This window comes from Phoenix dactylifera, chromosome 15, assembly GCF_009389715.1.
Source record: "Phoenix dactylifera cultivar Barhee BC4 chromosome 15, palm_55x_up_171113_PBpolish2nd_filt_p, whole genome shotgun sequence".
In the NCBI taxonomy this organism is placed as follows: domain Eukaryota; kingdom Viridiplantae; phylum Streptophyta; class Magnoliopsida; order Arecales; family Arecaceae; genus Phoenix; species Phoenix dactylifera.
The window spans coordinates 9397033-9450111 of NC_052406.1; the positions used below are offsets into that span (position 1 = coordinate 9397033).

At 40.2% G+C, this 53079-nt stretch overlaps 3 protein-coding genes across 5 annotated transcripts; 1 reads left to right on the forward strand and 2 right to left on the reverse strand.

Annotated features, from left to right (window-relative positions):
* Positions 1-5421: 5421 nt before the first annotated feature.
* Positions 5422-9424, reverse strand: LOC103705786. Its single transcript, XM_026804162.2, has 4 exons — positions 8982-9424; positions 8792-8857; positions 6304-6479; positions 5422-5954 (listed from the first exon to the last, which is right to left on the reverse strand). The coding sequence occupies exons 1-4, from the start codon at positions 9277-9279 to the stop codon at positions 5760-5762; spliced, it is 735 nt and encodes a 244-aa protein (XP_026659963.2). The 5' UTR covers positions 9280-9424; the 3' UTR covers positions 5422-5759.
* A 2467-nt stretch (positions 9425-11891) lies between these two features.
* LOC103705787 (regulator of MON1-CCZ1 complex) lies at positions 11892-31744 on the reverse strand. Of its 3 annotated transcripts, XM_008789642.4 has the most exons (15): positions 31611-31744; positions 31207-31277; positions 29081-29182; positions 28875-28963; positions 28509-28793; positions 28152-28411; positions 18106-18259; positions 17423-17532; positions 17229-17316; positions 15410-15721; positions 15259-15333; positions 14435-15126; positions 14078-14186; positions 13387-13566; positions 11892-12267 (listed from the first exon to the last, which is right to left on the reverse strand). In XM_008789642.4, the coding sequence occupies exons 5-15, from the start codon at positions 28674-28676 to the stop codon at positions 12106-12108; spliced, it is 2310 nt and encodes a 769-aa protein (XP_008787864.2). In that variant the 5' UTR covers positions 28677-28793; positions 28875-28963; positions 29081-29182; positions 31207-31277; positions 31611-31744; the 3' UTR covers positions 11892-12105. The 3 variants fall into 3 exon arrangements, with proteins under 3 accessions (XP_008787864.2, XP_008787865.2, XP_017697949.2); XM_008789643.4 differs by lacking the exon at positions 31207-31277 and having other exon boundaries at positions 11948-12267; positions 31611-31738; XM_017842460.3 differs by lacking the exons at positions 29081-29182; positions 31207-31277; positions 31611-31744 and having other exon boundaries at positions 11948-12267; positions 28875-28981.
* A 10154-nt stretch (positions 31745-41898) lies between these two features.
* On the forward strand, positions 41899-43888 carry LOC103705789 (zinc finger protein 8-like). Its single transcript, XM_026804150.2, has one exon. The coding sequence runs from the start codon at positions 42832-42834 to the stop codon at positions 43630-43632; it is 801 nt and encodes a 266-aa protein (XP_026659951.1). The 5' UTR covers positions 41899-42831; the 3' UTR covers positions 43633-43888.
* The last annotated feature ends 9191 nt before the right edge of the window (positions 43889-53079 follow it).

A 53079-nucleotide genomic window follows, 5' to 3' on the forward strand; every position in this document is an offset into this window, starting at 1 on the left:
GCTGATGGTATGTCATGCTGGAGAAGGGTCAAATAAGAACCTGTGGTATTTAGACACTGGTTGCAGCAATCATATGTGTGGAGACAAGGCAGCTTTCTCCACCTTGGATGATTCTTTCAGAGATAATGTGAAGTTCGGAGACAATTCTAAAGTCTCGGTCATGGGAAAAGGACAGGTGATCATTCAAATGAAGGGTAATGCCTCTCAAAAAATTTCTAATGTCCTTTATGTTCCAGAATTGAAGACCAATCTGCTAAGCATTGGTCAATTGCAAGAGAAGGGTTATGAGATTATCATCAAAGATGGAGTGTGCTGGATTCAAGATTCCAAATTGGGCTTAATTGCTCAAGTTAAAATGACAGCTAACAGAATGTTTCATCTGCATCTAAATTGTGCTAGTCAGTCATGTTTCTCAGCAAAGACAAATGATGTGGCTTGGCTGTGGCATTCTCGCTATGGTCATCTAAACTTTGGTGGTCTCAAGCAACTTCAACAAAAGAACATGGTGACTGGTCTGCCTAATTTTGAAAGTCCCTCAATTGTTTGTGAAGAATGTGTTATTAGCAAGCAACACCGTGATCCATTTCCAAAGGGGAGTTCAACCAGAGCAAGGAGGCTATTGGAGATTGTACACTCTGATATTTGTGGACCAATTAATCCAGTTTCCAATGGAGGTAAACGCTATTTCATTACTTTCATTGATGATTTTAGTAGAAAAACATGGGTGTACTTCTTACAACAAAAGTCTGAAGCTTTAATGGCTTTTAAAAGCTTTAAAGTAATTGTTGAGAAGGAAGCAGGGAGTCAAATACAAGTGCTGCGTACTGATTGTGGAGGAGAATATAACTCACAAGAATTTGCAAATTTCTGTGAGACACATGGAATCAAGAGGCAATTGACAGCAGCCTATACGCCCCAACAGAATGGTGTTTGTGAGAGGAAGAATCGCACTATCTTAAATATGGTGCGGAGCCTTTGAAGAAAAGCAACATTCCCAAGAATTTTTGGCCTGAAGCAGTCAACTGGAGCATTCATATTCTGAACAGAAGTCCAACTTTTGCTGTTCAAAATATGACACCTGAGGAAGCATGGAGCGGAAGAAAACCAGGTGTGGATTATTTTAAGATTTTTGGTTGTATTGCTTATGCTCACATTCCAGATGAGAAGAGGAAGAAGTTAGATGATAAGGGAGAAAAGTCTATCTTTCTTGGTGTTAGCAATCATTCCAAAGCATACAAGCTGTTCAATCCAAACACCAAGAAAATCATCATCAGTCGGGATGTGATTTTTGATGAAGGAAAATTCTGGGAATGGGATGAAGGCAAAGCTGAACAGAAGATACAAGTTGTTTTTGATGGGGAAATTGAAGAGGAAAAACAGCAGCAACCTAGGGAGAATGAGCAGCAAACACCAGGGAGTCAGAGCATCATTCCAGTAGCTCCAGCGACTCCACAAGCTCCAGAAGCTGAATTAAATGAAGGACAGCAGTCTCAACGTGTCAGAAGAAGACCAGCATGGATGATTGATTATGAAGTACCTGGAATTGAACAATCTGATGAGGAAGAACTGACATATTTTGCTCTATTTTCCGACCGTGATCCTACAGTTTTTGAAGAGGCTACCAAAGAATCCAAATGGCAGAAGGCAATGGATGAAGAAATTGCAGCTATTGAAAGAAACAATACTTGGGAGTTAACTGAACTTCCAAAAGGGAAGAAGGCTATTGGAGTAAAATGGGTCTACAAGACAAAGTTGAAGGAGAATGGTGAGATTGACAAATACAAAGCTCGTCTAGTTGCCAAAGGTTACAAGCAAGAATTTGGTATCAATTATAAAGAAGTTTATGTACCGGTTGCAAGGCATGATACGATTCGCTTGGTAATTGCTTTGGCAGCACAGAATTCATGGCCACTCTATCAACTGGACGTTAAATCAGCCTTCTTGCATGGAGACTTGGATGAGGAGGTATTTATTCATCAACCTCCTGGTTATGTTAAGGCTGGAAATGAGCATAAAGTGTATAAATTAAAAAGGGCATTGTATGGACTAAAACAAGCCCCACGAGCTTGGTATAGTCGTATTGAATCTTATTTTCTGAAGGAAGGTTTTGAAAAATGTCCTTATGAACATACACTTTTCATAAAATCAGAAGGTGGGAAGATGCTTATTGTCTGTTTGTATGTAGATGATTTAATCTACACTGGAAATGATATGGTTATGTTTGATAAGTTTAAAAAGTCTATGATGGCTGAATTTGAGATGTCAGATCTTGGATTGATGCATTATTATCTTGGAATAGAGGTGAATCAATCTGCTGCAGGCATTTTTATTTCGCAGAAAAAGTATGTTCAAGACATTTTGGACAGGTCTAGAATGAAGAATTGCAATCCTGTCAGCACACCAATTGATGCAGGAATGAAGCTTGTTAGAAATCCTGAAGGGAAGAAAGTCAACAGCACTTTGTACAAGCAAATAGTGGGAAACTTGATGTATTTAACTGCTACAAGGCCAGATATCATGCATGCTGTGAGCCTTATCAGTAGATACATGGAGCGTCCAAAGGAAATGCATCTCCTGGCAGCAAAAAGAATTCTCAGGTACTTGAAAGGTACAACTGAGTATGGTTTATTTTATAAGAATGGAGAAAAGTCAGAGATGTTTGGCTTCACATATAGTGATTTTGCAAGGGATCTTGATGACAGAAAGAGCACATCTGGTTATGTTTTTATGATGGGAACATCAGTGTTTCATGGTCATCAAGAAAGCAACCGATTGTGACTTTATCAACAACTAAAGCTGAATTGTAGCAGCAACTTCATGTGCTTGCCAAGCAATATGGTTGCAAAGAATTCTTGAAGAATGTCATTTCAAGCAAGAGGGACCACTTATTATTTTCTGTGACAACAGCTCAACAATTAAGATGTCCAAGAATCCAGTTTTTCATGGAAGATGCAAGCATGTAGATGTGAGGAATTATTTCTTGAGGGACCTTGTGAAAGAAGGGGTCATTGATCTTGTCTACTGCAGAAGTGAAGACCAGATTGCTGATATTTTTACCAAACCTCTCAAGTTGTCAACATTTCAGAAACAAAGGAAGTTGCTCGGTGTTTGTATGTTGGAGAAGTTATTAAACTGAACTTTGATATAAAGTTATTAAAGGAGTTGTTGAATAATTTTTTATCTGTTGTCTATTCTTGTATTAGTTGCTACGTTCTTTGCTTCTATTCAGATTATATTTTTTTTTTTTATTTTGTTTCTAGTAGTTGCTTTTTTAATTTCTAGTTGTTGTTAATTTTGTAATGTTTTTTTTTAATTTTTTCTTTCTTGGTTGGTTTACATTCTTTTTTTTCACTTTAATTGTTTTCAGAGGTTTAGCTTAATTCTCATATTATTTTTGTTAACTTTTTATTCCATTATATTTTTGGATTTTGGACTAATGAATTCCTGTGATTGTTATTGTTCACCTTGCCGATGGTTAGGTCGCAATTCGGCTGATGATTATTCTCCCACAGGTCTCAACCTGCTTGTTATCTGCCAGCCTTCCAATTTATCAGTTTGCTTCTTTTGTACTGGCCTCTCTCAGCAACACTCTAGAAGATAGGATTACTTGATCTGGGTTTATCTAGTGACCTTCATTCTTCTTGGCAGTCTGCTCTTCTCTAAACTTCTACTGTTCACATGGAAAGCCGGATCAGATGTTGTTCTACTATTAATCTCCCCTTCTCTTTTCTTTTCTTTTCTTTTCGTTTCTATAAAGTATTTATTGAGGAATAAAAAGGAATTTTGGAAGATAATTAATCCAACTTCCCAAACTAGCTCAATTGTCCCTTATTTTTATTTCTTTTCGGGTCTGAGTTTCAATCAATATACAGACCAGGAGCTAATCTGGTCATAACTTTTTATGTAAATCATCTATTAGTGAATTCTGCTTTGCACCTGACTTTATCTGCTCTGTAGTTTGTAGTAAATATCTACCGATTGAAAATTGAGTAATTTGAGCTCGTATTTATCATCCCTGGATGAACTGGTTATCTCCATTCGATACTGCTTCCTGACCAGCAGTTCTGGACCACAACATATAGGTGCTGTCAATTGCATCTCCATGTTTGAAAGAAGCTGCATGAGTATACTTCAGGATGATTTCAAGAACTTTCTGTTAGCAACTCGAATGGGTCGTATTAAGCTTTTCCTTGATTTTTTTTTTATAATATAAAAAGTTTCAGATCACCAGACTGAAGCACATCCCCTGATGCCAAACAACTTTAAGAATCTATAATTTTGTTCAATGTTATGGCCACTTTGCAATTCCATTTGTCGTGTTTCTGATTATAGTCAGTTGTATCCACCTTCAGTCAGGCCAAGCTTCTATGATTCAGGGCAAGAAGCACTATCAAACATAGCAGTTTCACTGCAAAACATCCATGATGCAAGTAAAATTCTCTTGATTCATGGACAAATAAGCGAGGATAACTAAAATACTGAAAATTGAATGGCCATAGAGTAAAATTAATATTAGCATATAACTGGCTACTGCATTTCCCGATCTAAGGTGTCCATGCCCTAGATTTTAAATTTTTAGCATGATTGCACAACGCAGTTGCAACTCAGTCTCAGGTTTGCTACTTGCATGAGTTGAGGACACGACCACATCTTATTCTGAATCACTTCTGTATCTTGCTCTCCGTAATCTCAAATATTGAAGGACACTACATGCAAGCCTCATCTAATACGAACAGATGAAACAGATTTCTGTCAGGTATTATAACCAGCTCTCAATCTGAAATCAACTCTCTTTGGTGCTGATTTTACTCTGGTTTTCCTGATGCCGATCTACTCATAGAATTAATCAAATATACATAAAAATGTCAATAACTGCTGATATCAGTCAAGTTTTTCCATTTACCTGCTTCTGTAATATGGAAGATTAACATATTTTATGCATGATATTCTCAACCATGTGGATTGGCACATTTTAATAGGTTCTAGAGGCAAAAAACCCTCATTAAAGAACATGTCAACGCTTCTATGATATAAACAGCGCATTGAGGGAGCTGTTTAACAACTGTAACTTGATGACTTCGAAGGTAACTCCCACTGTCTGTCCTCCCACAATACTGGGATAGAACTTGGCTGCTCAAGAGAGTACCTATATGGAGATCATTTTTAAAATAAACCGGATTCAATGTCGTTTGAAACCTCTATCTTCATCTCTCCATTATTCTCCTCTGTATCCTCTCCAAAATGTGAAACATTAGACCATCTTAGCTGAAACAGAGGTAGGCATGTGCATTTACACTGTTCTTCACCTCTCCTAGCTTCCAACTAGGCTTTACAAACAATAAGAAGAAAGCACACTTCAGAAAAGTAATAAACACCAAGCAACGAGCCGCAAATAAGAAGATACTACAGAAAACCAATAGGTGTCAAATTGTTAAACCAGAATTAAAAAAACAACATACCATGCATTTATATATCTTTGTGCCAAGAATTTGTTGTTGGCTTTCACCTGTCTTACCATGCATTTTCACCAGAGGTCATGTCCTCCTACCATGATACTTGATAGCTTAAAAGATTTAGAATTGATTATATGATGTTGCATGTCCTTAAAGATTGAGATTCAGAAAGATATTAATGCTAAATACACATGCAAACATGCAGGCTTAGACAGTCACAGTTTTGACAAAGATTAGGAGCTCATGCTGTTCACCACATATCAGTCATTCATTGATGTACAGAGGCACGTATGAAGGTAATAAGACTCAAATGGAAGATCCAGACCTCAACACCCTCTCAAGCTTCTCTGCCTTCACATAGTCTCTGTCTGTTAGTGGCCCTGCAGGAAAAGCAGTGATCTCAACAACCAGGTGCGGAGTGGGGAGCTCATCAAACAGAGCTCGTACATTGTTGCAGCATACACTTTCCCCATGAGCACTCTCCCTCCTTATTTGACAACCCTATATGCCACAAAAACTTCCAATTTAGAAAATAAATGGCAGTGCTCAAAGTAAAGGGGAGCATTGGAAATAATATGTAGCCACAGCAAGCTGTAAGACAAAATTGGATACGGCAATCCATATTAATGGTATCCCATAGAAGCACCACCAAATGAAAGGGCTAACAAAGAAATGCAAGCCTCTGGACAGGATTGCAGAATAGAGAAAATGATTCCTTTCATTTTTATAAGCTTTTCTTGACGTGGTAACGATGTCACAATACACTGAAAAAGGCACAATCTATGAAACTATCATGGCAGCATTTGCATATAAAGATGCGCATTGGATCTCACTCTAACTTGCAAACTACCTTGTGTGAGGTAGCATCGGTGAAATGATCATCATCAGATAGTAAGGATGCAATGGCTTTTAGGAGGCGGCGGCCTTCATTCTTTGAAGGTACTCTGTAACTCCTCTTAAGCGTACCCTTGGTTGTTGGATGCCACTTACTGACTAGTTTCCTTCTATCTTTCGCTTCTTTATCATCTGATCAACATGAAAAACAAGAAAATATGCATTTTTATCTATTAAATCATAAATACTAATCTCCCAGTCACAATCACAATAAATAAGGCTTATTTGATCATTCACTGTTGTTTAATTCAAAAGCTTTGTTCATCTATCATGGATGGCCCAATAAATCTTTTCTTTCACCATTATGGAAGAAATCCTTTTTAGGAATTTTCATCTTCTTTCCACATATCCAGCCTCCTCCCGTTAGCAATGTTAAGTCTTTGTGGCATACAACATACCTTTGTGCATCAAATTTCTCCCCCATTTTTGCAAGATTTCTACAAAATGATAAACATTCAATTGCTTTTTATATATCTATGCAGAAGTACATAGTTCAGAAGAGAGCATCCTTCGGAAGTAAGAAATCCAGTAATAGACGGTAATACACACTCCATCTGGCTTTCCATATAACAATCTCCGTTCTACATAAACACGGGAAAAAAAGAGTAAATTACAAAAATTCCATCAAAATTTACATTTATTACAATTACATCCAAACGTTTATAAAACCTATACTTGCACCCAGTAACGGTGTTAGTCAATCCGTTTACCTCATATAAAAAGTCAAAATTTTTCCTAAGTAATGAGTAAATTACAAAAAAAATTATAAGATTAGGGGTAAATTATGCTTATATCCAATAGTTTGAAAAACCTACGCTTACCCCTCCGAGATTTATTTTTATTCAATATTTTAACCCATAATTTAACAGAATGTTAGCCAATCGTTAACTTAAATAGGACCTAAATGCCATATCAGAAAAAATTTAGAAAATGACCAAGCTAGCTTTAAGTGATATAACATACACCCAAGGAGGAGCCATGAGGCGCCATGGGTTTGGAGCTTGATCTTGATGAATGATCAGAAAAGAGTTATATGCCAAAGGAAAAGCAATCTAGATCTCTCAGGCAAGTGGATGCCTCTAAAATTTTCTGCTGCGGAAAACTAGTATCAAGATTTTGTCGCTTGAGCCAACTTATTCATGGTCCAAGCCAAGCCATAGAATCGCAACTGATGCACACTCCAAAAAGAAAAGTTCTCACGCACGTACTAATTCGGATTCTTTTGATAATAGGCTACTAGAGTTATCATAATTCTATATGTAGACATAGGAATCTTTATCCACAACAACAATGTTAAGAAATCATGTCTATGATATTAGATTAGTAGAACTTAAAATCAGCAAATGATACACTGGCATCCCCAATCTCTGTGACATAGTGGGTGGAAAAGGGAGAACAAAATCTAATAAGGAAGAATGCTCGTTGCCGAATGTTGGTAGGGAATTAAGGATGTTTGTTGTCGAATGCTGGTTGGGAAGAAATCTTGTCGTTGGTCGCTCATTGGGAAGGGACGCTCATGGTGGAGTGGCAAAGTGAGAAAAAAATCATAGTCACTCAATCTTGAAGAGAAGAAGACTATTAAAGATGGAAAACTTTGAAGAGAACAGAGAGTCAGAAAAGTGAAAGAGGAGGATTTTGCAAAAAAAGGCTCCACTAAATGGTTTTGATTTTTTTACAATAGATAAATGGTTTCACTAACGCTGTCAATTTAACTGGGTGTAACTGTAGGTTTTGCAAAATATTGAATATAAGTATAATAAACGTAAACCTTAGGAGGATTTTTGTAAGTTTATTTTGGTCATTTTAAAAAATATTCTGGCGTGCCACTTGGATCCTATTAAAAGTTAACGGTTTAACTAACGTTCTATTAAGTTATGGGTTAAATTATTGGATAAAAATAAATCTTAAGGGATAAGCATAGGTTTTGCATACTATTGAGTGTAAATATAATTTACCCTAATCTCAGAGAGGTTTTTGTAATTTACTCAAAAAAGAAAAAAACAGTTCCAAGTGTTTGCATGAATTAACCACTTTAAACAAACGGTAGCATTAAAACTGAACTAAAATCCTATCAATCTAAACCTCTATCTGAGCTAAGTTGAATAAGATAGTCTGGTCCAGATCCGCACAAGAACACTCCAAGATCTTCTCTGACGTCTAAATGTTCCCTCCAATTCACCGAACACTGAAGCTGCATGCTGATCCACCTACTGCCAGTTGATCCATCCATCGCTAAAACATTCCAAATGAATCCCCACTGAATCACCCAAAAGATCAGCTAGCAGGACTTCACTCCAAAAGTTCTTTTCTTTTCTTTTCTTTTTAAAAGTACTTCACTCCACAAGATTAAAAGCACCCAGTTCAAACAATCAAATCCCACATTAAACAAACCATGAGATAAGAGATCAATTAAAAAATAAAAAAGAAGGCAAGAGCCCACAAACCTGATCTCCCTTGCAAGCTCTCAATAAACTTGAAAAACCCCAAATCAGCACCACCATTCCCCTCCTCTGCAAACAACAACAACAACAACAACAACATAAATGGCGGGATAGGGTATGGAGAAGAGGCCAAAAGAGAACAGCCACAAACTAAATTAAAAACAAAAAACCAACAAAAGGAACGATTCAAGACCTGAAGAGATGAATGGATTGGACTGGGAGCCCGCAAGGCCAGCCTTGAGGAGGGCATAGAAGATGCAGAGCCTGCCAGCCCAAAGCACAGGGCTTTCAATCAGGGAGGAGGTGACCTTCCAATTCTGGCCATGGGGAGGTGGCCTAATGGGGACGCCTTTAAGAAGGGAGGGGTTGCTGACCAAAGAGGGGAGGAAGGAGGTCTTAGGTGGGTGAAGGAGAGGGTTTCTCCCATTGATAAGAGGCGAGTGGTATGGTGAAGTTGGTGTGAAAGCGGGTTGGAAGAGATAGAGTTGCATTAGCTTTGATGCCTACCGATCCAAAGATGGAATCTCTTCCGTTTATCCTGTCGCGATTTCCTTCCAAGGAGGCGGAGAGGAGAGAAGATGGAGATCCAGAGGGAGAAGATGGAAACCGGGTGCGTAGATGACAAAATTGAAGGGAATTTATTAATTTATTTTTAATATATAAAAAATATGTGTGTCGCGTGCGCGCGTGTGACGGTGAGGGAGAGAGAGACACAGAGAGCGCGCGCGCCACTAAAAAGAAAGGCTGCTTTCAAGTATAGGATAAAAAGTCCTTATTAGACCAATTTATAGTCCGTTTTGAACCTCGGAATGAATTTTATTGGACCAGTTTGTATGGATTGAATTGTATGCTCGTGTTAGGTTGCTGATATTTGATGCATTAGCTAAAACAAATGTTTGATCGCAATGGATTGCTGCAATCTAAGCCTGTTCCTTTGTACGAAGAATAGGAGCAAATATGAAAATTTAAATGCAATCAAGATTATTTAAATGTAATAATTGTCTCGCCTGATGACATGCTCCAAATGCATGGATAAAAACTTCTAAGCGCATCCTCAAATCTAACAGATATTATTCTTTCGCTAATCAGCAGACGAGACATGTTAGGAACCAGAAATGGGATGCATCAGCATAAGCAATCATGACGCCATCCTCCCAAATGGAAGTAAAGGTGGTGCGATATTAACCAAAGGGGACGGGATAAAGGCATAAAGCTGGTGAGCTGGGAGAGATGACGGCGAGGTCGATGGCGCAGGTCCTCCCCGCACCCGCAGGCGTCGAGCACCGTGGCAGCCCTCCTGCGGAGGTAGTTCCCCCTACGACCCAAGAACCTATTTGCCGAAATGTCACCTTGGGGAGTTCCAAAGCATCGAGGTGCATTATGACCCCATTCACGGTTCACCCTGGATGTGTTTCCCTGGATGTGTCACCGATCAATGGCAGCCGTAAGTTTTTTTTTTTTTTTTTTTTGGTGATATATCAGCTGCTCACATTAATCTTGCATGAGCACAATCAGCTGAATCACTAGAGAGAAGACTACACAATGGCGGAGGAGCAAAAGCATGCGCAATCCAAAGGATCTCTCCAGAATGGTGCGCAGCAAAAGAAGTGACCCAATCAGTAGCACTGATCGCCTCACGAAATACATGCACAATCTGAAAAGGCACAACACTTTCTCAGCAGCCGCTGGATGTCCCGTAGTAGCGGATACTCAGCCTTCCACCCCGCTTCCAGGATGCGCTCAATCATCTCAGCTTAGTCTCTCTCAAGAATGATACGCGCGGCCTCGAGCACTCGTCTCGCGTAGGGGAGTTCTTCCCACGTGCGCAACCTTGAAAGATCGACACCCCCTCGCAACGATCAACCTGGAATCTTGGTCCCTAATCACAAATGACACTCTAGCTCTATCTCCATCGGTAGGCATGCTGCTGTCGGAATTCACCTTGAAATAGCTAGGGAGTGAGAGCCCCCAAAAAACAAGAACATATCTAGATGCTGTAATAGCAAAAAAAAGGTCTCAGATGTCCCTAACCATCCCAAATGAAACCGCCATGGTAGCCTTAGTAACCTCCATCGCCTGATGGAGAGCTCTCTCCACAACGGACCTCAGGAGTGCCCTCCTGTTCTCGAAGACTATCGTTTCTATCCAGCCAAATATGATAAGCTAAGTAGACGATGACAATATCCTACCCAGTGGTGCCTAAAGACCGTGTGGCAAACTTCACGAGCTGAATAAGATCTCCGGCTGACACAACGCACCCCAGTAAAGGGAACGAGGCCCTCCAGGCCCTTAGGCACTCAATCAAAGAATGGGTAGACGCACATCTCTTGTGGATAGGCCATAGCTTCGGCAAAGTAGCAATCGACAGAAAAAAAACCATCACACATCCGCGTGTTCATACGTGACCTACCATGACATAATTACTTGATGCGTGTCATAGAAACTGTGATGTTAAATCCACTGCACTAAGATTAGCCATTGAAGCATCAGCCCTGAATTGAAAATTGGTGATGCAGCAATCTGATGATATTTTGAGAACAACGACAGCTGCATGCACCCTACCTGTTCAGTTACAGGGTTATCTTATTCATGAGATCTGCCATCCAGACATGGGTTGCTTGGCAAAGGATGGGATCGGGAGAGCAGGGCGTAGGGCATCAGCCAAAGTTTTGGCCTCCCCGTTTCGGGATCGAACAACTGCAATCCACCTAAAAAAATTTATTTTCCGCTTAGAGGCTGTTCAAGAAATTCTCAACGGATGCAGCGGGATCAGCGGAGAAGAGAACAAAGACGGCGATTGCAGGCTCCCGCACTCTCTTCATCCATCAGGCAGGATTTTGCCGAACAACCTCTAAATTTGGGCCTGCGAGATGCATGAAACCTCTCGCACCATCCCACAAGTACAGCTTGCACCACAACAGTCCGCAACTCTTCAAAACAAAGCTATCCGCCAGTTATTCAGAGATCTCACATTAGCAGGGTTGTTTTCCAAGTTATTCCCATATCAACATATTATTTGCAAAATATTCCACCATATTATCGGCTCAATTGCGATTGTTACTTGCTGCAGCCTCTCCTAAACTTGTATGCCCTAAAGGTAGGGTTTATTATCGAAGAATATTTATTTATTTGGTTTCCACTCAACACTGCCAAATGCGCTTCCCAAAAGGTAAGCTTGAAATTACAAAGGTCCCAATAATATCCAATTACCTCATGAAACAGATTACTTAAGGGCCTTTCAGAAAATAATAGCACTGTTTCTAATCATTACATGATTCATAATAAACACAATCAACTCTTCTAAAAAACAAACAGAATCAACTCATATCTATCAGAATCTGGTGATACCTGTTGAAATCGGATGTGCTCTTGAAGCTAGGTGTAAAATCTGAGAAAAACCTAAGCACTGCTGCAAGATGTAGTGGATTGTTGTTGGCAATTGCTGCTTCAAGAAACAAGGATGGTCGCACTGTGACAACCTGCACGTGATGATATGTTAGAAACACACCTTGGTGAAGCCTCAGGATCATTTCCAACATACAGTGGGGGAACTGATAATGATGAATACAAGGTAAATGCTGATGAATTGGAAAATATGCTATTCAAAAGTGTTACATGGACAAATCTCTTTAAGGGAATTTTAAGTTTCAGAAACATTCAAGGACATGCTATCAAATCACACAGCACCAAAATTCCAAGAGACTGATTTAAAACAACCATTTGAGGCGAAATCTTCTGAACAATTGTGCATTTGTTGCATAATAGAGTGGAATTTTCCCTGCCAAAATATGTTAGAATTGATAAATAGTTTGATGTTTTGCATGCATTTTTTAAACTAAAACTTTTTCTAGACAGATGAGAAGTAATATTATTGAATAGAAGTGTCCATGTCGGGATTTTTGGGCCCACATGTCAAATAGTTGGACATGTAAGATATATGGCAAGACTAGAGTGGCATACCTAGGTGCCACAGAAATTTTACGCAAGTAACTGTTAGGGATGGTACAAGTATGTCCAATGAAAATATGAGGAAGTTTCGGTAAGGACAGGTGCTCAAATCTGCATTAAAAGGCCTATATAGGAGTGAAGGACCTAAGCTAACCTGGATGGAAGTTGTTAGAAAGGATCTACAAAAACTTGCAATAACACCCAAGGTATGCCTCACGATGGGAATGATGATTGGAAAATGAGAAAACAAAAGGCCAACCCCACATATTTAGGACAAGGCTGATGGTCGCTAGTATGGTAACAATCACTCATTAAATAGTTGGGATAAAATTGGTACATATCCCAGTGCCCATGACAGTAATCTGTTCTGTAACCACCAGTCTTTAAAGAGTTTAAATCAAATACTCTGAGCTGATCAAAACCTGTCAAGAGTATTTGAAAATGTAACAAGTTTGTGTATGCCTCTTATCTTTTTATTTCATGCATATTTCTCCTAGATTAATAAAGCGGAACACCGAGATGCAAGATGGAAATAAAAAGCAAAATACCATTATACTGACAAATACCTTTGCTTAATACCACTGTTACAATAGACTGGGTAAAACTAAAGGCCATTGAGATGAGAGCGATTTTAATATGGGGCGAAGTACCTTGTATTTTCTGGCGTAGCGTAGAGCTTCAAGGTAATATCCATCTTGCAATAGTTCGGTAACAAAATCATGATGCAGTGACAGCTCCCTCAGCATATCTAAACCTAGCGTTCGAATAGGTAAATTTTCACGACCCAACTCTAAGAGTTGAAAAGCAACGTCCTTGGAGGGCTCTAAGATCTGCATGAGAAGCACATATGAATAAGCAGATATTCTCCAGAAGAGTAATAATGATGTGTAGTTGGAAGATCTAGGCATCAGTGTTTTGCCGATCCAGAAAGTAAGGAAAATACATCTTTGATTTGATGATTATATACATAAACACTTACGTTTAAATCATAAACAAGAATGACTCAAATTTCAAAGAATGCTAATAACAAAAAATAGCAAATATTTTGCAGCACGGGTTCACATATGTAAACCAATGCTGAATGTCTTTTTTTTCGAACAATAAAATTTCAGAACTGCTTTGCATATGAAATGTAGAAGACAGCCATATATTGTTAAGATTTACAAAATATGAAAATTTGAGACAAAATTTCTCAACAGAAATCTACCAAATCTCATTTCAGAAAATTGTATAAATTTAAATACCAGCTATTGTAAAATGGCATTCTTACAACTCGAAAATAGAAGCCCTTACCAAGGCAATTGATGTTCAAGAAATCTGAAAATAACATCAATAAATCACCTTGTTTCTTATAAACAGTGCAAGTTCAGCATAACGATTGGTGCGGGCTAGCAGTTGGATCATCATCACAAAAAGATTAGGATGAACTTTGAGCCTTTCCTTTGAAACGCTGCAAGATGCAACAAATTAAAGATCTAGTTGGCTGCACCATATGTAACTCAAACCCAACTCATTCTAATAAAAGATCTTGTAGCAAAAAGAACAAGCATAAGTTTTAGAGTAGCTGGAAATCTTCATGGTGCTCGTTTTCTTGTTTATACATTCAATTTCTCTATATGCATTCAAATTACATTCTACTCTGTTATTTTTTTTTTCGAAAAAAAAATGCAATCAAAGCATGCCAAATGAATGGTTTACCTCCTTAAGAACTCTACCATAGTTGCAACCAAGTAGCCTGGATCACCTCCCATTTCATCTTCAACAAAAGCAAAGACGAAGTTGCACATTTCATCTGGTGAAATTGCTCCACTAGTTATTTGAGATCCCTGTTGATTAGAAACATAAGGATCAGACAGACTGCTGCATTGTTCAAGTCTTTCTGATTGTAATGGTGATTGTTCAAAATCAGCATCTGAATTCCGTTCACTAGTGCTTTTCCTCATCTCCTCTCTAGCAACTGAAGCATGTAAATCGCCTGATGAAGACTTAGCAAGAGACATGTTTCCGAAACTGGTCCCCACTGCTTCCATATTTGCATCACCCTCAGAATCAGAAAGTGAATGAAATGATGTTTGTTTAGGTTTAGATTGTGCTGTAGATTGTTGTTTTTCATTCTCCGCTCCAGATAAAGACTCTTCTCTGATGGATTTTCCACGATTCGCTATTCTAGTCGCAGGCTCTTCAGACGCCACCACAGAGTTGAATCCATGCTGGCTCCCTGAATGTTCAGTTTTTACTGGGCTTACCCTTTCTCCTCCCGTAAGAGCACTTCCCATTTTAACTAAGTGGGAATAAGAAGTGACAATTACATCTATTGCCCTTGCAATCATTGATATTGGTCTTCTTTCCAGGATAATTGTACGCAATATGGCCAGGCATAACTTCCTAATCTGCAAGGGGAAGCCAAATCGCATGGTATTAGTAACAGATGGTATAAGCAAATATAATTGCTTTGCATAATAACATAGCAGGTGAATTGCATTACCAGAATTGTGCTTAATGAGAACAGGGATGATTCTTACCATGCCTGGTTGGGACCTTCGGCGCTGCAAAAAGTCTAAAACTGAAGGAATATCTGAGCTACTAGCAGCAATTGCCTGGATGAAAGAATATCTTAATTAAGTACTTCTAACTTCAAAAAAAGGAATCATAATAATAACCAATAATACTTGCCTCTAGATCCAAACATATTTTCCACAACAGACCATTATCAACATCACAAATAAGGTCAGGGACAAGAAAAGTCCAACCGTCTCCATAGATCGTTCCCCCATATGAGGCGGTTAGATTATCCTCCACTTGCACTGTTTGCCTGCTACTGCTGGAAGTGGCCCTCAATAGGAGGGGAAGCGGAGCAGATATTGGTGCTAGGGAATCTAGAAATATGTCATAAAGTATGATAACTTTTGCATCCACTTGATGAACCAAAAGCACATTATCAACCACACTCACTGCAATTCTGCTTGAATAAATTGGTAGAGTCCCCTGAAATGACAGGTGCATGTATTATGTATAAGGTGAAAGACGTAATTATGAATGTCATCAATATAAACATTATCTGAAAGCTCTGTTTGAGCAATCAACAAAATGGTGACGATTACAATGATGGAATAAAACCATCAACCAAGACAGGACATCAATTTGAAGTTGCAACTACTGGAAATTTAAGAAAAGTATGTTTATATTACCATCACATACATGTCTATCACCTTACTGTTATGTAGTGAACCAGGAAGAAATTAACTTTACGTTATTATAAGCATCAAAAGCTGATCAACCGCAAGAGAAATTATAAGCATATACAGGGTGTTCATTTTTTTCTTCATCTTGTTGTCTGGATGACATGAGAGATACTGTAAAAGGTCATGATATGTGGAGATAGATAGAAATACAAGTTGACCTATAGCAACCAAAACTCCACAAGTCTTGCCAAACCAGAATGGACTCAAGGATGCTGTAGCTAAAATTTCTCTAATACAATAGACATATCAATTTGGTAAGTCATTATTCATCAGTGTCTGCTAAGTTAACCCTACGAATACCTTATTAATGCTTTCTCAAAGGCAGAAAAATCACATGCTGAATACTCTCCTCCCTCAAATTTTCCGTCAACTATTTGGGCAAGACATGGCCTCAACAATCCACCTTCCTAGCAGGCGAATTTACAAGTTCTTGGTTTCACATCCTAAAATATGGGGCCCAACTCCTTATCTTACAATTCATAATCTGCCTAATAAATTTCATTTTATAATACCATGCATCAACCTTGCTCGTACAAATTCAAGTCACAATATGTTCCCAAACTATTTGGCATGCTCCTCTGTTTTAAGTTTCATTAAATAGGCTAGTTAGTAGACAAACAAAACCAAATGTATGTGCTAATTTTACACTTCTAACAGTCTTCTATTTGTACACATTACCTTCAATTCTCAATTCCTGCTTGTCATGACTTTCATTATTTTCATTATATTACATGATATGTCGGCTCGCCTTTGGTCTTATTCCTCATATCTACTGCTGATGTGTACCTCTAGAGAATCCGTCAATTAAGATATCTTGAAGATATTGATCTCTCCTAAAATCTTTAACCAAAAAAAAACCAGCCTCGCAACTCAATGCATTGGTTTTACTTATTTTCCTACTCTCTTCCCAGTTATTTCTAATAGTTGAGATTGACCTACAGCACAGGTCACCATATATTGCTAACCTTACTAGGTCAGCTTTTGGTGTTCCTACTGGATCAGCCATGTTTTCCTAGAAGCAACTACTTTGTTCATTTGTTGCATCTCAGGCAAGTAATCAACCATCATATTTCCTTATAACTACAGAATCACTTGGTTACCATTGTTCATCCTTACCCAAACAGGTGGGAGAAATCAGTGAACCAGAAAATTAAAAAAAAAAAAAGAAGATATTTTACTTTTGTCAAACCTAATAAACATCTTATATTGTAGCTTACAATATGGCAATTGAATATTTTCATAAGTCATACCTGTTGAACAACTGCATCACGGTAGAACCTATACAAGTTAAGCAGCATGCCAGCCCTATCAAGTTGCAGGCAATATATCCTACCATAGCTGTAAATTTGATAGCATATACATCAGAACACTGTGAAAAACTATGCTATAAAGATTTCTCACAATTTCATGAACTTTAAGATTAATTTGTTCATAAAAGGCTTACATAGTAGCAATATGAATGTCATCTGCAGCGAGAACAGGTTTGCGGTTTGCCTCAGCTTTAGACATTGTCATCTCAAACTTAGGCAAGCGAATGATCCCTCCAGATGAAAACTAATGAAAAAAGAAAGGAAAGAAATTATTGACAGTAAGTAACAAAAGACAAAAAGAAAGCAATCAGTGTCAAACAGGAAAATTAAGAAAAAGGAGTACCTACATGATTGAGCAAAAAGGATCATTGATAAAAGATGGTCATATTATGAACTTTCAGTGACAGATCAAATGAAAATAAGACATGATAGAACTTATCGTAATTCTGGTTTCTATTTTTCCGACAGAATACCAGCTCCCACACCTATTGAAGAGAACGAGGACAAATACAGTAATACTAAAAGGATGTTTGAAAGCATCTCCTTGTGTAACCTTCAAGTTTTAAACTCAACTCATGTGAAATATAATGTAACTAGTTACCTTTTCAAAATACATAGGAATATAAGGTCCACCAGTCAAACAAAGCTGTTTAACTTTTAATATAGTTATGCCATATCTCATTTCTTATAATAGTTTAGCATGAGTGGGTAAACATAGCTATGCCACCAAAATTAGAACTTCAAAAGAAAATAACATTTATGTATAGAGATAACAACAGAGGGATAACTGCTTGCTCAAACCAATTTTGGCAGTTACCTGATATCCAGAGAAGATATTGCACTGCATTCCAGAAGCAAGAAGAACCAGCCGGCTTTCATGTGTGTATACGTACCAGCTAACATTAAATCTTTTTGCCTCCACCAAACGAAGGGTGTTTAACTCAGGTTCATAGGAAAGCAAGTCTATACCACTGCAATTGAATTTTATTTGAAGGAAATGAGGATCCGGAATGCTTTAATCAAATATAGATAACAAAAAATTCATAAAATCCAGAATTATGGAACTTCAAGATTTAACTACTTGCATTTACACTCAAAGCCTTCTAGAATACAAAATTAACAAGAAAGAGGGCTTTTAGAAAAACAGAGAAGCAAAAACTATCTCGATGAAGATTGGCAACCCTTCAAGCTATAAACTGCTTTTCTCTTTCAACTTAGCTAACTATGGATTCTCATTTAATATGACAAAGCTTTCTTTCTGATGAGCCTTTTTGGTGAAAACGGCAATTCATATAGCTCTAAATTGAGTACATCCAGCCATATCAAAATAAAGTAACGAGTACAACGTAGAGGGAATATCTCCTGACGAAGTCCAGATGACCTCTCCGGAGTGCCGAGCGGCAAAGGAGGCGACCCAGTCTGCTGCACTGTTCGCCTCCCGAAAAACATGTGAAGCCTGGAAGACTCTCGCCTCCCGAGCCAATCTCCGAATCTCACGGATGAGAGGATGATCATCTCCATATCTGTCCACTCCCCGAATCCACTCTATCACCACAGAGGAATCTCCCTCAAGGCAAATGTGCTCAGCACGTAGTACCCACCTCGCATAGGATATCCCCTCACAGGCAGCCCGTAGCTCCGCACCAACTACGGTAAATCCCGGCGCGCGGCGTCCACCAGCTGCTATCAAGTTGCCGAGATGGTCTCTGATAACAAAGCCAACTCCTCCTGACACCCCATCAGCCGACCTACTACCATCAAAATTCACTTTGAGATGACCAAGGGGTGGGGGTACCCAAGAGACTAGGGCGAACCTGGGCGCTGTGACAGCAGAAAGAGTACCCCAGGTGTCCCTGGCCATCTCAGAAGGAAAAATAACAGCAGCGGAAGAAACCTCCCTAGCAAGACGCATGGCTCTGTCCACCACCATCTGCGGGGGAAACCGCCTGCCCTCAAAAATGCCGGCATTCCTATCCAGCCAGATAGAATGAGCCAAATATGCCCCCTGGATCCCGGCCTCAACTGTGCTAGGCCGCCGTAAAGCCGCTCTCAACCAATGAATCAAGTCCTGTGTCGACTCGACTGAATGGGGTAACAGTGTGGGCGATCGACTCCAAATGCCCCTAGCTCTGGGGCACTGCAAAAGAACATGATCCATCGTCTCCTCAGTCTCCGTACACTCATGACAGCACTGAGTGATCCGCACCCCTCGCCGCGCCAGTAAGCTCCTGGTCGGTAGGCAGCCCCACGCTACCTTCCAGATGAAGAGCGCCACACGCGGGTGAATCCGCATCCTCCAGATCCAACCTCCCTCTATCTGTCGTACTGGCTCTCGGCTCAAAAAAGTATGGATATCCCTGGCTCGCACCTGCGATCGCCCTGTCGGCATCCAGACTAATCTGTCCGCCCCTCCCTGGGCAAAAATAGGTAGGGCCAGGATCCTCTCCGCCAACTGCTCCCCGAAAGCCTCCCTGATCAGCTCCATCCTCCAGTGGTCCCCCTCCGGCTCCATCAAGTCACTGACCCTGAGACCGGCTAACCTCGATGTGTCCACTGTAATCGGAAGTCTACTCATAGGCTGCTCCGTCACCCACCGGTCCTCCAACACATCAATAGATCGACCATCACCAATGGCCCATCTAATCGCCGGGAGCACCAACCCTGCTCTAGCACAAATCTCCCTCCATATCGGTGAGTGGCGTCGCCCCGACCGGGCACCCGGCACTGGATCGCCATACTTGGCCCTCATAAGTGAAGACCACATGCCATCAGGCTCCAACACCACTCTAGCAGCGTGTCGTGCAGCTAGAACCTCACGCCTCGCCATCAAGGACTGCACACCCAAGCCACCATATCTCGTCGGCTGACATACAACCTCCCAAGCCATAAGATGGATACCCCTTCTGCCTCCAGTCCTTCCCCAAATAAAATCCCTGAAGATCTGCTCAATATTCCTAACTGTAGCTGCCGGTATAAGAGAGTTAGATAATAAATAAATCGGGATCGAGGAAAGAACTGACCGTACCAATATAATCCTGCCCATCATGGAGAGAGAGTGTATCTGCCACCCCTCCAGCCTATGCCGGATGCTGATCTCAAGAGGGGTACAATCACTGCTGCGCAGACGCTGCCCAGAGATAGGGACTCCCAAATACCTTAACGTGCCCTCCTGCTCTCCCACCCCCAGAATCTCCAGTATAGCTGTCTTCACATCAGGTTTGGTCTTCGGGCTAAAACAAATTGCTGATTTAGATAAATTAACCCGTTGACCTGACATAGAGCAATAATCCCGCAAGATCGTCCAAATAATCCCTGCAGCCTGTCTAGTCGCACGGACTAGCAGAAGACAATCATCGGCAAATAGTAGATGGGATATCGGGGAGGCATCCGGCACAGGCCTATAAACCTCCAGCTCCTGGGTGGTCACTGCATGCCGCAAGGTCCTGGAAAGCGCATCTGCACATATAATAAACAGTAATGGGGAGAGAGGACAACCCTGACGCAGCCCACCAGAGGACACAAAGTACCGTGATGGCGTTCCATTTACCAAAATGGCAAAGGAAGGGCCTCTAATGCACCCCATGATCCATCTGATCCATGCCTCGGGAAATCCAAACCCCTGCAATGACTGCTGTACAAAATCCCACCTCATCCTATCATATGCCCTCTCCATGTCAAGCTTGACCCCCATCAGACTCCTCCTACTCGATGCCCTGCCAAGATCATACATGAACTCCTGGGCAATAAGAACATTATCTGTGATACTCCGTCCTCCCACAAAAGCCCCCTGCTCTGGACTGATCAATCTCGGAAGTATGATCCTCAATCTGACAGCTAGTAACTTCGCCGTCGCTTTGTACAAGGTAGTACATAGACTGATCGGGCGAAAGTGACTAGGCTCCGAAGCATCCAGACGCTTCGGTATCAGAGTGACAAGGGTCCTCTGCCAATCTGTAGACATCACTGCTGTGCTGAAAAACTGCTGTATGGCCGCCGTCACCCCCTGACCAACAATCATCCAGTACCTCCGGAAGAATAACGGTGGAAAGCCGTCCGGACCCGGCGCCTTGTCCCCCTCAAGGGACCACATCACCTCCCTGATCTCACTATCCAATACCGGCCTAGTCAGTGCGACCATATCCTCCTCTGCCACCCGTGCCACTGGCGATACGATACTCCCTGAGCTCCCAGTACCCATCTGCTCAGACCATCTGGCCCTGAAGAAACCCTCCAGCACCCTCCGGATCAAATCTGGATCCTCCACTAACTGTCCATCCTCGTCCCTGATCACCCTGATCCTGTTCCGATGCCTCCTGATAACTGTCGACTGGTGGAAAAACCTAGTATTCCGATCCCCCTCCTGGATCCACTGCACCCTCGATTTCTGTCTCCACAAGATCTCCTGCTGTCTCAGGAGAGAATCATGTAAGGATAGTAGAGATCTAAGCTCCCCCATCTCCTCCTCTGCCAAACTCCCTCCCAAGGCCTCCTGAGCCTGTAGTCTAGCAATGGCCTCCTCAGACTCCTCAATCCTCCTGAAGATATTCCCTACCTCCTCACGGTTCCACCTCCTCAACCTTCTTTTGGTCAGCTCCAACCGGCGAGACACACGATACATAGCATCCCCTCTCACCGGTACATCCCATGCCTCCCTCACAATCTCCCAGGACCGAGGATAACATGTCCAGAACTTCTCAAATCTAAAAGGGGAATGAAAAGGGACAGCTGTATCGGTACTAACCAGTAAGGGGCAGTGGTCGGACGCAATCCTCGGCAAGTGACGGACATGGTAGTCAGAAAAACACTGGGCCCACCCCGCTGTGGCGTAGACTCTGTCCAATCTCTCCCAAACCCGTGCCTGCCCCTGCTGATTATTACACCATGTGAATGTTGGTCCCGAGAAACCCAAGTCAATCAGTCCATTTGACGCTATAAAATCTTGGAACTCTCTGATTTCCCTCTTATAAGTGAAAGCCCTCCCCCCTCTTCTCCTGGGGATCCGTGATACAGTTGAAATCACCTGCCACCAACATGGGATAACCCTGCATAATAAGCTGCGACGCCTCCGCCCACAACCGCCTCCGCACTCTATAATCTGTACTGGCATACACAACTGCTAGGACCCACGGGCTCCGATTATCCTCTGATATCACTAAGATGACCTCCTGTTTACAAACATTGAAAACATCAATCTGGTGGTCACCCTGTGCCCAAGTCACTATAATACCTCCCGACAGTCCTTGAGATTCCACTGCATAAAAATCCCATGACCTCGGTATCGCCGCACGGGCCTTCTGAAGGCTTTGCCCGGAGAGCCGGGTCTCGAATAAAACACAAATTTCAGGTTTGTGCTGTTGCACCGACCTGCGGAAAGCCGGGGCAAAAGAGGGCTTACCTGCACCCCGACAATTCCAAAGGAGGGCTCTCATGGTGCACCTGATGCGTCGACACAGCCCCCCTCCCCCGGGCCGCTGCCGCTACAAGGATCCAACTCCATTTCCTTCCTACACAGCACTGCTCCTCGCTGCTCCAATTCACTGTGCATCACACCCTTAGCAGTGGCCAGCAGCTTCTGAACTGCCTGTTGGTGTGACCCCCTCAGCCCCTGTGCCATTTGGCTCTCAGATACCACCGACCTCATCTTGAGTTCTTCCCCATTCCCAGCACCGCAGTGCGCCTTCTCCTCCAATCCAGGGCCGCAGACCCCGCTTCCCACCAGGGCGTCACCGGAGAGGGAAAGGGAGCTCCCAGCACCCTTCTTCTCGCCTGGTTGGTGTACCAAGCGGCACGCATCATTCTCCACCCTTTCCACTGAAACCCCCATGGCCAAGGGTCGTACCACTCCGGAACGGGTGACCTCCTCGTGTTCAATGGCTTCCCCGACTCCTGCCTGAGACGACGGTCCAGCTGCCACTCCCGACGGTTCTCCGGTCACCGCCGCCAGCAATTCCGCCGCTACCGACGCCGCGCGGGCCAGCCCCTTCCGCAGAGGTATGTTTTCCCCCTGCCGTCGGCCCCCTCCGTCCTCCGCCTGCCTCATCGTAGCCATGTCCGCCGCCACAAGGGGTGGCGGCGAGCTCTTGCTCCGCCGACGGCCGCCTCCAGCCCCGCGGAACCCATCTCCCCGAGGGGGAAGATCCCGTCTCTGTGCTACACTCGGGCCGGTCCCAGGTGGCGTCCCAGTTGCCGGATTCGGCCCACGCGTTGGCAAGGCCTGGTGGACCTTAGACGGACTCCGAGCCCTTTTGAGCGGACTTGGGCCCGGCCCAGTCTTTCCCAGGTCCACCTGGCCCAGCAAGGGCGGCCGAGTCCCCCCACCGAGTCCCCTCACCGAGTCACCGCTAGGTTCACCCTGCTCACCTGGTTGACTCAGGCCTCCGTCCATCTCCACGGACGAGCCGCCTTGAGCTAGCTTCTCCGGCGACTTCCGTCTGGCCACCTTGGTTGGCTTTTGCCAACCTTCCAAGTCCTGCGGTGAAACGGGCAGCCGCGGCCCCCCATCTCCCTCACTCGGACTTACCGCAGACGGCGCCGGAGCCGAGCCCACACTGGTGCTAGCCCCTGTCTGCATCATCTTCCCTTTCCCCCCTTTCGGGGCTCCGATGCCCTCGTTCCAGCTCATAGAGAGCCAAGGGCCGTATAACAGAGGGTCTCCCGCTTCCCTTGACGTCTTCCCGGTCTCTGGACATCGAGCCTTACTCCCCGTTCCAGCCTCCATTCCGCCCGTCGCCGGGGAAGGGAACTCACAAGCCGCCTCCTCATGACCGATTCGGCCGCACCTGTAACAGTAGGCAGGTAAGTTCTCGTACACAAACTCCTGCCATATCGTCCTCTCTAATCCCTCCTTAGCTCCCTTCATGAATATTCCCGGCTTTAGAGGAGTTCTTATGTCAAGCTCCACTTTAATCCGAGCAAACCCCCTCTTCCTCCCTTGATCGGTGGCTGCGTCCAAGGCCAAAGGTCTTCCCGCCGTTGCTGCAATCTAGATCAATGTCTCCTTAGCCCAGAAATCCAACGGCAGCCGTGGGAGGCGGAGCCACACTACCACCCGTCCAGAACCACCGGAGCCGGGGATGAAGTTCGGCTTCCACCGCTCCATCGTGAGAAGCTGTCCGGCGACTAGACATGGCCCCCTCACCAGCATGGCCTCCCGATCCTCCTCACAGGCGAAGCGGACCGCCAGGACGTCGTCGGCCATTGTGACGACCTCGACGTTATAGTCCAAGTTCCTCATCCTTCTCAGCTCACGCCCGACCCACTCCGCCGGCACCTTCCGCCCCACACTCTGCATAAAAACAGAGGTACTCCTCCATTCCATCCTTGTCTTCTCTAGCCTCTCCTCCGGGATCTCCAGAACTTCCGTGAAACAGGTCTTCAGAGCTCCCAGCTCCCCCTCCGAGATCTGGTGGCGTGTCCATCGACCTTGGTTCGCCGGGCCCCTAGCCACCGCCGCCCATGATCCGCCCTTCGAGTCGACCCCCAGAGGCTGGCGCCCCAACCCCCCGGGCCTCCCCGTCTCCCTCTCCTTAGCCCTATTGTCGCCCATCAGAGCCACCCAACCCCTGTTTGAGGAAAACCCCCCAAGACCGCACGACTATTGACGCGGCTCTCTCTCACTCCTCTCTCTCACTCCTCTCTCTCAAACAACAAGTCCGCTCGGCCCCTCTGATGAGCCTAATTGCTGGGGACTGCCAGTTATTTTTACATTCGCATTTAAAGGCACAAAATATAAGAATGTGTTTGGAATAAAAAGAATATATGAATACATTCCAAAAGAATTGTACAAAGCATGGAATAAATGCTATGCATTCCAACAAGAAAATCATTGCTGGTTCCAAAAGCATTAAAATTACATATCTTAACAACTTGTCATGCCACTACTCATGCAATAGGTTATACCATTTCTCCCACAAGTTTTAAGTCAAGCACCATGCTATTATCTGCCCATCCAATAGGGTCATAAAAACTGCACCATAACATATTGACTGCTTGCATGTAGCGGCACAGTTACTTTCTTGAGCCAGCTAATAACAACTTTCATGTTTGAGCCTTGAGGAAAGGCAAGAAAAATAATTAGCTCAAAGACATTTGCCTCAAGATAGTTGTCTCAAAGTTATGATTTTGAAAGTGAAACATACATTTCATGGTAATATTTATGGCAGCCACATGATTTGTGTTTATCCTTTTTAATGACCAAGGACTGGAGTCTCCCGTACTGTGCCCATGTCAGCCAGGTGCAATGTGGTACACGTAGTAAGCCATTTTAACTTGACACTTGGCTCACACTAGCACTGGATAAGCAACAATTTCTTTCAAGCTCAAAACAAATTTAATTGTTGTAAGTTAACTATAGTAGTTCTTCTCAAAAAAAATAATGTAACTATAGTAGCGAACAGAAATGTTTTGAACAAGGAAACAGAGTATGTAACTAATCTATAGAATTCCAGCATCATAAATCACCCCAGATATAGGTGCTAATTTTTATTTTAACATGTTCATTGCATCGTTTAAATAAATGTAAATATAAACAGTGCCAACTACATTTGCATGATAACAACTCGATCAATTGCAATATTCATCACAAAAATTATATGGGACATCTAGTTACATTTACACTATGACAAGTGCATCTTCTGAAAGTATTGCTAGAACATCAGGATGGTGATATAACCATAGTACCATGGGCTAATATATATGAACTGTTTATTTATGTCCTTTGAACTGATATAGAATTATAATTTTGCATTGCTGCCAGGTTTTGTGTGTAGATTGGATATTTAGATCCTCGACAAAAGAGTGTATGCGCATACGTGTGCAGGATTGGGGTGAGGGAGGGTAAGAGAGTGTCTGGGATAATTGAGAATGTGTTTTAAAAAGATAAAACAGGTAATGGATGTAACATTATGGACATGCATTCTATACAAGTTATACATACGAGTGCATGCCAATATGCAGTTACATGGACAAGTACTAACATTATAGGCATACATAACCCATATATTATGACAGTTTATTCCTTCTTTAAAACTAAAAATATTAAAGATAACTTAAGATAAAGTTCCAAAAATCAACTATAAAGTTGTTCCTGTCGCTAGTCAATATGGGATGCAGCAAAGTGTGCGCCTAATCAAAATAGTGTACTGATAGGTAAAGCCTCTAAATGGGTCAGACTCGACTTGGATTCGTGCTGCATCCACATCTGAACTTGACAAGACAAAATCAAGTTCAGCCTCGGGTTCAGATCGATCAAAATGAGCAAGCTCCAAATTCAAATCCAAACATGATAGATAATTATATTCAACTTCAGATTCAAGTTTTTTGGGGTTCAATATAGCACGTGATTTTGCCTTACATTCCTTCATGCTATTATTTTTGCACTTTTGTTCTCCTTCTACCACTTACAAGAAAAAATATTTAACAAAGTCATGACTTGAAAAATATTAACCATAACAAGCATAATAATTAATGAGGAGTGAATGATAGGTTTTGAAAAAAAACAATCATTTTATGAATAGATTTAAGTTCCTATTATATTTGATTTGATTGAAATGGAACTGAGATCTAAGTGTTAGCTAGAATTTGGGAACTAAAACGGCAATAGACAAAAGATAAGGAGCACATGCAAGAGAAAATATAAATCCAAATATGGAGAAAAGGAATTAACGCCAGTCACACAGCTAGTCCTCTTTATAATCCTATATTTTTTTTATATTACACATATATATTATGCATATAGATTCGGGTTCTAGGGTTTTTGGATTAGAAATAGCTAGATCCAAGCTTGATCCAATAAGAATCAGACTCTATATAAACTTCAATCCAATAAGGTTATCAGAAATTTAAATTGGTTATGTACCCAATTATTAGAAAATAATCAGGTCGAACTATTGGGTTTTCAAATACCATTTACAGCCCTAAGTAAAGATTTAAGCAGAAAAATGGTGAAGACAGGAAAAAAAAAGTTAAAACATTCTTAAGCTAAGTATCGAACAGCATGGAGTCAAATCAGGGTTGTTTGGCTGGTTTGCCCAGAAATTGTCCCACGGGGGTGGCTGATGCCCATTCCTGCTATCTACCAGCAAAAAGTATGGGGCAGTATGCCCTAAGTTTGAATCCTTGATTTCAATTTTAATCAGTTGGTAAAATGATGTTCATGTTCTCAGAAAAGAATCTCAACTTACTGTCCAAAATACTCTCAACTCTAAAGTTTGACAGATATGGCCCTAGTCGAAAATATCGCTATTGATATCATCAAGAAACAGAACAAAAGGAACATTTTCATCCAGCAACAGGCATAGCTGGCTTAAATTACAAATGCTAAAATGAGCAGCATAACTTCAATGAATAAATTCAAAAACATATGCAATCATGATATATTACAGAATCTATGGAGAAAATAATAGGGGACGTCTTCTTTTAAGAATAAAAATAAAAATAACAAAGATCAGTACAGCATAATAATTAAACAGCATTTCATATTTCACTTGAAAAAGACAAACTTTTTATGGTAGTGCAACCACAAAGGCGAGCAAAACTTAAGTCAAGATAGTAATAATGACTGTACATCATAAAAGCATAACTGCCATAAGTTAATAGGAAAATCTACAAGTTGGTTCCATAAAAATTTAATTTTTATATGAATAGAAAAAATTGCCTGCCTGAGAATAAAATCAACATTGAAGTTAACTATAAGGTGGATTATAAAGAAATGCATGAAATATATATAGACATATGAATGACCGCCCTGAATAAAAATACAAGGTTCATAGTCAATATAACTTCAAACACAAAGTTTCAATGTCATTTACTTTCATGGAAGTTTGACCCACCACTTTTCACACACCATTAATCCGGGGAACATACCTTGTCTTTATGAATATGGCATCACAATATGGGCAGTCTGTCCAGCAAAAGCCAAGTATGCTTTCAGAATCTTGCCTGCATCTTCTACTAAAGGTCTCGCCAGTTTCCCTATTTTTGAATTGAATCTCATGATTCGATCGCTGGATCCCTATGACCTTTTTATCCAAAGAATATCGAATAGATAAAACAGGCCCTTCACTGATTGAATCAGAATTTGGTGGATCAAGCTGAGTAGATGGACCAATGTTCCATGATAAAACCTGCAATGAGAGACCCCTCCAGGCAATTGATTCCAGCTCAAACCAGAAAATATATCCAAGGAGCCTCCAAAAAAAAAAACTATATGACTCAAACTACCTGATCACATGTTGGGGCGAGAATTAACTTATTCCCATCATCATAATAGAGTCCTTGTGTTTCAGGAATGCTGCATCGTAGGGGTGGATGCTGAATATAAACATGAGAGAGAGCCCCTGAACCAGGCAAACCCGCCCGAGGTTGATCACTAGATATTTTCCCTAACATGTCCTTTTTAACCTGATCTATAGCTCCAGTTATGCAACTTCGCTGTCTAGCATACACGTCCTCAGTAACCAACTTTAGAGAAAAAACCGCATCCAACAGTAGCACAAGAAAAGAAAACTGCACATGAATAAATAATTAAGATATGTGAACCTTCATTACCTTGGACCAGATATACTATAGCATGCATTTTTTCCAAACCTGATGCGGATTCCAGATCTCCTAGTTTGATGATAGAACTCAGCACAATTTGCCACAGTCGTTTGCAAATCTTACACCTTGTTTCTAATCTTTAGGAGCAAAAGAGATAGTTCTTGTTACTAGAATAATGATCAAACAAAAAAAGATAAGAGCATCATCATCTGGGAAATATTATAAATGCTTGCAGACGTATGAACTAAGAGTACCGTGTTCTGCATGCATGATTTTAGTGCCAGAAATTCCTTTAGACACATGTCATGTTCAATCTCTGGGGCCTTTTGTGCGATGCAGCTCCCATATTCTTTTGCCTGGAGAGGTATGAAATATAAGGAGAAAAAAAAAAATGAGAACAAAAAATTAGCTCAATATCTTTCCAATTTCCATGCTAAGGCTAATATTATTGTACAAACAGGTTTTATACTCCTTCACTTAGACTTAACCATCAACATTGTTTTGAAAGAGAATGCAGATAAGCATAAAGATATCCCATATAAGTTTTAGCTATGTATGATGACACTCTTAATGTTCTTTAATTTAAGAAGACTCTTCTCAATTTGGATTTTCAAACTGGGCAATATGTCTCTTCTCAAATAAGCTTTCGTGAATTTGTTAAACATTCAAAACATGAGCAGATTTCAATTGAGTGGATAAAGCAGCCTTCCTACTGTCATACCAGAACATGCTACCTGTATTTCCTTTTCTTTCAGTTGATTGTTTACATCACTAGAGTCAGTAGAGAGATCAATGATGTAATGTCATATATACAAAAAATACAATATTAAAACTATGATTGTTTGCGATCCTCCTCTCAGCTACCTGTACTGGATGACTTTTGCAAATTTCTGTTTCAGTTTCATTTCAAATTTTTATGGTCACTGTATCCCTTCTTTCTTTGATGCTTGATAAATAGGAAGAGACTAGAAAAACATAATAAACACATCAGAGTAAGGTAATAAAAACTTGAAGCAAAAGAAAATTATTTTGTCTAGCCACAGAAACAACTGATAGCAGCAAATTTAACCAGATATTGTCAAGAAACCCAAGACCAAGGTGGCAAAGCATCATATAGAACTACAAAAAAAAGGTGGCAAGGCAAACAATAAGTTCCTAATGATCCTTCACACTGAATTAGACATCCTTCTCATTATGTGCCTGTTTTAAGCAATCTTGTCAATCCAATAAATGAGATGAGAATATGGTCATATCTGTCGCACGCATAAGATTTCATAGTTTGCTTTTTTAAGGTATATTTCTGAGTCCAAATGATATCAAAATTTTCATTAGAGCGCCTCACCAGATTTAGGATCTTGCTCTCAACCATGACTGCATTTAGATGCTTCTAAGGAAGTCTTTAACCAAGAATTTGTGTTCCTTTCCATGTACAGTCAAACCAACTTACTAATGATTGTTTTTTACATTTTCATACTACATGCATCGCACTCTCTAGAATACAGTAACCAGATAACTATATCCTAGATACTTTAGAATATTTAGGATTTTTTTATATGGATCTTAGTTGCTTCCATTTCCTGAAATTTATTTATAAAAGCCACCTTACTCATTCCAGTGCCTAAATCTACACCTGCACCTGCTTCATTTTAGGCTACTTTGGTCAAACTTCGGCTCTCATGGAATTATACCTAAGATAAAACCATTAATCACTATGCATATGACAAAAGTGTTATGGTAGGTGATGCTAAAAGCAAATTTGAACCACTGACATGCAATGGGTTATAGTGACATCATTGACATGAGCAATCAGGCTATGGCCCTTGAAAGATCAAATATGCAACAATTCTAAAATAGAGAGGAAAAGAATCAATTTTAAAAAGGAGAAAAATTACAGATTATTTAGGAAGAATAAAAGTTCCATTAGGCCTACGTAGATAACAGCAACATAAGCAAGCGGATTGCGAGAAAGCTCTATGGCTATCAATAAGCCATTAATCAAAGTCAAGGAATATTAAATCAAACAAATATTCCCTCAATTGTGAGCTCCAAAAAAGCTAACAAGCATATGCAAATAAATTGTGCAGTTATTCAGTAAAAAAACATATTTTAGTTTGTGGGCATGGATTTATGCTCCACAAAGTAAACATGCTCTTTCCAAATAGAATATCATCAGCCCACAAATGAACATGAATACACCTAGAAATCTTTCTTGACAGGAAAAAAAAAAAAAAATATATATATATATATATATATATATATATATATATCCAAGACCCAATTCAAAGATTATCAGTCCACAGAGCACATCCACTAAAGAAAACCACCCAATTATGATCACTTATTATTTGAAGAAAATAGATAAAGATCAGTGAGCGCAGACCTGCGAAGTACAATTCACCAATACACGCTTCAAAAAAGAAGCATTCTTTCTCTCTTTCATTTAAAGAATCGCTGAAAAAGAAAAAAAACACATGATATTCTCTACGAAATTCATAGATAGATGTACCCATCAAATAAAACAACAAAAAGGAACTCATTCCTCCTGCAAAATTGTAGCTAGGGCTATAACCAAACGATTCCATCCCAATTCTGATTTCATTCTCAAGCGCATTCAGAAATAGGGTTTCGATCAGATGATATGTAATCAAAAAGAACAACTATTCTATGAATCTTGCAGCAAGTTGGAGAAAATGCGGAAACGAGGAAAAGATTAGGGTTTCCGTAACAATTTACCTTAAAAATGGTAAAAAACGAGGAATATAGGGATCAAGAAACAGAGCTCACCTTTGGATCGCTTGAAGTTGGAGAAAATTAGCCATTTCTGCCCGGATTTGTTTCCATTATATATAAGCATGGAAGCCTCTGCAACGAGGGGACGCGGAACGAGAGCTTAACCTACCGGTCCAGGGAGTGGAATGGGAAAGGCAGAAAACTAATTAAGCTAATGTCGGCAATGCGCTTGCCGATATTAACACTATCATTTTCCTAAAACCCCTAGAAGGATGAAAATACTACGTATAGGTCTTTTATTTAAATTTCCACTACTTCGACCGTAGGGATGGCAAAAATTGAACCAACCGGAAACTCAATCCAACTTGACCCTATTTAGGCCAGGTTTGGGTCAACAAAATTTTTAATTAGGGTCACGTATGAGTCAAAAATTTTAACCCAAATCTTATATGGGCTGGATATGAATGAAAACTTTAACCTAACTTACACCACGACTCATGAGAGTAAAATTCTATTCAAGTAGAAATGGTTGAGATCGAGTATAGTTATTATCTTGAATAAAAGCTTGAGTTGTTGATCTTTTTTAAATTAGTTGAGCCTCATGCATGGCTTCGTCTTTTGTTTCTACATGCTCGGGAGAAGCCTGAAGTTGATATGCCTGAATGCTGTCCCAGAGGCTTAATGTGGCTTTTTTAATTTTTTGGAAGAGAAAATTTTCTGGCGTTGTTGAGAGATTAATTTGATATAGCCTAGCTTTAAAGCTCCACTAAATTACAGGAGGTTGCAAGTTGGAGAATCCAGATAGATTCATTTGAGTGTGGTTTGTGTGGCATCACATATAGATGGAGTGGAAGACCGTCAATCATCTATACTGTCTTCGCCTGCATGACGGAGGGGGCTAATCTATTAAAATTATCGTGCAAACATAGTTGGAGGTCATGTGTCCATTTTGATTATCATATCATGTAATTTTAGTCTTCGAAATTAGTTATGGCGGACAAAGACTCACATAAGTGGAGAGATCTAGATAGAGTACACAAAGAGTCATGGAAAGTTTTTTTTTTCAGATAGACATAAAAATAGGGCTAAAAATGGGCTTGGGTCAGCCTGAGACCCATCAGGTCGGGCTTTAGGCTTAAACTAGATTTAAGGTTAAATGTAGTGCCCATTCTCATATATGTTATTAGCCTAGGCCTGAATTCATGTTCGAATTCCAACTCGAAGCAATTTGGTTTTTTATGTTATTATTTAGAGAAAATAATGAGAAAGTAAATGATAAATTGAAATGGGTTTAGCTGAGAATAATATATCATGTATCATTTATTTGTGTTATAGGAGAGATCTCAATTTTTAGCTTGCTCATTTATTTGTGAAGCAATATTATGAAATATTAAGCTTCAATTGAGTTCGGCCCGGACTTATTTTTGGCCCAAACAGATAATTTTAGCCTGCCCAATCGGGTTTGGATTGGGCCTGTGCCTTGACCCAGGTCAGTCTCGGATCAAGTTTATTCAAAAAATTTTGAGCCTAAGCTTGGCCAGAAGCCCCCCAAAAAAAATAGGCTAGGTTTGGGTAGAGGTTTGCTCCAGCCCGGTCCACTTCCAACCCTACATGAAAACTCTAGAAAACTCATTATAAATGAGTGAAAATCATGCAAGTCATTCTAAAAAGGTCTATATATAACTGTGGGGGCTTCACTTTTTGGAAGCCGGTCAGTATATGCTGTATTAAGTATTGCCAAATTTGTCCCATTGTAATCTATATCTATTTATTGAATTTAAATGCTTCCACAAATTAAATTTCATTTTATGTATCGTTGTCAGGCACTCTTCATGGTTCTACTGCATATAAGACATTGGCCTCTTTCACATATCAGTTAATAAACTTTGCTTTCTTCTCTCTCTCGCTCGCTCTCTCTGTCACACACACACACACACACACACACAACTTTCAAGGTAAGTTGGCTTAGAAATACAGTTTCAAAGCCACAGAGCTGCAAATATCCCAATAACGAAGTTAAGGGGAGCCTAATTGCTTAGCCAACCAAAATCCCAATATCTCTGAAAAGTAGCACCTAACCTTTCCTTTACAAACCCAAATGCAGTCATCATGACCCCAAAGCATAATTAAACAAGAATCACCGAATAGTCCGAAGGTTCATAGCCCAAATTATTGGGACATAATTGATCTAGTAACACAATTCATGGGCCCATGGTCCCAAAAAACAAACTAAATGATGTTTCCTGTGGTACTCCAATTTCCACAGTGGTGCATTTGGCTTTTGCTAGCTGTCTAAAGCCAGGTAAACTATTGATGGCTAGTGACATGCTTAAACTCTCCACCTTCAATGAACCCTTTTACTGCTGGCCCTTTCATGACCGTGATCAGGATGTTGTCAGGGGCATCTTGGTGGTCCAGCAGAATGCTTGCAGTCCTTGCTGCAATGCTACCAGATTCAAATTTATTTAAACTTCATAGAGCTTGCAAAAAGATTGAGGAGGTTGACAAAATAGAGTCCAAAGCAATGATGTGATCTTGCGAGATTATATTGCCCCATTTCTAAGCCAAAGGCAATAGAATCCTAAGTGTTTGCCAATGCTCACAGGCCATTGCTGCTCATAATGGTGAGAAGATGAGACTGAGCATTTCTTCATGAATTAAAGCTGCAGCATTCTGCTATGGAACTGGAGCTGTTTACTGTACTCATAAGTGCTAATTTGGATAATTGCGCGCGTCGGTTGTGAAATAATTTAGAGAACTTGCATGAGACTTGCAGAGATATGATAGGACATTTTTTAGTTTGTATGATCTCAACAAGAAGTAGATTCTTGGAGTTTTCCCATCCCTTTTATTTCCATATTTTGATTGTTTGAGTAACCAAAGCAAACTATTGACCCCAGTGTTGACTAATTGCTTTGGAAACACATTCATCAGCTTAGGCATCATGAGTTTCCTCTCACTCTTTTTCCTCAAGGGTATGGAAAGCTGGGAAAGTCTCTTGGTAGTTGTACCAAAGATACTTGGCTAAATTCCATGCATCTTCATTAGGATTTGTGGGTTAAAATGTTAAAAAAAAGGGTAAAACATCACAAGTGTTTCTTCTTTTTTTTTAATTCAACTGAAATCTCGAATGTTCGAATAGGCAAGTTGGCTTCATCCGCCCATGAATGAGAATTAAAATTTTATGATGGAAGATTAAGACTAGCACCTACTTATATGGTAATAATATCCATCTTTTGTTGTCTAGCTCAATGATCTAACCTAGGGCACTAGGGTATCCTCAAATGTGGCTGTCATAGGATCATTGTGTCATCATTGTATCCTATCATGGCATTGGTTTCTCATGTCACTAAGCAGTGATGCAGTTCTACCTGAACCATCAGAGGTGACCCACAAAGGGATCCCCTTGCTTCCGTTTGAAGTAGTGTAATAACTAAATACTTGCAGGGATGAAAAGGGAAGGGTGGAACGGTCTTAAAAAAGAATGATGAGTGAGGTTCAACATCAACCACAAGTGTAAAGTTTTATTGTGAAGCTGAAATATGATTTTTGATTCCCAAGTGGTTTCACAACCTTAGTTTTGCTATATTAATATGGAATAACAAGGGCTGCTTTGGCTCATATACCAAAACATGGAGATCATGCTATGGGGATTCTTTATAAGATTTCCACAACTAGGCATGCAAGGGGTTGTACTTATATTGTTTTTTGCTTCATATCTATGGCATCTTTCTTGGAAACTCCAATGGTTCTCCAACAACTATAGTGAAGGCCCCTACTCGCCAGTGCAAGAAAAGGTAGAAAACTAGTTGTGAGGACACAGTACTACTGCTATGCCACACACACACACACAGAGAGAGAGAGAGAGAGAGAGAGAGAGAGAGTAGGAAAATTTTTGTTTTGGACCACTTCTAATGATGCCAAAGGGTGGATGTAGTAGGGAAGCGACATGGTCTACCAAGAGCATGGGCCTTTCTTTCTTAGTAGGGCCTACTTCTATAGCTATCAAAGAATAGTCTCAAGAGCTGTGAAGTCCCATGCGGGCATGTATTTAGTCTCACATCTAGGTAGATCTTGGATACTTATATAAGATCAAGGAACTCAAATAATATTTTTCGGCTAACCAATTTAGGTGAGGACCTAGGTTGTGACGAGAGCATTTAGAGATGTGTTTTCTGAGTCATGGAAGTTACTAAGAAGGTACTAACCATGTGGGCTGGTGGCCTATCACAATAAGGTCTTTGGGTTACCATTGCTATGATCATTTAATCACAAGTCACCTCGTAGCACAAGAGTACAGTTTGAAACTTGTCAGATTAATATAGAACCCCTGAGTATGTGTTTTTCCTACCATCTCCCCCTGGGAAAGAATACAGTGCCAGGGCTTAATGGTACCAAAAGTGTCCAAATAATGCTACTCCTTTCAGCATGATGCATCATGTCGGACTTTGATGATAAAAGAAAGGGGGACCATATGTTTGGGGTTGAATTATTGTTGGAACGTTATTCATGGGAATCTCTACTAGCTTTCACCTACCAAACTCTGAAGCTTCAGAAATTCATCGCCTAACTTTGATGTCGATGTCATGAGACGTGGGAAGGACGAGTATCTTTCGATTCTTAGCCCGGTACATGTCGATGTCGCAATGTGTCGAATATCTTATGCTTTCTTCCTCTTAGTAAGCAGTAGAATTAGTAGAATGAAATGGACATCTGGTAGTGAATGATTCACCCAAAGTGCATTTTGTTCAGCAAGCAAATATAGACAATTACAATAGTCTTTGCTGACCGACCGCCTCTAATGGTGGAGCCACAAGATGGGGGACGGTGCTATCCAACCAATTCTTTACTTCAAAAATATCACAATGACAAGCAGTAATCATGATTAAAAATGAATGAAGTTTTATCCAAAAAAAAGGTTAGTGAATGAAATTTACACCACAAGATTTATACAGAAGGACAAGATTTAAATTGTGAAGTATTATATTTCAACAAAAAAATCATAAAGTATGCCACATTTTTAGTTGGATTTATATCACATAAAGTACTCGAGTTATATCATGTATATGGGGACATATTGTGATTTTGGAAGTGGGACTAATATCAGAATCAGAGAGCAGATTTAATCTATTGATGGATGTCCAGATACAGTCTGATGGCAGAGCTCAATTTCTTTCATGACTTGTCATCTTAGCAGTTCCCTTGGCTTCTTTAACTGGCACAGGAGTGTTCAGATCTATCAAAAACAAACTTTACTATGGATAATTCATTACAATTAATTGATAAAAGAGGGACTGCAACAAATTAGTCAGGATTGCTAATGACTGGATATACATGTTTCCATGAAGCCTTAATGAATTCCAACTGAGAATACAACTGATTGACCTCATCATTGCTGTTATTACAACATATCATGCCTGTAATTTTAGTTTGGGCTTAGAAGCATGTAAATGCAACAATAATCCATACTCCTGGAACGAACTCGTACCTATGCAGTACTATATGTTAAGTTTAAATCCAGAGAAATCCAACGTACATATTTCTATCAAGCCAGTTAAAATGAAGATGTTTTGCTATAAGATGCTCTTGTGGTCCTATTTCTCAGACCAATGACATAATCCATCTGGGCAATTCAAGAAAACCATCAATTCTTAGAGGACAGCACACTCGTGCCATGGTCGCCAAGGCAATGTGTTTGTCCAGACGGTGATGAATCATTCCTCCCTTGTAAAATGTGGAACCTGAACTCTTCTCAGATTCAGATTAGTTATATACTGATGTAATTAATCTATTCTACTATTGATCGAAAATCCAGCGTGAAGTGCATATGCCGTATTCTACAACGAAAACTTTGTACGCTTTAATCTTCTGATCTATCTTAACCTCTATCTGGATTTTAAAGAGGAATCACTCTAAACTTTCAGATTTTAGGCATTCCTGGGATCAACTGATGCTGTCTTATAGCAATCTGCTGCAGCATATGGAAAGAAAGGAACACGAAAATCTTTCTGATCTTCCCTCTGAATCTTAACAATCTGACTGTATAATGTCGCAGGCCATTTAAAGTCTACGTCACATGACGAACCACTGCTTTCGTTACAAGACTACTGCCTAGAATGTTTTTTCTTATTTCTTGAAGGCATCAGCTATGCACTGAATAGATCTTTGGTACTTATACAAAGTTGAAGAACCTAAATAATACCTTGTGGCTAGTCTTTTTAGATGAAACTCTGATTTATCAGATTCACTGTTACTTGACTGCTATTCTATTCAGCTAGGTGCAAGTTTATACCTGCTTTGTACATTGTTGTTTTTTTTCTATCATTTCTATTTAATGCTGGAATCTCCTCTCATTTTCGCTATATATACCTTTCTGCTTAATAAAAAAAAGAAATTGTAGTTACAATCCTTTTGTTGTAACCAGATCCTCTTAGTTCTTATTCTTCATTATCCTAATGAAATTTGTGGAACTTTTCGTATCTATTCCCTTCTCTTAATATTAAAATATATGCATGCACATAGGAAGTTCCACATCACATTGTCTGCAATGATAGCATTATACTTGAATTCATTCTTAGTTTGCTGATGTATTTTTAAATGTGTGTATTTATCAATTTACTATACATTGAGTATGTAATATATAAGGGCAGAAGAAATGTACACATAGCTGCTTTTCCAACAATGCCAAACTTCCGTTATTCATCCTATCCACTCTTATGTGGTGTCACACCCAATGGAAAGTGACAGTGCAACTTCTAAGTGTAACGTGATGCACGTTCAAATAATAATATGGTGGTGGATGAGACTCTATGGATCAGTACTAATATTAGGTCAAAAAAAATTTATATATTATCTTTCAGCTAGTTTTTTTGGAGGTAAGATTCTGGATTGTTATAGAGTGTTAAAATCACCACTTGTCCCAAAAACTTAAGCTTATAGAAAAAGATAGATTTATTTATATATTTATATATTTTCTTACACTCCTCCTCGTATATGGGTCAGACTTTTCTTTAATAGGGGCCAACATGTAAAACTTTTAATAATGGAGTTAAGTTTAAAAGTGTGAAGATATGATTCGAACTCAAGACCTCTGCTCTGATACCATGTTGAAATCACCACTTATCCTAAAAACTTAAATATATAAAATGAGATAGATTTATTTATATATTTTATATTTTTTTACCGTCCGCAACAAACTGCAATCTAACCGCTACTCACATCATACATTACCTTGAGAGTAGAAATGCTAAGGAAATCCACCAGCAAAAGGTCAAATACAACAAGAGATGGCAGATTACCCATGAAAAGGGGCACTTCTCTATATTCAAATATATATATATATATATATATATATATATATATATATATATATGTAAAGGATGGACCCATCATATTTCAAGCTCCAAGATGACCTTAAGTCCACCCCTGTGCATTCATAGCACATGTGAAAAGAAGCCCTCTCAAAAGACTTCACAATAACTCTCTTCTAGGTGACCTCAGCTTTGAGATGCTCTCTCAGGTGGTCCTAAGTTTAGACCTCTCCTCCGACAGCACGGCCAGAACAACCCTTGAGAACACCACCATCTCCTTTAAGAGCCGGAGCCATCCGTATTGACATCGATGTGGTGTTAACATGTGGGAAAGCCATCCTCAGAGTGTGAGATATTAGAAATCTTACACTAGATTTCACACAATGTGGGTCCATCCTTTTCCTATCATTTCCAAATCTACTGTCAGGGGTATTTTTTTCAAATAAAGTACTATTATGGTTTATGCCATGTGGACCGGACCTTACACTTGGTTCCTGCACATGAATTGCAGAACCAAGAAAAATTTAGATGCGAATAATAAAAAATAATTTAAAATAATATTTCATTTTCAAGGATTAATTGACACTAATTATCAATTTTTTTAAAAAAATTAATGACCTAACTGTGCAATTCTGATTTTTTGTTGATTGATGCTGCAAATAATCGAACAGATATCACAAAATTCTTTCTGAAGTTCAGCAGTATTATTTGTACCATGTTAAAAATAGTATTATATAACAATTTTTTTGATAATAAATAGAGAGCGCCACCACTCATATCTTCTGAAAGTGATGGAGGAACTATCCATGTTGAACATTTGGATATGGAAATTTGAATTCAGAAAGTCCCAAAAGGAAGAAGGGTGCAATTACTAGGCTCCAAGCTTGTTTGTTGTATGACTAATTTTGCACTAACAAAGCTGACTGTTTAAAGAGACTCAGAAGGCATGATTCATACAAGCCTAATCGTTCACCTCTTTCACTCCTCTAGAACACGGAATTTCAGAATTCCGTGTTCCGTTTGCTTGGTTAATTAGGAGCTCCCTAACTAACCTAGCTCACTCTCTTCTGCGCGTGGATAACATTTTGTCTGGCTTTAGAAACAATCAAATCAAGCACATGTCTAATCCCACAAAAAAAAGGATCCATAGGATCCGAGAAGCGTGCGATGGCCTCTTGAACCCAAGCCATGTAAAGCCGGCTGAAGAGGTTGGGTGCGGCTCCAACCCACTGATCTCCTGCAAGGAGTGCGTGGTAACCCCAAAATGGTGTATACCATGAATGCCTCTTATCAGAAGATGGAGGTCAGGGCCGGCCCAACCCTTAAGCGACTTACGCGGTCGCCTAAAGCCCCGGCCCAAAGAAGCACCACTGCAGGAAAGGCCTCAAAAACAAAATGGAAAGAAAAAAGGCCTCTCTGTGAGTTCGTCTTAAGCTGGCCCGCTGTAGGAAATGCCTCAAAAACAAAACGACCTTAGGCCCTCAAATGCATTGGGCTGCTCCTGATGGAGGATATCAAATAAGATGGTCTATAAGTGTATATCATATTATATATATCTGGTATTATTCCAAAATTATCCATGGCAGCCATCCAAAGATGCACAACATTCTGCGGTGGCACTTGTTGCACCGTAAAAATTATAGGGAAGAATACTGAGCGCTAGACTAGGGTAAAAGAGGGAATTGAAAAAAAAGAGTTGCATGTACATGAGGTGGTGGTGCTTATTTGAGGGTTAGAGATTAAAAGAAAAAATAGAGAGGGAAGATTTGAGATGGGAAGTGAGTGTTAGGCTTTCTCTTTCTTGCCGTGGGGCATACGAGAGGCATAGAAGTACCTTTCATTAATAGGACTCCCATGGGAGCAAATGCTGTGCAGTGAGCTTGGGCTTATATCTCAAGGCCAAGGAGGAGGTAGATGGGGGAAGTTGGGAAGGGGACAGGTGACTGGTCCCTGGAGGAGAAGAGAGAGAGAATAATGAGGGAGGATGCGAACAGTTATGAGGGGGGGATAGTTACAAATGGGTCAGGCATGCATGCATAAAGCAACCCACCCTGCAGAGAAAAAACACTAGAGCAAGAGATAGAGAGAGAGATTTATGGGCACACAACTGTATGCTAATGAATAATTCAACTTGGCTTGTGGGGCTTTGTTACTAAATTAATACTATTTCAGCCAAAACCTATGCAAACCACAGATACCTGAATACCCGAAATCTTAAAAATAGTTTAAACCCTAAAAAAAAGTAAGGGACTATGGAGGCTTTTTTTTCTTGTCTCAAAAACGAAGAAATTATATCCTACATTATGTGCACCATTTATTGGTGTACTATACCAATCACAAGCATTTGTTGATGTGGGTCAATCATCTAAGTAAATGCTTGATGAATGGAACTGATAGGAACAAAAACTTGTGATTGGCATAGTATACAGTCATATGGCGCACATGGTATAGGAAATAATTCTTCCATCATCATAGATTAAAAGATGAGATCATCGAGCCCGAACATTGTTGGTTTTTTTTCTATTATTTTAACTGAAAATGACAAAGAGGTCCTTTTAGGTTAGCCCAACTATAATTGTAAGTGCAAAGTTCAGAGATAAAGCATCCATAACCACACGCTCCATGAAACACTTGCCTAATGGTCCAAATCAATCAGCTACCTTCCAATTTCCATCTAAATCAAGAATCCCTGCATGATCCGCAAATGCGGGTTGTGGGGGGACCTTTGAGAAGTCTACAAACTAGGATATTCACTTAAACTTCTATAATTTGAGGGAATATGCCTTAACAAATAAAATTACTGACACCATGTAAAAAAGACGAGGCATGGTTCTTTAAGTTTTTTTCTTGTTTGAAAAAAAAAAAATGTTTTGAAATGGCGTTGTTGGAGGGCGTAGCGAGAATGCAGACAAACTGAGAAGGATAAAAGGGAAGGAAGTTACATGTCATAATGAAACTAAAATAAAAGGGTGGAAAACTGAAGTCCCATGTACTTGTGGATCCCAAATAATAATAACAAAAAAAATCCCATGTACATCTTCCCTTATTCTAATCACCAAACCCATCTCTGCAGCTCCATATGTAAAGAAACCAACAGCTATAAAAAAGAGAGGGAGGGGGGAGGGAGCGAGAGCGACCGACAGAGCTGGTCACATACTAATCTTCCCTCTTGACTATGGTTACACTTGCATGAAAGCGAGAGATATAAAGCGGGGAAGAAAAAGAAGAGAAGGACATATTATGGAAGGATAAGATGGTGAGGCGACGGCGTTGTTGGGGTGGTACTTGGTTGTTATTTGAGAAGCTAAAAGCCTCCTTCACCAGCAGCAGCTGTTGTCAGTGCCCTCACAGATGGGTCAGCTCCAATTGTCCACGCTCCTCTCCCTCCTTAGTCCCCACCCCTCTCAAACCAACCAGGAATAAGAAAAAAAGAAAATCAAAAACTAATATCAGCCAACAAACAGAATTGGAACTAAGAAAGAAGAAAAATCTCCACTGAAAACCAAAAAAAAAAAATAAAGAAAATAAAAGAAACATCTCCCTTTCCCTTCCTCTCCAATAGTCCAATTCCTACTTTGAGACCTGCTAACAAAAACCTATAGCAATAGCATTCACATCCAAAACATACCAAGAGAGTAGAGCAGAAGTGAGAAAAAGAGAGATCTCCCACTCTCTTTTCTGCTCCTCTTACCCTCCATCTCCTACTTCAAGCCCAGAAACAAAAAGGTTCTCTCCATGAAGCTCCACAAGAAACATATCGAGTGAGTGAGTGAGTGAGAGAGAGAGAGAGAGGAGAAGGAGGAGAAGAGGAAGAGGAAGAAAATTTTCTCCCCCCCATGCACCCTCTTTCTCCCAATCTTTGCCTTCCTTTTCTACCTCTCTATATCTTAGCGTAAGTCCTGTGAGCTGCGCTGTGCTGGTCAAAGCTACTACAGTTACTGCACTCGGCGCCGGCAGGGGCAGAGATGAGCGAGCGAGAGACCCGCGACTTCACGAGCGTCGACTCCTTCTCCCAGCTCCCATTCATCCGTCCGGCGCCCACCCGTGAGAAGCCCTCCGCCGCCTCCACCTTCCGCCTCTTTGGCATCGAGGTCCCTCACGAGCCCGACACTGACGAAGATCCCTCCAAAGACCCCTACACCACCGCCAACCCCAACAGCGGCAGCAACGGCGATGGCGGCAGTGGCGAGAGAGATCGCAAGTTCGAGTGCCACTACTGCTGCCGCCAGTTCCCGACATCACAGGCCCTCGGCGGGCACCAGAATGCTCACAAGCGTGAGCGACAGCATGCCAAGCGAGCCCAATTCCAGTCAGCTATGTCAGCCAACCACCAATCCACCGCCGAGGGCCACCACAAGTACGGCTTCCTCGACCACCACCGCCTCGGCCCGCTGCCGGCCGCCGGCAGCTTTGGCTTCCATCCCCCTGCCACTCGCCAATATCCTTCATGGAGCAGTTCGAGCACCACCGGTAGCAGCGTCGGCAGCCGGTTCTACGGCGAGCGTGGATCGGTGAGCCAGCCTATCAATGGAAGCCCCTTGCCGGGCCTCTGGAGGGTTCCCACAGCGGTGCATGGCGGTGCGAGCATGGGACTAGTCCATCGGGACCGAACAACACCGCTGCCCTTGTTCGGAGGGGACGAGTCCGGGGCGATGGGTGTCGGTTTGAGTACTATTGTTGGTTCTTCTTCTTCCTCTTCTTCTACATCTCCACAGAACTACCAAACTGGTGTAAAAGAGAATGTGAGCTTGGATCTGCACCTGTGATTCATAGTCTTTTAGAGCTTCTAAATGGCATTGAAATTTGGATTCGGATTTCTTTTTCAGAAGAAAATTGGATGTGGAAATTTTCAGGCAGTTAGCAGAGTTGGAATCTACCTTCCCATCCTACATTTTTGTTTGCACCACTATTATTATTATAATTTTGAATATTTTTAATGTTGAAGAATTCGTGTAGACTTCTTGTCTAATTACTTTGGTGGTAGACTGCCTTTTATCCAACCATAACCGTATGTATAGCTAATTCTCTCTCTCTCTTTTTGTCCTATATGTATAGATCTTCAAAGCTTTTTCTGCCGTGACTGTCCCACTGTTCTTATATTCTGTCTTTCTTGCTGACCTTTAAAGCACAATTAATCTAAAATAGGGAATTCCACGTTGCTAATATCGTTGATTTTCATAAATTTGATATTTTTATTTAGTCTATGTATTGGCATGTTGCTTTTTTTTTTGGGCTAACTTTTCAATGTATTGAGATAAGAGTGGTGAGTTGGAGAAGATTCAAGCGTTAGTAGCATTCTTAATTAAGATGAGATCCTGTAATTCAATAGAAAGTGATATTAGGAAACTAAGATTCCATGATCAGATAAATCTCATTCAATTGTTCATTAGATTATTTAGAAACAATTATGGCATAAATATGAAATATGTAGGACTTATGGGCTAAGATGTTTTCTATGTGAATATCTAAGTGCCTTTTTTTTCTTGATACAACGGCAACTCACACCATATGTAATGAGTGCACTCATAGGAGTCAAAAAGAAGAAGTCGATGAAGGGCGGGGGAACAAACTCCGTGCTCTCCTAGTGAAATTCTTCTAAGTGGTGTGCCGCATAGGAGGCAACCCAGTTGGCCGCACTGTTCGCCTCCCGATAAACATGGGTAGTTCGGAATGTTGCAAGCCCTCCCACAATCTCACATATATCCTACAAGAGTGGGTGCCTATCCAGACACCTGTGTCTGTCAACACTCTCCTGAATTCAGTCAATCACTAGGGCCGCGTTACCCTTAAGATGGAATATCTAAGTGCCTTTAAGTAGCATGCATTCTACTGGTCTTTAAGGGTTTTTTATTTATTTTTTCTTTTCTTTATTTAGTCTAACAATTGACAGAGAATCTACTAAGACGGATCGGGATCCTCTGCTTTATTGAGACACATCACATATGCTTTGCACAACAAAGGACAAAAGTGGTGATATATAATGATTAAAAGGATTGTTTATGTCACAACCAGTAACTCACACAAAAAGGTTAATCAATTTTTTTTAACTTTTTTAATCATGTATAAGTATCCAAGATCTCAACAAATAACAGAAGTGAGACTAAACATATGCTCGCACGAGTTCTCATATACTCTTCTCGTTCAAGCTCTTACATTCTCGTCAGGCTAAGGATTCAGATTTATTCACATCTAATCATAAGCACCATGATTACCTTGTGGTCAGCCACCATAAACCCGTGCTACAGTATCCCTTAGTCCACACAGGCTATAGGCTGAAGCCACCCAAAATTTATTGCTAAAAAAATAGCAATAAACAATTACCTATGATTTAAATGTGATTAACAGCATTACTTATTTACATGGGATTAATTGGACATAGCGTTCCTTTTTTTGGGAGTAAAAATGGTTTTCTTAAAGATTAGACACACTTAGTAAATTAAGGATTCTTAACCACAAGTTATTCAACTTGTAGAATGAAACTAATTATCCATTATACTTTATATAGTTTGAGGTTCTTTTAAGAAAATAGCAAAAGAATGCAGTCTGAGAATCAACAGCATAGTTCGATTAATCAATAAGCTCTCTGACAATTAATTGATATGGTAGCCTACCCAATTTTGAAGTTCTTTCACTATAGTATCATGTAATTTCCTGTGAAGAGACTACAATGATATGACATTGTTATATAAAGGTAAGCATCTTCCTAGTTAGTATACTTTAATTCATTTTAATTTCTTTTCTGCCGTGCTTCTAAATCATCCTCAGCACCATTAGGAAAAGCTTTTTTTCGATGGAAAACCATTAGAAAAAACTAGGATTTGTACCCGAGCGACCAATGGCAACATTCTCCATGCCTTTTAACCCATTCATCAGATACCTAACCAGTAGCAAATTTCCATACAAGTTATGTTACGCATTTAATTTCTCGATATATCTCGCCAGCTTTCTTTATAAAAACTCTAAAAATCCAAATCAATTATGAGACTTTTTTCCCCTGAGAAAAAACCTTATGCCCAAACAAAGCCGCAATCTATAAAAGAATCCAATGGCAACTTTATCAAGTGCTATAGGATGGACTCAGCTCAGTTGTTTAGCGAGAGGTATAGATGGGTAGCCTACAAACTTTATGCTCTTGTTTAACATGTGGCAGAAAAAATTCAAGTTCTCACCTGCCATCTCAAAGAGGTCCAGCCAAAGACCAAGCTGCCAATTTGATCCCATACGAACCTATTTATATCCTCCAACAGAAACGCATCATTGGATCATTGGCAAATATTTAGAACAGACATTACTTTTATAAAATGCTGAAGGAGAGTGTCTTCTTGTAAGAAAAGGTAGAGATCACAGCAGTCCTGACTCTTTTCTCCATGTTGCAGTGCACAGGCTACCTTGTTGCAGGCACTGAATGAAAGACTGCCAAGGACAAGATATAGGGTTGGACTCTCTAGGAGCAGCAAATAGCGAGTGAACATAATAATTGTTAGCTAGGATGAAGGAAATCTGAACATGGTCGATCTTAGTTGATGTCTTTTGCAATTATTTTGTGAGAGATGCCAAAAAGACTCAGAAAGAGCCCAACCTGACGTGGCCCCATAGTTAGCTTCTGGCTGATGGCATTAAGTTTGGCTCAACAACTGTCTCTTTTCATTTCAGATAGGTTACAGCCTAACGAAGTCTAATTGGCTTGTCAGGCTCGATCTTGGCTTTAAAGATGATCGAGTAGCTTGGCTTGCAATACCATTAGCTGAGACCATCGATAACTTATTGATAATTAGACTGCTCAAAAATAAAAATAAAAAAAGGGAGGGTAGAGAGAGAAGTCACCTAATTCACTAAATTCACTAAAACACAATCTAATTGTGAATTGGTCCAAATCAAGCCGGGGTTCAATTTTTTGTGACAGTAGCTATATATGAAGGCCCTTCAAGTATTAATTTTTATATTGTTTATCTAATATATCTTGTGACATTTTATTGATAAACTTACTATATATCAAGATAAATTCTTAGTCTGGAATTTTCTTGCCAGTGCACCATCTTACAAACTCTTACTTGATTTTATTGAACATGAATTTGATTGTTGTAGCATCAAATTTTGTCTCGTTTATGATGGACCTTGGATACAATTGCGCACTTCAGTTACATCTAGATTGTGACTTAACATCTTGGGTAAGCCTAGATATTAAGTCCATAGTCTCGAACAGGTTAAGTTTAGGCTTGGTTATGTGGGCCATCATGTCATCCTTGTGGAAGCAGAGGGAAGCTCGATAATTCCAAAAAATATAGATTTTTTACTGTAAAAATATTTGAGTTCATAAGTAGACAAAAAAAAAAAAAAAACAGTAAAAGGCATGATACCAAAACGCAACTTTCATCACCTGATAGTCCAGAGAATTTACTCAATTTGATAGTATTGGCAGGAGAATGAGATGGAGTACGATCGGTGGCTTTTGGGTTTCATGATGGACATATATATATGTTCTAGCATATGGTCATGTATACAAAGTAAAACAAAATTATTTAAATATTTTTCAAAATATATTTATAATATATATCTTATGTTTTTAATAGAGATTTGTCTTGAACATTTATATAATTTTATGAAATAAGGAATAATAAAAAAATACCAAAGACTAGAAATAAAGAATAATTAAAAAATTTATCAAGGAATAGAAATAAGGAGGAATAGCATGATAGGGTTGAAAATGGACCAAATAATATATGTCTAGATCTATTTTCGTACCCGCATCTACTCGAATGTGAATAAAAATTTGAGCATCTGACTAATATGTGTATTTGTATCCATATTTATGAAAGAAAAAATAAATATGGATATAGATAGAGAACTATCATATCCATTTCCATATATCCGATTCTATTTATAATTTTATTTAAGTTTATATAACATTCAAAAACTTTTAAAAATAATAAATAACCATATTAAGGTACTATTAACTAGATTTACTTTCCACCTAATAATATCTTTGATTCTATGGCCATAAAGTTTAATTATTTGACTTATATTCATACATTCAATATCTGATTTGTATCTGTATCTATTTAAAATAAATATAGATATAAATTTTTACATCCGACTAATATATGTATATTAGTATCTATATTTGCCAAACAAAATAAATATGGACATAGATATACTGTTATCAAATCCATATTCGACCTAATTTCAGCCCTAAACCAACCCGAGCTCAGCTTAAGCTTGTTTAGACCTTAAATTTTTTTGATACAGTTTGCCGGGGGATAAGTATAACTGAGCCGAAGCTTAGCGCAGCAGCTTGTCAGCCTAAAGGCTTTGGACTCGATTGGGTCCATTTCCAGCTCTCGCTACAAGTTTACTCACGGTTGCAGTAAAAGGAGGATGGGTTTAATTTTGGTTTTGGGGTTCATGGCAGACCCATTTATGTGTCCAAAACTCAACAGAAGGCAGTACATTGTTTAAACCGGATCCATGATTCGACCCCAGGCTCATCCCCCTTTCTCCCCCTTTCTAAGTTTACCTTCCACCAGACCCCAACCCATCTGTTGAACTGCTGCTACATAGGTGGCCGGATACATATTTCTTCTGCGGTTGCTAAGAGATTAAAAGAAAAAGGTTTGAAGGCCAATCTCTGGATCAGTAAATGGTGGCTGAAAAGCCGTAGTGCATTAGCATCCTGTATAATTTATATGAGAAAAATTAATGGAAATCCATGCTTCCCAAACTCGAGACATTAATCCTAGAAACATTTGTTTCATATTATTTTAAATCACATTGAAGACCTTAGAGAACCCTCTCCTAAAATCACCATTTGAACTTATTTGGTTTGCGGGAAGAATTTTTTCGGAGTGCATTGTTTTTTCTAAAAAATTAATGCGCGAATATATGATGCCTAAAAAAATAGTTTTTGCATATTTGATTTATCATGAGAAAGTGATACGTTCCAGAGCGGCTTATGTTTAGTTGAGAATCTATTTTTTATAAAAATTATATAAAATATTTGTTATGCCCTTAATAAACAAAAAGATCTTATCCCATTCTATCTAAAAACTTAGGAGCACTTTTAGAAAGAAAAAAAAAGTATTCCAATTTTCAGCCTGTAGTAATTGGACTTTTTTTATAAAATATAACAATTTTATTCTCATGAGAAAACTATTTTTCCATCTTTCTCCTTTGAGAACTCTATCCAAACATCAGACATTTCTTCATTTTCTTGTTGACCATACTTTCTCCCTCCTCTTCCCACGAACCAAATAAATCCTAAGGCTTTCCGAGCTGCGTTTGCTTGGACATGATCCACTATGCTCACTCATGCTCCCTTCTTAACCTTAGGCAGTTTCGGAAGTGGATGGTGGTAGATAAATCTAGTAGCTACTTAAGGTGAGCCTCAAGATGGGATTCTAGATGATAAACCCAAACCCCTGCACTCTTTAGAGTCAGATTCTTTACCTTTGATGGGGCCAGGAATTGCTCACCTCTAGATCAGACTCTTCCTCACTTTTTCCCTGTGCTAGCTCTCAGAGCCTTCAGCTCTCCAGCCTTTTTCACTTGGCCCCTTTATTTATCCTGGCAGCGGGGGGTCCATTTTCCCACTACCGTGCACACAAAGTCATAGTTTGTTCCCCGAGATCTAGCGAGAAGGCGTTTTGCGCTGTTTGCGTCGTCGCTTGTTCCCATCAATGACAGGCTTTTTAGTTGATTAGCACATGCTCTTGATAGCCTGAGCTCGGTCCACCACATGATTGCCACAATAAGAATATGATTGTAAAGTTTGGTACATGTTAAGGAATTTACTTCATACAATATACTCGTGTACGCAGACAAGCTAACTGGCCAGCTGATTGGCTAGTGAAAAACTTATAAGAGCCCATTAAATAAATGTTAAAAGTAAAAAATTGAGAACAAACTCAAAAATCTAGAATGACTATTGGTTAGATTGGTCAGACTTGTACTAGTGGTTAGATGAAAATAGAATGACTATTGTCACAACAAAATTTAAAAAATATGAAGAAAAAAATGAAAAAGTAAATAGATTATAAACCCGAGATTCAGATTTAGTTCAGCTAACTAAAATGCTATGGCTCGGCACAAATCAACTCACAAGCAACCCATGAGAGCTACGAAGTTAGAACATGTAGTGGTACTAAGGGATGAATGATAACGAGACCTGGCTCACAAAACCTAAAGTCTATATGTACGCATAATTTGTGAGCATGTAGATTTCCTGTGGAAGCCAATGCCATTTTGAATGTTCATGGTGCACCAATGGTTATGTTGGAACACTAAATCCTAAACGTCGCTAGGCCGGATAATCCCTCAGAGTCATCCATAATTTTTAATAAATTCATCATGAGAAAATCACCATCAAGGCTCCATCACTCAAGAAAATTTCACCAACTCTAAAATTGGCTCACTTCAAGGAAATTCGGATTGCATCGAGACATTCAACTTAGCTAGATTTGGAAAACTGGTTCATGATGGAGCTGAACAGGGAGTGTAGTTATATGTCATTTGAGCTCTAGTATCTACTGTGATTTTTTTTCAAAGCTCTTAGAATCACCTAGGATTTTGACACATAGCCATCATGAGACAAGTAGGCTAAACCCAAGTCAATTTCAAGGAATTTTCGTTCCTCCAATTGGTGAACCCTCTGCTGCAATGTTGTTTGGGAGAAGCCCCTCCAACAAATTTGGATCCATTACAATTGCCACATCCAATGGTTGGACATGCATGAGAAAGACTCATCCAAACATTGTGAATCGTTGGATGTGAAAGCTGTCACACATCCAAGCCTATTTGAAGGCATCATTTGCAACGAGAACATGCTCTAAATTGGGCTACCAACATGGACCTTCATACTTTCTTATCGATCCCTCCACTTTTCGTGCAACAAATGACTTCCCACTATGCTTTTCCCCTCTTTATTCCTCAATCCAAGAGCGCGGTCGGTGGCACGTGGCACCATGCCATTGGTAGGTCACTTTATACCTTTGAATCCCCACCGGCCCACCCAAAGCCTATGGCCCATGGACTGTCAAATTGGAAGGATTCCTCACAGCACAAGAAAAGCAAGCACACAGTGGGATGCAATTAGGTTGGTAAGCAGATATCCATGATGAATAAAGTTGAAAAAGAAATGTTGATGAAATAACTCACTCTTGTACCATTGTACTTCAAATTACCAAGCAAGCCTTCAGCTTATTTTTGCTCATCATGCTCCTTGTCATGATTCCTTTATCACATGCATTTTCCCCCCTGAAAACAAAATCTCTGACACCAGCATGGTGAACTTTGCAAAATATTAGATTATCATGATATTACAAAATGTAACTAGGGGCAAAATGATCTGACAGCCCAAAAAATCGACATGATAAATCCCCGAAATGGACATATCACATGCAGACACATACAAAATCATTATTATTTATGAAATTAGGAATTTTTAAAAATTATTTAAATTCTTTTTTTTGAGATAAAAATAAAATACAAGTAAGAAGACAACTTTAGTTCGAAGTTAGATCAAACGAAATGATTCTAGCGTATTCTAAGACTATCAAGCCAACTGAAATAGCTGCATATCTGACATGATTTGAAATGAATCTGGAGCCGAGCTTTATCTTTAACTTCATGTTGGTTAATAATTTCAAGCTAAGCATGACCAAGCTCGGCTCGATTACATGCCTAGGTGATAAGTGACTCCTAAGGACTCGAAGGGGTAAAGCTATTTCCAAGATAAAATCAAGCTTTAACTTCATCCAATGGTCGCATTTCTAACGTAATCATACACCCTACACCTTTAAAATAAAATCAAGCTTTGGACAGGATGTCACTTATCCCTTCAAAACAAAACACACATAAGTCCCTATATAAACTCACCACCCTCATCTCCTCCCTCCCAAGGCCATTCCACCGCACTCTAGAAAACAGAGAGAACCCACTTCTTCAACCTGCTCCCAATACTAACGCTCATATGTCTAGTCGATACTATTACCAGCACGGTCCCTGCCATTCTAATACTTACACACAGGCCCCTCCCACGCCACCCCACCTCTGGCTCCTTCTTTTCATAGTATTCATCTCCATTGGCCTCTCGTGGTACGTGAGCTACGAGTCGGCCTTGGAGAGCTCGGTCGATCAGCTCAGGCTGACCATCATGGTGCTGCCGCTCGTGCTGCTGCTCGCCGTCCACTGGCTTTCGAGCCGCGACAAGCGGTGGGTTCCTTTCTTGATCCAGCTTCCGGAGAGGGAGTCATTTCATCGAGCAGGCGGCTCACCGTGGGGCGTCGGGCTGCTACTTGTGATCCTCGTCGTCATGATCTCCCACCAGTCCTACTTCCACGACCGTTGGTTCCCGCTTCTCAGCCGCCGATGATGGTGATGATGATATCATGATCACCATGGTGTGTTTGCACGAAGAAATTGACGTAACTAGATGAAGGTGACGAATATAAGAGCCTGGTCGTTTATGATCTGTAACAAAGCTTGCTTTATTTCACTCGTGTTGTGCTTCGCCACCAGCTTTGTTGCCGTTGTTGTTATTGCTGTTGTTGCTGGAGAAGATGGAATGCATTCTTCTTCTTATTCTCTCTCTTATATGGAGTGAAAGATTCTTACGGTCTTACCTTAGTTTTTTTTTTCCCGAGTTCTGACGACCTTCGCGTTCTTGCTCTAATTTTCGAGGCTGTGACATATAAACTCAGCTTGGAGCTTTTGGTTTAAGTCTGAAAAAAAAATGGGACACGTACGATTCCTAATCAAATTGGGTTCGTATCTAAGGAAGGGTATCTAAATGCTTGCCAGTTCCCAGATATGACTTGAAGTTCTTGACATGGTCCTAGATTCCTTAACTCTTGCTGAATTATTCAATACATGTTATTCTTATATAAGTTTCAGTTCCTTTTGCTAGAATTTGCACGCTTTTCACCTGTCCCGCTACAGCAGGTGCAGGTGCTGCACTCACCCCACAGCCATCCCTCTGCATGAAGCAAGAGATGAGGCCTTCTACCTTTGCAGAAGTAATAATATCACAGGAAAACTACTGTCCGTGCGTGGATTCTTGATTTCTCGAGTATCTACAAATTTAATTTATGGATATCTATAACGAGAAACCCCTTCTACCTTTGTATAGGAAAATAAATTAAAGATGGTGATGTACCAAAGAAAATGGGTGGCCTCAACCTTTCAAGACTGCTGAAAAAGAATCTCTAATATAGATCACT

Excerpts from the sequence above, each read along its gene's own strand:
- LOC103705786 (XM_026804162.2), bottom strand. The coding sequence starts at position 9,279 with ATGCAACTCTATCTCTTCCAACCCGCTTTCACACCAACTTCACCATAC. Across the intron at positions 6,480-8,791 it reads GAGCTTGCAAGGGAGATCAG|ATGATAAAGAAGCGAAAGAT; the intron begins GTTTGTGGGCTC and ends CATGTTGATCAG. Across the intron at positions 5,955-6,303 it reads CCGATGCTACCTCACACAAG|GGTTGTCAAATAAGGAGGGA; the intron begins GTAGTTTGCAAG and ends TGTGGCATATAG.
- LOC103705787 (XM_008789642.4), bottom strand. The coding sequence starts at position 28,676 with ATGTTAGGGAAAATATCTAGTGATCAACCTCGGGCGGGTTTGCCTGGT. Across the intron at positions 17,317-17,422 it reads GACATTCATATTGCTACTAT|CTATGGTAGGATATATTGCC; the intron begins GTAAGCCTTTTA and ends TCAAATTTACAG. Across the intron at positions 15,127-15,258 it reads GAAGGTCCCAACCAGGCATG|ATTAGGAAGTTATGCCTGGC; the intron begins GTAAGAATCATC and ends TTCCCCTTGCAG.
- LOC103705789 (XM_026804150.2), top strand. The coding sequence starts at position 42,832 with ATGAGCGAGCGAGAGACCCGCGACTTCACGAGCGTCGACTCCTTCTCC.